The sequence below is a fragment of the Polyodon spathula genome, chromosome 4, assembly GCF_017654505.1.
Source record: "Polyodon spathula isolate WHYD16114869_AA chromosome 4, ASM1765450v1, whole genome shotgun sequence".
Lineage (NCBI taxonomy): Eukaryota > Metazoa > Chordata > Actinopteri > Acipenseriformes > Polyodontidae > Polyodon > Polyodon spathula.
Window position 1 is genome coordinate 20,136,538 of NC_054537.1, and position 72,089 is coordinate 20,208,626.

The 72,089-nt window shown below is 40.0% G+C and overlaps 3 protein-coding genes across 10 annotated transcripts in view; 1 reads left to right on the forward strand and 2 right to left on the reverse strand.

Annotated features, from left to right (window-relative positions):
* Positions 1–457: 457 nt before the first annotated feature.
* LOC121314297 (ATP-binding cassette sub-family F member 2) lies at positions 458–15,984 on the reverse strand. The gene is made up of 15 exons (XM_041247397.1): positions 15,881–15,984; positions 14,265–14,446; positions 12,430–12,642; positions 11,358–11,540; positions 10,907–11,078; positions 10,583–10,678; positions 10,233–10,335; positions 9,374–9,469; positions 8,772–8,891; positions 3,193–3,282; positions 2,637–2,747; positions 2,423–2,485; positions 1,825–1,953; positions 1,292–1,495; positions 458–918 (listed from the first exon to the last, which is right to left on the reverse strand). Exons 2-15 carry the CDS (start codon positions 14,401–14,403, stop codon positions 811–813), a joined length of 1,827 nt encoding a protein of 608 aa, XP_041103331.1. The 5' UTR covers positions 14,404–14,446; positions 15,881–15,984; the 3' UTR covers positions 458–810.
* Positions 15,985–16,071: 87 nt separating this feature from the next.
* Positions 16,072–25,261, forward strand: LOC121314295 (chondroitin sulfate glucuronyltransferase-like). Of its 5 annotated transcripts, none has more exons than XM_041247392.1 (5): positions 16,072–16,160; positions 19,554–19,886; positions 20,821–21,385; positions 22,203–22,385; positions 23,655–25,261. In XM_041247392.1, the coding sequence occupies exons 2-5, from the start codon at positions 19,609–19,611 to the stop codon at positions 24,924–24,926; spliced, it is 2,298 nt and encodes a 765-aa protein (XP_041103326.1). In that variant the 5' UTR covers positions 16,072–16,160; positions 19,554–19,608; the 3' UTR covers positions 24,927–25,261. The 5 variants fall into 5 exon arrangements, with proteins under 5 accessions (XP_041103326.1, XP_041103328.1, XP_041103329.1 ...); XM_041247394.1 differs by having other exon boundaries at positions 16,099–16,174; XM_041247395.1 differs by lacking the exon at positions 16,072–16,160 and adding an exon at positions 16,173–16,195.
* An 11,849-nt stretch (positions 25,262–37,110) lies between these two features.
* LOC121314298 (SWI/SNF-related matrix-associated actin-dependent regulator of chromatin subfamily D member 3) overlaps positions 37,111–72,089 on the reverse strand; it is a 74,871-nt gene continuing 39,892 nt past the window's right edge. For 3 of the 4 annotated variants that reach the window (XM_041247402.1, XM_041247401.1, XM_041247399.1), the window contains 13 exons: positions 63,167–63,357; positions 59,026–59,068; positions 58,728–58,766; positions 57,003–57,125; positions 54,351–54,473; positions 52,095–52,190; positions 44,157–44,258; positions 43,120–43,281; positions 42,637–42,734; positions 41,929–42,064; positions 41,133–41,255; positions 40,858–40,959; positions 37,111–37,736 (listed from right to left, as the gene is read on the reverse strand). In XM_041247402.1, coding sequence (XP_041103336.1) covers positions 37,683–37,736; positions 40,858–40,959; positions 41,133–41,255; positions 41,929–42,064; positions 42,637–42,734; positions 43,120–43,281; positions 44,157–44,258; positions 52,095–52,190; positions 54,351–54,473; positions 57,003–57,125; positions 58,728–58,766; positions 59,026–59,068; positions 63,167–63,357 — 1,392 coding nt within the window. In that variant the 3' untranslated portion in view covers positions 37,111–37,682. The remainder of the gene's footprint in view (positions 37,737–40,857; positions 40,960–41,132; positions 41,256–41,928; positions 42,065–42,636; positions 42,735–43,119; positions 43,282–44,156; positions 44,259–52,094; positions 52,191–54,350; positions 54,474–57,002; positions 57,126–58,727; positions 58,767–59,025; positions 59,069–63,166; positions 63,358–72,089) is intronic. The other variant, XM_041247400.1, reaches the window with a different exon arrangement.

Genomic DNA, 72,089 nt, shown 5'->3' on the forward strand with positions numbered 1-72,089 from the left:
CAAAAGGTGCTATTAGAATTTTCCTCAGAATTTCAAGACTAAAAATCTGAAGTTGCCCACTAAATGGTTTGAGGTATTAGCAGTAGCATGTAGGTCCAGACTCAACCCATCAGGAATGCTTAACTGTTTAAGTGTACAATTACATCTGTAAATACTGAGGGTTGGTTGCACAGATCCCGATTACCACTAATCTTCAACATCCCAAAAGTTAAACTGGATAAGGCAGTCCACACTATGTAAACAATGCACAATGTGTTAACTTGATTAGACATTACAACAGTAATGTGCATACAGTGCAGTCGCTCTGAAGCACAGAATACCTCCCTTTAATAAATCACTGCCATTTACAGATGTTTCACACCAATTTGTGGACAAAGGGATGCAATCGATTCCAGTCATTGTCACCCCATTCCCAACACAAATTACTAGTTAAAACAGGTTGTTTATCTGAACTTAATTCTTGTTTCAAATAAACCTTTATTGCAGATACATTGTTAAATAATAAAATGACCAAACAGTTCTTGAAAAAAAAAAAAATATATATAATAAAAAAGGAAAGTGCACGTATCACTAGCTTGAGAATGTCCAAATGTTCAAAGACTGTTTATTCTGACAGTACACAGGATGAAGTTCTTGGCTATAGATGAGAGTTGGATGGTTTCAGGTTACCATTTTGAATGAAGTGAGAAGTTGGGGGGGGGGGTTGTTGGGCTTTTCAGCATGCTTTTTGTTTTCTAAAAAAGGGGGGGTTGGGGAAGATGTCTTTTCCACTACGAATTACGAATGCGGGCAGTCAAGTCAGGAAGATGTTCAGGGATCACGTATCATTTTGGATTTCAAGTGCTCTTTGTACGCCAAGATGCCTCTGTTCCATTTGGTTATGGTTTGTTTCTCACAAACCCAGATCTCCTGAGCCACCTAATGGAAATAAGCACACAAACCAAATTAATGTAACTTGACCCTGCAGCCTCAAGTCTGGATGCATTTAAAGTATTTCGTAACATTTCAAGTGGAGAAAGGGTATGACTTGGATGCAACTCAATAACCGATATTCAAAAAAGTCACAATAACTGGACCAGAAGGTACCACAAAACAAACAGATTCACATATAAAAGACAGATTTACTCATGGGTGCCAGCAATTGTAGAAGAAATGGATACAGAAACTGCAGAAGTCTTAGTTCACACAAGCTCAATAACAACTAGGTATACTAGTCCTATACCTCCAAAAGCACAAAGCCAGAGTCAGCCTTGAACCCCAACACCCACTCTACCAGCAGCAACTCCCTTACCTGCTGAATAAGCCTGAAGTCATGGCTGACCAGCATCATTCCTCCTTCAAACTCATTGATGGCATCAGCCAGTGCATCAATAGTCTCAATATCCAGGTGATTTGTAGGTTCGTCCAAGAACAGCATGTGAGGGTTCTGCCAGGCCAGCCATGCAAAGCACACCCGGCATTTCTGACCGTCAGACAGGTTTCGGATAGGGCTTACCTGGGAGGAAATATGACAACTCAGTTTTAGCAGTGCTCTCTGTACATAGACATTAACACTTTGTCTGCAGGGAACATCATTTTAAAAGCTTGATGTGAATTCTTAATATTTTTTGTTTCCTACATTTCAGTAACATTTATTGTTAAGCCAAACCTTTGAGCCAGGTTTTAGCTACAGCCCTCATGGTTCAGGATGTATAACCATTTTGCTATGTTTGCCAATAGAACTGTGGCTCATCTAAAGCCCAGTGTGCTCAATACAACCTCAGAACTGGACACATACACCGATGGCTGGAAGAAGCATAACTGAAGGTAATCTGCTGCCAATACCTGCTGTTTACCAGTGAGTCCGTATCTACCAACGATTTTCCTCATGTCCTCCCTCTCTTTGATTTCTGGGTAGCATTTCATCATGTAGTCTAGAGGAGACAGATCCAACTCCAATTGCTCTGTTAAATGCTAAGAACAAGATGGTACACTTAAACATTTAACACACATCCAAAATACATTAGCTATATTATAATATTGTTAGAACAGTTAAGACTAGGAGAGTTTCAGTACTTAATAAATTAGCGCTGGGTCAAAAAATTGTATTTATGTTTATATAGTCATTCAAAATTGGACTAGTAAAGTACAACGACACATATCTGACCATCACTTAACTCAACACTTGCAGCTCATCTTTACACACCTCCCTGTGCAGCAGAGCTGCACCTTTTATAAACAAGAGAGCTTAACTAATATCAATTAGTGGGGCTGACAGCCAATTCAAACCCTTTTTCACATTCACACGAATATTGTGATTCTTTGTTTATAGATGTATACTGTCACGCAAATTCTGTGCAGGTGGTAAATCTGTGCAAGGCAAAACATGTTGCAATACATTTCTACAAAAAAAAAAAAAAAAAAAAAAAAAAAAAAAAGTTACCTGATGGTACCTGCCAATCTTAACATGAGAATGTTTCCTGATCATGCCATCTGATGGAAGCACCTAGCAAAAAAAAAAAAAAAAAAAAAAGCAGCTTTAGTTTGGTGTGCACATAAACCCCTACATTACAAGTAAAACTTTAACACTATTTAGGGTGCACTGAGAGTTTTGTTATAAAATTTCACATATTTCTTGAAAAGATATACTTCTTTACCTCTCCTGCAAGCAGCTTGAGCAACGTAGACTTTCCAGCTCCATTGGGACCAACCAGAGCCACCCTCGTGTCCAAATCAATACCGAACTCAAGGTTTTTGTAGATCAGTGGCTATATAAAAAAACAAAACCCCTTCTGTTTTCAGCAGGTTTATCACAGGGCAAAGCTTGTACAATAATTGTCCTAATCTTTGGGAATGCTTAGACACTACCAGTGGATCAGAAAAACGCTTTGGTCCATTTGTCACTGCACAATAGCACTGAGAACATACTGCATGGCAGTGGCACTATCATTCGGCCTTTTGTTACATCATACTCCAGCAGTGCCCAAAACATAGCTAAAAGGAACAAGAGTTTGTGAAAACTAACAAAAAAAAAAAGCCACACATTTAAAAAGTGCAAAATGAATTATACCTGTCAGCTGACTTCAACCTATTCACACTACCTCAATAGTTGTTGAAATGTGACTAACAGTGTATTTACTTTAACATTACATTTAGGCTTGTGACTAACTGAACTTAAAAAAAATATTGTTTTAAATATTTTAGGAAACTTACCCCGTCTTGTGCATATCTAAAGCTGACATTCTGAACCATGATAACTGGAGGAGGAATCTTCCCACAAGGATGAAAACTAAATGACAGAGTCTGCAAGGTAAGGATGCAACAGGATTAGTAGGTATGTACATCAGGACTGAAAGAAACCCCAGCACCACTTTATCGGTTCCCTTTAGGACCAAATTAATGATCTAATTGGGCTTCAGTCATGTGTAATAAATGTTCCATCAGTAGTACTTAAAGCACAATTTAATTCTGTTTAGTTGTCAATATCTATAAAATATTAATGTTGAAAAGTCCATACAGGGATGTGCATATTTTTTTTTAACAAAAACTACTTGTCCTCTTACCATCCCACAAAACACATAGAATACAACGTAGCATTATGCTTTTATTTAAACAATGAACACAATCAGTTAGTGCTTAATAAAATGTTTACATCATGACATAAGTGGAGTCTTCCCAGCGACAGCGAGTGGAAATAGTACAGGCATGGAAAAGTACAGAACAGTTTAGAAGCAGTAAGGAGAAATTGCATCTTGAATTGCTTTAATCAGAAAACACAGGACACTGGGGAAACACAGCAGCAGCTCAAAGTCAAACAGCCATGTGTGTTTTACTGATAACAAACAAGCTGAAACTCTGAGCAGCTGATTCAAATTCAGCGCCGTTCTGAGACACGGGCGAGGGGAGGAGCCAACAGCACAGCAGAACAACGCAGTTAAACGAGGCAGTCTTCCCAGCGACAGCGAGTGGAAGCGACAGCGAGTGGGAGAAGTACAGGCGTGGAAAAGTACAGAGCAGTTTAGAAGCAGGTTGACGGCTGCAGAAGAAACTAAACTTCAAAAAAAAAAAAAAAAAAAAAAAAAAAAAAAAAAAAACCCTCAACATGGTCTTCAAGCCAGTAATCTGCGACACCTGCTTGATGTGGAAAATCCGAGAAAACCCAGTGGAGCTAAACAAAGTATGCGTAAAGTGCCGCGCGATCCAGGACTTGCATAAACTAGTAAGTATGCTAGAAATGGAGCTGGAAGAAGTGAGACAGCAACAGGATCTTGAGGAACTAGCACACCCACAATTCATGGAAGTCTGCATCACCCCTAACAGACTGAAAGCCACCAGGGAGATAGAAGGTCAGAACAGCTGGGTTCAGGTAGGCAGAAGCAGGGAAAAAAAAGAAACTTCGTCAAACACAACCACCAGAAATCAAAACAACCAACAAATGAGTCACTTCAGAATTTTGATGAGCAGAACAACATCCAGGACCCTATTGACAGTGGTGACCAGACAGCAAAAAGAAGGGAGGTCAGGATTGTTGGGGACTCCATATTGAGAAATACAGCAAGTTCAATTCGCAGTTTGGACCCCCTTACTACAACAGTGTGCTGCCTTCCGGGAGCCTCGGTCAAGCACATCACTGAGAATGTGGACAGGCTCCTAGAACGAACAGGAGACGACCCGGTAGTAGTCGTCCACATCGGTACAAACAACATTGGAAGAGACAGACCAAAATCCCTGCAAAACAAATTCAGAGAGCTAGGAAGGAAATTAAAAGAGAAAACCAAAACTGTGGTATTTTCTGGTATACTACCAGCACCTTGCAAAGGACCATATGGACAGCTGGAAATAATTAATCAAAACGCATGGCTGAAGACGTGGTGTACACGGGAAGACTTCACCTATCTTGATCATTGGACCACATTCTACAACGAGGACTATCTGTATAGACGGGACGGACTGCACTTAAATAACAAGGGAACCAGTCTACTTGGAGAAAAGATCCTCGAGCAGGTTCAGAAGCATTTAAACTAGAAAGGAAAGGGGGGAGAAATAAACAAAAAAAACAGAAGGGAGACCGCATCAAAAAAAGGACAGCAACTCGGGTAAGACAACCATTAAATGTAATTATCTAAATGCTAGAAGTATCAGAAACAAAAATAGAACTTGAAGCTACTGCACTAACAGGTAACTGATGTGACAGGTGTTACAGAAACGTAGTTGTCAGAGTGATGGGGACGAATATAATATTTGTGGGTATACACTATATAGGAAAGACAGAAGATGAGGAGGGGTAGCGCTATACATAAGAAAGTCTTGAAGCCCAGGTGTTAAACCTGGACAAAGAAAATAAAGCCAAATCAATATGGGTCAGAATAACGGACAAAAATTCAAAGGGCATAATAATAGGAGCATGCTATAGACCGCCAGAATCAGACGGTGAGCAAAATAATCTGTTATACAATGACATTAGAAATGCGTGTAGCAAAGGAGAAGCCATACTAATGGGGGATTTCAACTTCCCCCATATAAAATGGGAAAACCCGGTGGGTAGCACGAAGGATGAAATTGAAATGGTGGAAATGACAAATGACTGCTTCCTAACACAATTTGTCAAGGCACCGATTAGAGGGGAGGCATGCCTTGATTTAGTCTTTTCAAATAACAAAGACAGAATAACTAAAACAGAGGTCAGAGAACCACTGGCAAACTCAGACCACAACATGGTCTCATTTGAAGTGTTTTTTAAAACCCCAAAAGTAAAGACTAAAGCTAAGGTTTACAATTTTAGAAAAGCAAACTATGAAGGTATGAAACAGAGACTAACAGAAGTAGACTGGAGTAAAATAGAGAAAACACCCACAGAAGAAGGATGGTTGTTCTTCAAAAATGTAGTACTAGAGGCGCAAAACAATTACATCCCTAAAGTAGACAAATCTAAATGTAAAACTAAATTGCCAAAATGGTTTAATAGATCAATTAAAAAAAATATTCAGTGAAAAAAGGCACTTTACAGAGCATTAAAAAAGGACCAAAAAGAAAGTACACGGAACTGCAAACCCAAGTTAGAAAGGCCAAGAGAGAAATAGAAATGAACATTGCTAAGGGAGCTAAAACCAATTCCAAAATGTTTTTCCAATATTACAACAGCAAGCGAACATTCAAAGAGGAGATTAAATGTTTAAGAGATACAAATGGCAAAATCGTAGATGAAGAAAAAAAAAATAGCAAATATATTAAATGATTACTTTTCACAAGTTTTTACAAAGGAAGATACTGACAACATGCCCCACATGCCATCCAGTTCCTATCCAGTTTTAAATAACTTTAGAGAGGCAGAAGTGTTAAAGGGACTAGGAGCTCTTAAAATAAACAAATCCCCTGGGCCGGATGAGATCCTCTCAGTAGTACTCAAAGAAATGAAAGAAGTAATTTACAAACCGCTAACCAAGATCATGCAGCAGTCTCTTGACACAGGGGTGGTACCGACAGACTGGAAAATTGCAAACGTAATACCGATCCACAAAAAGGGAAACAAAACTGAACCAGGTAACTACAGACCAGTAAGCCTGACTTCTATTATATGCAAACTTATGGAAACTATAATAAGATCCAAAATGGAAAATTACCTATATGGTAACAGGGTACTGGGAGACAGTCAACATGGTTTTAGGAAAGGGAGATCGTGTCTAACTAACTTGCTTGATTTTTGAGGATGCAACATCGATAATGGATAATTGCAAAGCATATGACATGGTTTATTTAGATTTCCAGAAAGCTTTTGACAAAGTCTCGCAGAAGAGATTAATTCTCAAACTGATCGCAGTTGGGATTCAAGGAAACACATGTACATGGATTAGGGAGTGGTTAACATGTAGAAAACAGAAAGTACTGATTAGAGGAAAAACCTCAGAATGGAGTGTGGTAACCAGTGGTGTACCACAGGGATCAGTATTAGGTCCTCTGCTATTCCTAATCTACATTAATGATTTAGATTCTGGTATAGTAAGCAAACTTGTTAAATTTGCAGACGACACAAAAGTAGGAGGAGTGGCAAACACTTTGTAGCAGCAAAGGTCATTCAAAATGATCTAGACAAGATTCAGAACTGGGCAGACACATGGCAAATGACATTTAAGAGAAAAGTGTAAGGTACTGCACGCAGGAAATAAAAATGTACATTATACATATCATATGGGAGATACTGAAATTGGAGAAGGAATCTATGAAAAAGACCTAGGAGTTTTTGTTGACTCAGAAATGTCTTCATCTAGACAATGTGGGAAAGCTATAAAAAAGGCTAACAAGATGCTCGGATACATTGTGAAAAGTGTTGAATTTAAATCAAGGGAAGTAATGTTAAATCTGTACAATGCACTAGTAAGACCTCATCTTGAATATTGCGTGCAGTTCTGGTCACCTCGCTATAAAAAAAAGATATTGCTGCTCTAGAAAGAGTGCAAAGAAGAGCGACCAGAATTATTCCGGGCTTAAAAGGCATGTCATATGCAGACAGGCTAAAAGAATTGAATCTGTTCAGTCTTGAACAAAGAAGACTACGTGGCGACCTAATTCAAGCATTCAAAATTCTAAAAGGTATTGACAGTGTCGACCCAAGGGGCTTTTTCAGCCTGAAAAAAGAAACGAGAACCAGGTGTCACAAATGGAGATTAGACAAAGGGGCATTCAGAACAGAAAATAGGAGGCACTTTTTTACACAGAGAATTGTGAGGGTCTGGAATCAACTCCCCAGTAATGTTGTTGAAGCTGACACCCTGGGATCCTTCAAGAAACAGGTAGAATGTTTACCTGTGTGGATGGGTAAAAAGGATTGGTTTCTAAACTACATTACCCTGAAGAAAGATGACACTTGTTTAATATGTTTGTTTCCTATATGACCATTGGATAAACAAATTATTTTGTCTTGTGGGCGTTGCGCTGTCAGTCTCACAGCGCAAAGCTGTATTAAACAGTCAATGTATAGCTTTACAAACCTACTGCCAACCACCTGTTACATATAAAATAGTTTAAAGGTTTTTGTAATTATTATGTGAAATATTCTTCCTAGAGCTGGCTGTCAAACTTTACTGGGCTCCTACTATAGACAAAAGCAATGTAACAGTAATGTGTTAGTGTGTGTGACTGAGGGTTTGTTAATTAAAATGGTATGTGTTTGGGTACTCTGTATATATTTTTGCATGGAATTTAAGCTTTGTGTGACATTGTGCGATACCCTAGAAATCTACTGGAGTTTTTCTATCAAAAAAATTAATAAAATATAGTACTTGTCCGATGGCAAAACTTGTTGTCCTGGGCGTCGGGCGATATGAATTACACACCCCTGGCATAGAGAATACTTTTTTGCTCAATTTCATTCTGCTTAGTCAGTAATCTACAAATTATTAAGAAACATTTGTACCAGTCAGTTATTCCCCAATTAACACCTCAGGTGATATTGACCCTTTTATATGGGTGACACTGCGAAGATCAGAAAAAAACACTTCAGTCCATTTGAAATGGTGGCATTGCACTGAACTGAAAATACTGCAGAGCAGCGGTCCTACAATTCAGCCTTTTGTTATATCGCATCACAACAGTTCCCCCATACTGAACACAAAACCAAAGAATAAGGATTTCCTTATTGAATATATAACTATTACAACCAATTACTTTTCTTAAACAAAAAAAAAAAAAGTGAAGGAGTAATGGTTCGAAGATCAAACAAAATTACATTGTGAAACTGCCATCTTGTGGTATTTTAGGGCCCTACAGTTACACAAATACACGTGAAAAGCATTTACCTTGTCATTTACCACTCGCTCAGTCAAACCCGATGCCACCATTTTCTGCAAGGTTTTCTCTTTACTTTGGGCCTGTCTGGCTAGCTTAGCAGAGCCATGACCAAATCGTGCAATATAGTTCTGGGGGAAAAAAAATACATACAATTACCTATCCTGTCAAAGACCTGCTTCAGAATGATCGTCTAGCTACTCTGTTCTATAAAAGATCGGTATATTGCTTTCCACTTCTAGAAAGAAAGCTCAAAAAGAGTGGCTATTTTAAAAACATGGTAAAGAGTAATGAATACATTTAGCAGATTGAGTATAAACATATTTTATTTAATTTTAAAATTCTGTTTTGCCCCTTAAGTAATTCTGCACAATAAGCAAATCACCTTTTCATATCCAAAGCGTTTTATGCAAGTTAACAAGCTTTGCAAATACACCCCCACTCCAACTTTCAGTATTTTAACAATTAAACGATCATTTGATCTTGTTATAAATTATACAAATATCCTATCAGGACGATGTCCTTAATGTACTGTTACAGTCTCAAATACCCTGTGTATGTGTAGGTGTACCAAGAGTAATTCTGCTAAGATCCACTAGGGTGCAGGGTTTACCTTCATGTGTGAAATCTGGTCCTGCTCCCAGTTGTAACGTTTCATCTGATTCTCTTCCAGTTCCTCCCTGGTCTTAATGTACTGATCATAGTTTCCCTTGTTTAAAAATAGAGATCAGTTAATACCTCTGAAATAGGAATAGCACTTTTGTAAAATGGGTTATTTAGCAGGAGAGGTGTTAATATTGGAGTTCTTCAATTGCATGTTTTTAAATATAAAATGGTAAGAATATACTTAATGTATATACTAATTTTCAACCACACAGGTAAATTACAGCTATTAATATGATGAAAAAAGTAGTACTACCAGGATTCCGGCACTGTAGATTTAAAAAAAAGACTAAAGGAAAAAAAAAACCCACACACATTCAGAAGGGGACAGCGCTGATGGTTCAGAAAAACGCTTCGGTCCATTTTTGTCACAGCACCACTGCACTGAGAACATACTGCACAGCAGCAGCGCTACAATTCGGCCTTTTGTTTGCATCATTACACAGCAGTGCCGTCCCCCCACCCCATGGAATGGAACATTAGTTTTGTAAAGCTGGGTCCACACCCGAGCGACTAGTTATGCAAAGTTAACTTGTAGATGCAGGAACATTGTTGCAGAAGTAATGGCTCAGATATGGACGGAGTTGTACGATTTCAGGAGCAATTGGGTTGCGCAACTGATTGCTCAGGTGTGGACCCGGTTTAACACTGATGTACCTAAAGCCATTCCCACTCTCCAAGCACTCAGGTCAACATACTCTCACGCCTTTTAGAGAAACGAGGAACCTACAATAAGGGTTTGAAGTTCAACAAAACCAATCAACTCTAAATAAAAGTTGGTTTCCAAACTGGAAAAAAATTGAACTTACCGTATAATACTTGAGTTTTCTATTCTGCAGATGCATAATGTTGGTACAAACACCATTAAGAAAGTCCTGCGAATGGGAGATCAGTACTAGAATTCTCTTAAAACTAAAACAGAAGAAAAAAAAAAAAAAACTTTAGCTATACAGATAGATACACACACACTGCACTTTACTTGTGTGGATAGTTGTATACCAAGCAGAATGCAAACCCAACATTTTGTTTTGAAAGCTTTACTGACATTCAACATATTGCTACTTTAGAAGCACCTTTTAACTGTAGCTGGGGAGTTTAGCAGGGGCAACCCAGGCTGCATTTTAAAATGGTATGGTAAGGCATACAATGTAACACTTACGAACTCAACTCCTCCTCTAGCCACACACAGGCATCCAGATCCAGATGGTTTGTGGGCTCATCTAGCAACAGCATGAAAGGCTTTATGAACAGAGCTCTAGAAAGAACAGTTTGAAACATTAGCACAGTAAACCTCTCATGAACTCCATGCCTTAATATTGCATTTAGAAAATCATGAAAATTGCATAAAACCGTGACAGCAAAAGTTATTCAGATCATAACTGTAAGTCTCGGTACATACAGCATCATACAATTAAAATAAACTACACTGCATACAGCTACACACTGTATCTTAAAGTAAACACCTATGTAAATCCTTCCTCACCTGGCAAGGGCAACTCTCATTCTCCAGCCACCACTGAAGTCCTTCATTTTCTTTCTCTGCATTGCTGCAGTAAAGCCCAGACCGTGAAGGATGCGCGAGGCTCTCACTTCTGCCTTGTCTGCATCCAGCTCCTCCAGACGCTCATACAATTCCATCAGCTTTTCACACTCCGCTACAAAGCAGCCACAGATTAACACAACAGAAAAGTATCCTCCATATTATATATCTCCATTTTGCAGTATGGGGTTCTTTCCATTATGCCTATAAATGTAGCCTCACACACAAATCACCTCCTAGTTCGCAAAGTCGCTAGTACAGTCCTGCATTAAACCAGTTCAGAGCTATGGCTGAGTACAAGGACTTGCCCATGATCAAAGTCATTGAATAATGAAGAATCTAAAGCCTGCAGTCGCAAGTCTTCAGCTGTATTTTTTTTTTTTATTTTACTCACCATCTTCATGTGCAAGCCTTTCTGCTTCTTTCTCCAGTACAATTCTCTCCTGGTCCACCTCCATCACACACTCAAGGGCAGTCTTTTCACTGGGAGGCATCTCACGAGTGAGATGGTAGATATCAATGTGATCAGGGATTGGTACTTCACGGTGACCAATGGCAGACAGTAACATGGATTTACCTGTCAGGGTAAGACAAGTTCATTTTATGCAATAGGCATGCATCAACTACACATGCTCATGCAAGTCCAAATGTGTCATGGACTCCTGTGAGAAAACAGTGCAGGCGCTTATAAGTGCATCTGCAAAGTTTAACATATCTTTTTAATGCGCTTCAACGAAAAAAAAAAGAACACCATTGTAAAAGTGTATGTAGCTGTATTCTTTACTGGCTGATGGCAGCAGTCCCTTAGAAATGTGATTGACAGACCGGGTCATCTGTATACACACAGCTGAGTGCGAAAAATGGAAGCCTATGTAACTACAGAGAATAAAATGAGGAGATTTCTTTATATGTTGGTGTTACAGGCTGCAAGGAAGCCTTGTCAGGTTTGGTACTGGTCAAAACCTATTTATTGTATCTACACTTCACAGAATTCATATAAAACAGCGCTATACACCCGTTCCTGAAACGGGTGAAGATATTGTATATGATGTGATTGAAAATTTGAGGCTCAAGTTTTCTGATGTATATGTGCTAGATAGACGTTAGCATTGACAAGGGTTTGAAGTGCGTCTGCTTTGAAATCTATCACACAAAAAATAATTTCTAAAAAGTGACATGCCTACACAAGTAATACTGCCATTGTAAAATAAATATGTTATGATCTATATTATAATGCTACAATTATAAACTAATTGTTACTTAAGTTCTATTGAAATACTGCACTTCCATTTATCATAATCACAATAAAAAAAGTTTGTATTTAAAAATATAGCAAAAAAAAAAAAGCAGTTTAACATGGAAATTGCCAAAATAAATGGGCAGCTAGGTGATTAAGACTGATTTCAAATACAATACTGTCTGCATCTCATTCAGGTATGGTTTTACTGCACATACAAATCCAATACCTGTGCCGTTAAGCCCTATGAGTCCATAGCGCCTGCCAGAGTTCAACTCCAGACTGGTGTCAGTGAGCAGCTCCTGTCCATGGAAAGTTAGAGAGAGACTGATGATATGCACATCTGTGCTGTTGGGATGCGAGGCCAAAACACCAGTAACAGCTCGTGCTTCAGTCTTCTTAAGTTCAAATTCATCTATTCCCTTGGTCAGACTTGCCATTTCTGTAATTGTATAATGAAAGTAAAGTCAAACAGTTTGTTTCATAACCAGTAACAGGCTATTTTGACCCCAAATTAAGCAAGTGGCTTGTTAAATTGTAGTTATCTTAAATAATCTTGATAAATTAGTGTTGGGAGGAACACAGGATTTTCATGTTCAGATATTCTCTCAATTTAAAATTCGTTCATTTTCAAAAAGAAAGCCATTACATTGCTCAGAACTCAGGCAGAGGCTGCATAGCAGCAGGGGCTGGGGGGCATGACTTGTGTTTTACAGCAAAATGTTAAAGTAGCAAGTCAAAGTAGGAAAATATCACAGGAGTACAGAATATGTTGAGTAGGCCTTGCGCCTTACCCCAGTGAATTAACTACAAAACAATGGATGCCAAATAGCAGTTCAAGTTAAAGTTGTTTAGTTTATTCCTGAAATAAATAGTACATAAAGCTGACACCACATTTCAGAGGTCACGTTTACGCAGGATTGGGTTAGATGCAGGACGTTTTAATAACGTTTCTAAAACAGATATAAAAGACAACAGATCCCCTTTTCATCCATATACAATAATTTAGTTTATATTATGAAGTAGTTTTAGACAATGAAACATGTAAAAATGGTTCCACTGCTCCCTGCATCCTTTTTTAAAAATAAATAAAATAAATAAATAAAAGCAGCAGAGATCTCAGTATCCCATGTAGCACTGCGCGCATCCCTGGTATTAGAGCAAGTCAGTAATCTGTATCAGAGTATCTTACCTGTTGACACTCAGCCAGGAATTTGGACAAGTAAAACGCACTCAAATCATGGTTTTAAGACCATCCACAAGACCTGCAGGGTTTTTATTGAGAACTATTCAGACATCTTTCCTGCTTTCAGAAAACTTGCAGCAATTGCAATACCTGTATCTTTAGCACCAGCGGAAAAGGGTTTTAGCAGAGTATCAGAGCAGAGTGCAGACTAGCAAACACTAGCTTACGAGAGGAGCATCTACAAAATGACAATGTCAATGGAAGCTCCTGAGAATTATTAATACTTCGATCTGGAATGAGCACAAGTCATTTTTTCACTTAGGTGCTAAAATGAAAATTTAAAAAGAACTTTTAAACTGTAAATACTTATGTTGATAGCTACCCGCAGAGACATTGGTACATGTTCTTCAGGTGCAGTGACTAGTGTGCCGATTAACAACTGACACCACGAAGATGCTGCTGGTCGATCTTGGGCAGGTGTTGTGACTCTAGGTCTCCCTGTTCATGACTTTTCATTGAAGAATGTGTTTGGTCATACCATCGCTAGGTTTGAAATTGCCAGCTGTGAGCACCCAAGACAGTGAGCCAAAGTACGCTGCCCTAGTCCAGTCTTCACACAGAGCTCTTTCATTTGCCATGTTTGATGAGGCGGTAAATAAGTGTAGGTATTTTTGTAATTTGTAGCAAATAAGAAATCTGAAGTTTTCTATCTGAATATGTCAAATATTCGCTCTAATATTTAACCCACACAATCTAAACATGTATTTAAAAATAAAAAAAAGCTACAGTATGGACCTTCATGTGCATCCGTGCAAAACAAACAATCACTTTTTAAAAACACATCGCTCCATGTTATTTAATATTGTTCTGTTTCTTACCATCGACTTTAACCCCGTTCTCCTGGCTTTCTTGCTGCTCCACCTCGCCATTCTCTTCCTCACCCTTCTTCGGCCGCTGGCGAGCCTTGGCTGCTTCCTTCTTCTTGGCTGCCTTTTTCTTTGCCAGATCAGAGGGCATGTTTGCAGATCAAGATGATGATATTCCAATTGAAGAAAGCAACCTAGGTGAAGAACACTTGTTTTAAAATGAACAAATACTTATGAAGCTGCATTGTGGTGGCTCAAGCAAGACCATTCTGCACATTGTATATTCTCAACCATCAACAAGCTTATGCATGCATGTGTGTGTATATATATATATATATATATATATATATATATATATATATATATTATATATATACACACACATATACATACATGCACAGAATTATACAAATTCCTCAAGGACACAAGTAGTCGTCATCCTAGTTGTGTTCATTCATTCATGTATTTAAACTTGCAATTTCACATAACGTACATATGTTTCATGATAAAGTAACTGAAATATGTTTCAAACGACTAATCCTTAATCACAAACCAAGGCATATTTCCTGGTAAACTGTGTACAATGTATATGCTTTGCTTTAATGACTGAGCTCTTCCACATTAGCGTTAGTTTGTAAATGCGCCTCTGACTCGGTAACTCGTCAGCATCCCCGCATAAAAAGCATGGCCTAGCACCGGTGTGTCTACTACGAGAAGGGGGTTGCCCTCAAATAGGCATCAGTTATCGAGGCGACGCGGCACGAACAGTATAAAGAGTTCTTTCATCAAGACGCTACGTATTTTCTTTCATTATTAGAAAAGGTGTGACTGTTACAATGAATGACGTAAATAGTTATCCGGTCTGTTTCCACCCGATCGCATTTGCTACACATCACTATTAACTTTAGGCCTTCCTTAGTTGCCCCACTCGTATGTCGTGCCCCTTTTTATTAAACTAAAAACACTGATCCAAGCAGCACGCTTGCTAAAAGCTTGTGTTACTTGTGTTTTTATATTAAAAAATGACACCGCAGCTAAAACTCGCCATGCTGCTCACAAGAGGAACCGGATTCTGCCTAAACCACAATCTCCACTGTTCTGGGAGTATCCGAGAATAGATGCCGGTAGGCCCGAATGGCATTGGATTGAAAACGACGTAAAGCAGTAATTCCTAAGGATATAACTAAATGGCTAAGACGAAATATTATATATATGTAAATATTCTATATAGTAATCACACACACTAAAATGACTACTTCATTCATACATACATACATACATTTATAACCTGCACTGCGAAAAGGCAGAAGCCACCTGGTTGTGATCATGCTGCATTGTTCGCCAAGACATCCTCGTTACCCGCAAAACGCTCGTTTTACAACATTCACTCACAATAACTTCTTTTTTTTATATATATATATATATATATATATATATATATATATATATTATATATATATATATATATATATATAATATATATGGCTAGTCGCTGATGGCTCTTAGCATACAAACGCCTGTTCTCACCATTCCAATTGCTCCCTAATGGTGTCGGCTACTTTTTTTTTGTTTATTTTAAATGTATTATTAATTACCAAATACATAAACTGCACATTTTCTCCTCTTACCTTTACTCCCTGAGGCAACACCGCTGTGATAGAAACGCTCAGCCTCTCTTATAGCAAAACCGGCACAGCGACCAATGAGCCACCAGACCTTATGTGGGCAAGGACATTGAGCGGGAGGGTCACGCTTTTTACAAAGCAGGCTGGGAGTTGTAGTTTGTTATCCTATTGGGCAAGTACCACATCGGCTCTTCCCCTTCAACCTATTGCGCAAGCTTTTACAAAAAACATGGTAGCAGAAGGCCACCGAGCATGCTGAGAATGCGGTGCAATGAACTGGATGGTACGTAGTTCTAGGTAGGAGTGTGACGATTGACGGTAATTATGACATCACAAGCAACCATTACCTTAAATGTTTTTTGTTGAAACAATGTCAGTTTCACCACAGATAGAGTGCGTGGTGGATTCGTTTTCACCAGCAGTTATGTAGACCATATAAAAGTACACATGCCAATATGTTGGCTATTCCAACCTCAATAATGTAATCATACAGTTAACATAAATAGAAAAAAGCAGTGTGACGCCATTCTAATTTGTGTCTGTAACGCTACAAATTTCACACGAGATCTAAAATCGAAATTCATTACATTGTTGTGCTTTGCCTTGTCTTTAAAACATATATCGGTATGTTAATTTATAGATCCGTTTATGTTTATTAAAAGCAAAAAACATTACAAAAAGGCTGATATGCAATACCCTGTCCGGGCAAGTCCTGGTCAGTACTGAGGATGTGATGCGGAAAATGGTTTTACTCAGTAGGGGTCGCGCTACCCCCACTCTTAGGCCCTGTCCACACTATACCTTTAAACCGTTTTAGTTACCTGTAAATCGGTCTAAAAGTGCTAAATGTACAGTATAATATTGCACTGGAGACCACCTCAAGGGAAAAAATACAGTGTATGGTTGGATACTATGAATTTCCACTGTTCATTGCGCTGCTAGGTGCTGTAACCGAACTTTTAGTGTGTGTACGCATTAATGAAACGGCAATTCAATGTGGACGCTTTGTTGAGCTGGATTAGTTAGAATGGTTTTGAGTACGGTTCTCGAGATCGGTTATGTTGCCAGTGGTTAAATATTTATCAATATTTGATTTTACTAGTATCCAGCTAACCAACTGCTGTTGGATTTACATAGCCCACCGATCAGCTTACTCCCAAATGTGCTTACTGCATGAAAAACAATGATCCTAAAGACTAACCGCGCTCAGTATAATAAGGGCTTTATCTTATGAGTGCTGGTCTGAATTGTAAATTCAAATACACATATACAAATTCAAATTCTTATTGTATCTGTTCAGCTGCCAGCCGCACATTCCTCTTAACACCTGCCCGTTATCCCCATTGATTTATAACCGTAACCCACACATACAAGTATAGGTTTAAATATACTGAACATCCGTTATAACAATGCCATCTTACAGGATGCCAAAAAAAAAAAGAAAAGACGTGTCAGTTAGCGATGTGAAAAGGCCTTTTTTCAGTTATGGTGTTAAACCGTTGGCAACTGTCATGTAATATTTAATTGTGTTTGTATTATTATTGAATTTTTTTCCAGTAAAATATTCAGTGAATGTACAAATGCAGAGTAACAGATTTTGAATATGATTTAAAACCTGGAACTGTGTTCGCTTCTTTTGTTTCCTCCCGGGGGTTCCATGACATCAACACTTTCATGTAGAGCCTGCAAGCAACCACAGTCTGATGTGTACCAAGGCAGGGGAGGAAGTAGAAAGGGGTCTGTTTTATTCATTTTTTTTAACTGTCATACATTGAATAAGGGAGGGCGCAAAAGAGAAAAATACAGGCAGGTTCTGGCTGTAGGCTGGCAGCAGTAAGTCTGTGAGCTGGCAGACGGAGTAATCACTTTGGCTCGGGGATTGTACTATTGGAGAAAGAAAGACACACAAATCTGACTCGGATATGTTATATATGTATACGTTAACCTACACTGAGTAAGGAAACAAGCGGACATCGGGATAAGAGACTGACTGATTTGGGGGGTATTTCAATTTTTTTTAAAAAGCAGAAACTAATTTATAATTTATATATAATATATATATTATATATATATATATATATATATATATATATATATATATATATATATATAATCTTTACAATACAATTTAAAATGATTATTCAACACTGTAAGCGCCATCGCCACGCTTCTTGTTAGTTACCGAGGACCAGTTCCTTATTTTTCGGTGTAGTCGAATTGATGGTGTGCATGCAAGTTAAATAAACTGCATAAATACATAATCGCGCTATTTTAGTATAAAAAGACATTGCACAATGTAGCTTCTAATTGCCGTTTTAAAAGTGCACTGTAGATTTAGGGCACTGGATATGAAGACTTGCAATTGGCAACAGTTCCAGAGTTGGTGTCGTGGTTAGAGCGTCTGTTTTTGAGTGTGTGTTAAATTGAGAAAGATGGTTGAGTTAGGAGACGACTGACACAGTGAATGTGTTTTGTTGTTTTGTTTTTTCCTTTTTGTCGTCGGGAAACAAACATTTTATTATATTGCTTAAATTGATATTTGAAACGGGTATCTCGAGTAACAAGTAGTATATATATATATTTTTTTATTTACATAGGCTACTGTGAATCAAAAAGTGTTACATTTCCCGTCCCGTGGTTTTAAATCTCTTTTCTTAATTCAAAGAATATAGTTTTTACAGGTGTATCTTATTTGTACGTTGTTGTCTAAACAGTGCCCCAGGATTTATACTACTGGTTAACTGTAAATAGATGTATGCATTTTAATGTGTGTCACAGTTTGTCAATTATGTTTGGTTGTGTTAATTGGGGTTCATTGCAGATTGTTTGTTTGGTTTATAATTGTGTTTCCTGCTGCCTTTAATTGATCGGCATTTGTGAGAAAAACAAACAACAAATGTGATTTAAGCTGCCAGGAGGTGTCTTTACTTGCAATCAGAAGACCGTTTACAACTACAGGGTAAGAGAAAGCTTACCGTCTAAATATTGTTTATGCACAATATGATGATTATATCAGTAATGCAAGGATTCCAGAAGTAGGGGATTCACCTACGTTCATCTGCAGCATGTAGCTTTCACAGCAAGACTATAGAGAGTATGTACACTGGCATGCCTAAATACTTTCTGTTGAAACACTGAACGTCAGATTTACTTGCTTTAAAATTAGCCTTCATTCCAGACATATGCCTTAAGGGTTTTTTTCAATTATTAGGTGGTTATCCAATTTATGGAATTCACGAACATTTGCCCCAGGGTATGATTTTACCTGGTGTCAAGATATTACTCCAGAATGTGAAAGATTTTTCAAATGAAGTGGTTCAAAACAGTGTCCAAGGTTTTTTTTTTTTTGTGCTATATTAAAAACAAAGTGTTGTATTTAGTTGACTACAGCTCTGTCAAGTCTAAAAATAAATACCTTGCATTGCCAGTCATTATAAAATTAAATCAATATATGTCCTTAAAGTGAGATTTATAAAATTTTGAAAATTCTTAGAGGAAAAAAAAATGGTCCCAAAAGAGTTGTTTCATATATAAATACCCATCTCTCTCTCTCTCTCTCTCTCTCTCTCTCTCTCTCTCTCTCTCTATCTATATATATATATATATATATATATATATATATATATATATATATATATATATAATATAATCTATATATAATATTATAATGGTAAAGAAAGTACATCATATACTGTATATAATCTGCTGTCATAGCAAGCACAGTGTATGCCATGCGTCTGTCCTCCCTCCTGGCCTTATTCAGGCCTGCACTTCCTTTAATCCTGGGGCTTTCCTTGGGGTGCAGCCTCAGTCTGCTGACCGTGTCCTGGACACAGGGGGACACTGATGAACCCTGTGGGGATGGGCTTGTAAATGGAGGGCTGTTTGCTGGAAACCAGGGACACAACACTAAAGGTGGCAACGAGGCAGGTGGAGAGAATGAAGATTTCCAGCCACACATTGTTCCTTATTACAGGGACCCCAACAAACTGCACAAAAAGGTCTTTAGGTGAGTAAACGCCACCAACAAGGCTGGAAATAAGATTCCCATTGAATAGCAGATTGAGACGTGCCAGGTTTTACTGTGAACCTCGCTGGGGGAAATCTTACAGTAGATGGGTCTAATTAAGCATGTATTTATATCCCTGCGCCAATACTTAGTCTGTTTAGTTCCCTGTTCGTTTTTCACTGAGAAACAAGGGTCACTTCGTCACGTCAAGACTCTTATTGCATAGCAGTTTCACCCATTCCAGGTTTTACTACAAGCTTGATTAGCCACAGTCTGTATGTAACTAGCTCTGGTGTGTCTTATTAAACTCATAGTAAAACCAGGAATGGATCAAACTTCAATGCAATGGGATTCTTATTGCCATCCCTAGATGAGAAGTTCTGTGTCTGTATTCAATTAAGCCTTGCCTAATGTTAACACAATAAGGTTGCATTTTTGTTAATGCAAGGATTTGTGCTTTCTCATGTCTGGAAGTTTGATTCAGTAGTGTCAGAGAATTTGAGGCACAAATAGCCTTATATGTTTTTTGATTGAAACAATTCACAATGTGTGATTTACTTATTGTAGGTACTGGAGGAGTGTGAAAGACTTGTTTAGTGACAGTTCGCCTGGCCAGAGAGTGCAGTGGGATTTTTAATGTCCACCATTTAGACAGAAGGCCACTGGGGACTAAACCTTCAACAATGAAGAGTATGATTCTTTATAAAAAATATAAAGCACTGTTGTGATAATGTAAGCACTGCAGAAAGTTTTGGTACGATTCTGTAACAATTAGTTCCAGGACAATATTTGCACCATTTTAAAAAAAAAAAAAAAAGTCTTCCAAACAAAATTCCACATATACAAACCTTGCACACACAGTGGTGTGCAATAAACTGCTGAAAGCTTTGTACTGGACTAAATCCTTTTTTTTTTTTTGGTCCCCCTTCCACAGGACGCGGTACATCCACACAGAGCTGGGTATACGAGAGCGCCTTCTAGTGGGAATCCTGACATCACGGGCCACGCTGACCACGCTGGCAGTGGCGGTGAACCGCACGGTGGCACACTACTTCCACAAGACCTTCTTTTTTACAGGGGTTCGGAGCCCCAAGATACCCCACGGCATGCAGGTGGTGGCTCACGGGGACGATCGGCCTGTCTGGCTGATGTATGAAACGGTGCGCTACCTCCACCAGCACTTCGGGGGAGACTATGACTGGTTCTACCTGGCGCAGGACGACACTTACACGCAGGCAGAGCGGCTAAGCCAGCTGGTGAGCCATCTCAGCGCCGGGCAGGACCTGTACCTGGGACGCGCTGAGGAGTTCATTGGTGGAGACGAGCACGCCCGCTACTGCCACGGAGGCTATGGCTACCTGCTGTCCCGCAGCCTACTGGCCCGCCTGCAGCCGCACCTGGACACCTGCCGTAACGACATCCTGAGTGTGCGGCCCGACGAGTGGCTCGGCCGCTGCATCATCGACTCCCTGGGGCTGAGCTGTGTGGAGGTGCACCAGGTGAGGAGACGCAGAATGTGTTGGTCCGGTGTTTGCTTTGAATAACAGTGCTTCACATTGGTAACACTGTTATTTGTCTGACTGTGGATCTGTTGTACCACGTGGGATTGGAGGCACTGAAGAACTACGTGTGTTTTTGAATGCAAGAATAACACAAGAAGTGTAGCTCAAAATGTGCTGAAGCATATTAAGAGTAGGAGCAATAGATACATGATGCTACAGTAAAAAGACTTCAGCTGATGACATGCAAGCAGGAGCAAACTTAGTGAAACGTTTTAGGTAGTTTTTTTGTGAAGGGGGCAGGGTGAGGGATGTTTGTATCATATGGAAATTATGTCACCATAAAGTTAGCTATACTGTTTAAGTATTGTGCAGGCTGCTATGCAAGACACCAGCTGATTTTCATCCATTCAAGGTCAGAATGGCTAGAAGCTCTGATGTCTCATGGCTATTAGCTTACACTGTACCTTATACTATATTCTCTAACAATTTATCATCTATCCCCTAATTGATTTTTAAAATATATATTTTTTAGAAAACTTAACATGGTAGAATTATGCATGAAATATTCAAAGGGGATAGGGATGGAAAAGGGAATATGTTAATTATTCACTTCATAACCTCTAAAACCTGATGTGGCGTGGCCCTCGAAGAACGGAGTTGTGCACCCCTGCTGTTGCATTTAAAATAAATTAAAAAAAAAAAAAAATGATGCTAATTATAACAAGACCCAGAGCTTGATACAAATCGATGCAAACCACAGATACGACGTGCAATATGTTCTGCTGTTTAGTTGCTCTCTGGTTTTCCTCAACAGGAGATGCAGTATCGGTATTTTGAGCTTGGGAAGAACGCTGACCCTGAACGCGAGGACAGTGCTGCATTTAAAAACGCCTTCACAGTCCATCCCGTCTCCGACCCCACGCTGATGTATCGGCTGCACAAGCGCTTCAGTCAGATCGAGCTTGAGAGGACCAACCTTCAGATCCAGCAACTACAGGCAAGTCCTAAGCTTTCCCTGCTTCACTCAAATTATTAGTCAAGAAAAAAAAAAAAACACTTTGTGAAACAACATATCTTGTTATAATTGTATGATTATACATACAAGTTAGTGCCATCGGTGTGATTTTATTTATTGTCAAAAATAAATCTGGGCTATCAAAAGAGAAGTATATAGAGATGTCTTCCTTTTCCAAATTACTATGACTGAGATTGCAAATGGTCTGTATAAAAGATGCAAGCTGTGGGGTTTTTAGCTTCCAGGAAAAGCCAGAGTCATGCAAATGTTGCTTTGCAATGGGAGCCTTCAGTTAGGCCGTATGGAAACTACGTTCAGTAACTTAAAGAAATGTGTGTTTCCTACCTCCCATTCTCTTCATATTTCTGAGGTTATGGTTGGGCTCTGTCAGTAAAGTAGATGTGAAAGTTTTTAGTCGAGTGACTTAATAGTATTTAGGGAAATTCATTTGTTTCTCATCTTAGTATTTCTCAAATGCACACTGGATGTTTCAGTCTATTAATATACAAAGTTTACAGTAAATCAGTGGTTAGCGTAAAATGAACTTGCTGTTCAAAGTCTAATATTAAGATTAATATAGGAGGCTGTGTGGTGCGGTGGTTAAAGGGCTTGTAACCAGGAGGTCCCCGGTTCAAATCCCACTTGTTCAAGGTCACACAGTGAGTCTGTAAGTCACTTAACCTCCTTGTGCTCCGTCTTTCTGGTGAAACGTTGTTGTATTATCAATAATAATAATAAAGATCTGGTTTAATGGGAGTGTGGTTAGTGGTGGAAGCAGGGAACTATAAAGCAGGAGATCCTTGGTTTAAATCTCAGCTTAGCTTTTGGCAGAGTCACGGACAACTTTAAACTGAGCGGGAACGAAAGCTGGGCAGCCCTGTGAAATTTCAGCTGTTGGTAGGAAATTAAATGTTTCACAGAACATTTTCATTTTATAATAAATACAAAATAATAATAATAATTTCAATCGTTGCAAAAGACATTTGTATACCTGTATACGTTAAACATCTTTAGCTGATTCTAACTTTATTCCAAATTCCCTTTTAAACATATTTAATCAAAACCATGAAATAGACCAAATAGAACAGAATAATGTAGTCCATAATAATTGCATGAATTCTGGGACCTGAATTAAGACTATGCTGTAGTTTCAACACAGTTTACATACATTTTATTTTAAAAAATTGACATTTCTTACAAGTTTTTGTTTTGTATTAATGTTATGAATCCTTCTTTTATACTGTTTTATAGCTCCAGATCGGTAACCTCAGTTCGTTGACACCAGAGGGGAAGGCAGGGACCACCTGGCCCATTGGCATCAACTCTCCCTTCAAGCCCAAAACCCGTTTTGAGGTGATTAACTGGGAGTACTTCACAGAGGAACACATCTACCCCTGCATCGATGGGGCTCCCAAGTGTGAACTACGGGGGGCAGACCAGGCAGATGTAAGTGATGTGGTGGAGACGGCTGTGAAGAGGCTGAACGAGCACTACCAGCCCGTCCTGCGCTTTCGCAAGCAGCGTCTGCTAAATGGCTACCGGCGCTTCGACCCCACACGGGGCATGGAGTACACCCTGGACTTGGCCCTGGAGGCCTTCACTCAGAAGGGACACAGCCAGGTGATAGCCAAACGGGTGGGCCTCTTGCGGCCGCTTAGCTCCATCGAGATCATCCCCATGCCCTACGTGACAGAGGCCACCAGGGTGCAGGTCATCCTTCCTGTCACGGCCCACGAGCAAGACTACGTGGGTAACTTCCTGGACATGTACGTGATGAATGCTCTGGACACCCATGACAATGTGCTCCTGACCTTCCTCTTCATCTACGAACCCTTCGATGCCCAGATGGTCAGCCAGAATGATGTCTTTGCTGGGATCAAGTCCATGATTGGCGAGGTGGAGAAACGATATGCAGATGTCAAGATCCTCTGGATCAGCGTCAAGACTGAGGTCCCCTCTCAGGTCAAACTGATGGACATCATTTCCAAGAAGCACCCCGTTGACACTCTGTTCTTTCTGGCTAGTGTCTGGACAGAAGTCAACACCGACTTCCTCAACAGGTGCCGGATGAACGCAATCAGCAACTGGCAGGTCTTCTTCCCTATCCACTTCCAGGAGTACAGCCCAGCCATCGTGTATCGTGACCAACAGCCCTCTGTTGCTTCCTCCTCGGCCGCCGAGTCGCTGAAGGATGGCCATTTTGACCGCTACGTCTTTGAAGAGGCCTGCTTCTACAACGCAGACTACATGGCTGCACGCACCAAGATGGCGGCCGACATCCTGGACAACGATGAGATGTTGGAAAGCATGGATGTCTACGAGATGTTCATTCACTACTCCAGTCTACACGTCTTCCGTGCTGTTGAGCCTGCTCTGATGCAGAAGTACATCCGCAGAACGTGCAATCCTCGCTTCAGTGAGGACATCTACCACCGCTGCGTGCTGAGCAACCTGGAGGGGCTGGCCTCCCGATCACACTTGGCTATGGCCCTGTTTGAACAGGAGCAGGCCAACAGCACTTAAAGCAACTCTGTACGGGCACGCCGCCACACATTTGCAACTCCAGCATATTAAATTCAATAACTGAACACTTTTGAAACTGGATGGACCTGTTACTAATAAGATTAGGAAACCCTGGTCTTACTGCTCAACCCTGGTCTAAACTGGAAAGCAAAAGAGAAGTACATACTCCCAGGGTTCTCCCCAGGAATTCTGTACAGCCGGACGGCAGAGCGTTATACCCAAGAGCACTTTTAACGGAAAAATTACCATAAGTATATTATCCGACAAAGAATTTGAATAACGTGTGCGTTTCATTGACTATATCTGGTTGCTTTTTTACTTTTTACTTTTTATTAAAAAAAATTTCTTTAAGTTTTCAGGGCATTTTGTTAATGCACATCTATTTTAGTTTTTCGCTGTTCTACATTTTTTTAATGCAACTGTTAAATTTTAAACATTTTTTCACACAGTTGTACTCTCACACGTTTGGTCACCATCATAAATGTTGCATGAAACCAGAATGTAATAATCTAGCACTTCTGAACTTAAGCATTTATATGTTGGCTTACAAGCGTTCTGTCTGCTAGAAGCGCAATCAATCCTTATTGTTAAAGGCACAGTAGCATCTGCAAGATGGGCGGATCGGGTTTTTTCAGCCGGGCAGTGACAGCCACTTTACCCGGTGGCCCTCCTGGCTGAAAAGGCCTGGGAAGAATCCTGGCTCCACTTTCCTTGTCCTACTTGTATCTGGCTGAGTTGTTGGTTAAAGTGGGCTTCCATCAAAAGGCTAATATTTTACAATATGAAATAGTGTATTGTCTTCATAACACTGTTTAGGCATGGGTGCCCAATGTTTATTAAGAATGCAAGCAGCTGAGCTATATCTACAACCTTTAACAGTTGTTAGTAAGCTATATTAGATCAATTAAGTCCTCTTCATTATCATTTCAATGCTAGCAAAATCTCCCAATTTTACATTTTTGCCTGATTGCCCACTGATATTGGCAAACAAGGAATTCCCTGCAGCTTTTTTTCCCCCCTGATTTCATCTTCCTTTGTTTGGTCTGTTGTCTTTTTTTTTTTTTTTTTTTCATTCCAGTTCATGCTGCTTATTACTCTGCCATTTTCAGGTGCCATATGCCCAGTCCGGTGCCTCTTGCTTGTGACTCTCTATTTTGAAATATTTGCCTTTTTGTTATTTTTAATAAATTATATAAATGATTGATCAAGCCTGGAATACTCTACATTTTAAGTTGTATTTTATTTTTTGCACAATAAGGTCTAGAGACTCATTTCAAACTGCTGGCCTACATCCGTGTACATAGATTGTGTAAGTTAACAAAAACAGCCTGTCAGTACTCTTGTATTAAATTTTGAAAATAAATGAAACATTTGAATATCTGATCACTTTTTTCAGTTTGTGTCTCTGCAAAACAATGGATATAAACCTTTACCACCCCCCCATATTATCTTGGCAAAACCTTTATGTTGAAATATCCCTGCACAGATGCTAGCTGAAATGACCCGGTATCGGTATAAACACATTTCTTAACCCCTAGTCCTCATGAGTACCACTTTAAAGAAAAAATAATGTAATCAATATTTGTTTTAAAAAGCAGCACTCAATGTCTAATGATAGATTTTAAATAATCTGCAATATAATAATATCTTAATTTTTATATGGCACCTTTCATAGTGGACCACCATCACAAAGCACTTTACAGAGGTAAGCTGTGAACTGTGTGCTATCTGCAGAGTCACTTATAATAGGACATTGATTTAACGTCTCATCCACAGGATGGAGCACAAGGAGGTTAAGTGACTTGCTCAAGGTCACAGTGAGTCAGTCGGCAACGGTGAACCGGTGACCTTCTGGTCACAAGCCCTGGACTTTAACCACAGGACCACACTGCCAGCTTACAATTAACATGAAGTTGAGGGAGGAGAGGGTGCAGCAGCAGCTGTGGTGGTTAATTTGAACAAAAACCTGGACTGTTGGGATTAGTTCAAAGATGACAATTTCAACAAACACGTCTTGAAATGTATTTGTTGGCCTAAGTGACCACGTTCTTATTTGTTCTGAGAATGCAATTTAGAAATGATCTTGCCAAAAGTATATCACGCCAAGGAAAGCAATGCATAAGCGAGGGCAGCAGTACTGTGCAGAAGAGTGATTCTTTAATAGGCCATTTGCCAGGTTTATTTTACTCCCCAGTGACTTTTATTTGTCACTGTAATATGTTATAAAGAATACTTTTGTCAGCCTTTACCCTAACATGGCTTGACTCCCAACTAATGTATGTTTGATCTTACAGTCATAAATAACAGTCTTGGTAAAAATGTATACTTTTTATGGCCTGAACAGTCAACATGCTATGTAAATTCTAGACTACTTCGCACTTTGGATTCATCACAGCTTATGAGGGACCAGTAACCGATTCCACTGAGGAGCATTGTGAGGTATGTATGAGGTTATATTGCAGCTAGCCGTTGCCTCATTTATCCTGGATAAAGGAACTCATTCTGAGGGAGATATATTAATACCAATGATTGTGTTTTTTTTTTGCCTGTTTCTCCATTGCCTCAGTGGAAAGTCTTGCCACCCATTTCCCAGAAGAGTCTTAAATAAAATACTGGTCTCCAATGAGATGAGTTTGCAGTTTAATTGCCTTCAAAACTGTTTATCTTACTGGGACTGAAAAGGCATACAGCATCATGAGTTTTGTGTGACAAGCTCTGTTGAAAAAGTTTATTTATTTCTTTGGTGGGGGAGGGTCAAAATGTTTTTCAGTCAACATTCTAAATTTTTTGTTTAATAATTCTATTACACTTTTTACTGTAGCTTATGCAATAAGTTGGCTTCTATCTCCTCTGGCTATGTGGTGGAGAACGAAACGAATGTTTGTGGTATATCATGGAACATTCTGTCCAGACTCACTGTCTGATTCACATGCCTACTTGCTTTTAAGACATGCGCTGTCTGCATGCTGGGGGTGGGTAAGTGTATGGGCAGGGAGGGCATGACAAATCATACCACGCAATAAGTGTATGGGCAGGGGTGGCATGAAAAATCATACCATGCAATAAGTGTATGGGCAGGGGTGGCATGAAAAATCATACCACACAGCAGAAGAATAACACACATGCAGGAGCACTCATAAGTACACCCACTTGACACACTATGAAGACACCCCTTCTTCCACTTGTATATTTTTCATATGTGAAAGAATTTGCTATGACCTGCCTGTAGTGGTGTCTGTTACTTACAGCATCATTTCCATATTGGCAGAATATCGAAATAACTGAGTATTGCAAAGGTATTTAAAAGACAACTGTTTTAATCCTGTTCGGCTAAACACCTCCTTACTTACACCTTGCTATATACAGAGCGAATCAGGAGGGACACACCATTGGGATATATAATACAATTAATCATTCTTTAGTGTGTCTGTAAATACATAGGACCTCCCAGTGGAGTTACTGGAAAGCTAAACCTTTATGAATCTGGCCGATAACCTAATAGCAAGAAATTTGCAAATACACACACACACACACACACAAAAAACAATCTATTTGGTAACTGTTATGTCCTGCAATGAATCAGATCTGATATACTTCTTATGACTCGATCTAAAATGAATAACGCTGGCGTTGTATGCAATACTGACACAACCTATTATAATGAATGGCCCTCTAAGTGAGATGTTGAGGCTATTAAGGCCACTCACTCTAGTCAGAGTACTCTATTGACTCACTGGGTCATATTGCCTAAGTGTTTACGCCAGTCTTTAATGAACTCCTAAGAGGTCAAATGTCTGTTCATTTTACAAAACTAGAACCAAACAACTAAGTAATATAATCCACATTCTCTTCAGTTCTCTCCAGGTGTTTGGTTCTTATTTTGTACATAATTTTTTCTCCTTTCAAAAAAGAGGAGTTCTAAAGACTGGAGGTAACACTTTGAAGATATGGCTCACTATGGCATGAAATCTCTCAAGAGCATTGTATTGTCTAATATTAAATAGCAGAAAGAAATTGCAGAGCAGGATTTTTGGTGTTTACTACAGCTGTCCTGAACACGCTTCATGTGAACACTTTATTGTCCACATGTGTTCCCTGTTCCTTGCTGTTTGTCCAGGTAGTAGCTTGGTCAGTGTTTGCATTGTGTTATATCCCACTGAGATTTTTAAACAATATCTACACACCATACTCCACAATGTTAAGGGGAAAAAAAGTTTTTGTTGAGAAAAAAATGATATATTAAAAATACAAAACTGAAAGATCATAATTGGATAAGCCTCCAACCCCTGAGTTAATACTTGGTGGAAACACCTTTAGCAGCAATTACAGCTGTGAGTCTGTTGGGATAGGTCTCTACCAACTTTGCACACCTAGATTTGGCAATATTTGACCAGTCTTTGTTACAAAACTGTTCAAGCTCTGTCAAGTTCCTTGGGGAGCACTGATGGACAGCAATCTTTAAGTCATGCCACAATTTTTTGATTGGATTTAGGTCAGGGCTCTGACTGGGCCACTTAAGGACATTTACCTTTATGTTCCTTAGCCACTCCAGTGTTGCTTTTGCTGTGTGCTTTGAGTCATTGTCATGCTGAAAGGTGAACTTCCGTCCCAGTTTCACCTTTCTTGCAGAGGGCAGCAGGTTTTCCTCAAGGACTTCTCTGTACTTTGCTCCATTCATTTTCCCTTCTATCCTGACAAGTGCCCCAGTTCCTGCCAATGAGAAACATTCCCATAACACAGTGCTGCCACCACCAAGCTTCACAGTGTGTAGGGACGGTGTTCTTTGGGTGATGCGCTGTGTTGGGTTTGCGCCAAACATAACACTTTGCATTTAGCCAAAAAGTTCCATTTGAGTTTCGTCAGACCACAAAACTTTTTGCCACATGGCTACAAAATCTCCTGAGTGTTTTTTTTTTTTTTTTGCATACTTAAAATAGGATTCAAGGTGGGCTTTCTTGAGTGATGGCTTCCTTCTTGCCACCCTACCATACAGGCCAGATTTTTGGAGTGCTTGGTATATTGTTGTCACATGCACACTTTGACCAGTCTTGGCCATAAAAGCCTGTAGCTCTTGCAAAGTTGCCTCTCTGAGCATTCTCCTTCTTGTTCGGTCATCCAGTTTGGTGGGACAGCCTGATCTAGGCAGGGTCTTGGTGGTGCCATACACCTTCCACCTTGACCGTGCTCCAAGGAATATTCAAAGCCTTTGATATTTTTTTATACCCATCCCCTAATCGGTGCATTTCAACAACTTTGTCCCGGAGTTCTTTTGAAAGCACCTTGGTGCTCATGGTTGAGTCTTTGCATTGAAATGTACTACCCAGCAGAGGGAACCTACAGGAACTGCTGAATGTATCCTGAAATCATGTGAATCACTACAATTTAACACAGGTGGAGGCCACTTAACTTGGTGTGTGATTTTGAAGGTGATTGGCTACACCTGAGCTAATTTAGGATTGCTATTACAAGGGGGGTGGACACTTAACCAACCAAGCTATTTTTGCTTTTATTTTTAATTAATTTTCTACAAATTTCCAGAATATTTTTTCGCTTGGAAGTTGTAGTGTAGGGTGTGTAGATAAATGAAAAAAAAAAATATATTTTAGTGCATTTTAATTCCAGCCTATAAGGCAACAAAAGGTAAAAATTCTGAAAGGGGGTGTAGACTGTGTTTATATATATATATATATATATATATATATATATATATATATATATATATATATATATATATATATATCCATAAATGTCACATGTGTCCCTCTTTACAATATGTCTAGAAAAAATTTATTTTTACAGCCAGCAGGACATGTACTAATCAAAGTATGGACTGGTGGTTATGTAAAGATATAGAAGAGGAAACTCTTCTGAACCTCAAAGGAAGTCTGTTTAGTAGTAGTAGTAGCAGTACTAACAGTTTTTTCTATTATTTTGTTATTAGTAATAGTGAACCTCAACATCACAGAACATTTGTAGAGCTGAGTAGCCTAGAGGTTAGAGAAGAGGACCAGGAGCTAAGAGATTCCAGTTTGAGATCCCACTTTAGCCACTGGCCTGCTGACTGAACCACCTTGTGCCTCAGATACAAGAGCCACAAGGTGATACATCCACAAGGTGGTTAACTTAGCTGCATTGTTCAAAAGTAAATTGTTTCTTTAGTCGCGAAATAGTAAAGAAAGGTTGGAGACATTGGCACATGGCAGATCCGGCACTCGACATCAGGACCACCAAGCTCCGTGCCCTCACTGCATCCCTCGGAGAGGAGAAAGGTTGCACAACTTCCTAGGCGATTACATGCTTTGGTAGAATCTAGCACTACAGAAACTCTTGTCACCCAAGCTTTCTTTTTTATTAGCTACAATTACAGTCTCTTAATTATGTCTTTCTTTAAGTGTTTACTGGATCTTGGTTGGGAGGAACATGGCGTCTTGAGGCTGATCAGTGACCCAAGGCACTGAACAGAAGTAGCCTCAGTACATCAAGTGATTAGAAACAGGCCAGTGCCTGTCTAGACTAACCCCCCCCCCCCATTTCTTTGTAGTGAGTCCCATCTTGCTGTCCAGGGAGCCTTGAACACATCTGTAGTGTAGGCCCTAATACACAGCAGAACAGTTTGCTAAGCATTGTTTACCATCTTGTGGTTTGCAAAGCAGTAAGATGGATAAGAAAAGTAAAGTCTAAGACCCCATTCACACTACTGTGCTGGCCCAGGGCCACTTCAGTTTTTGGTCTGCAACCCAGTACATATTTACAGTTGAAGGCGCCTTTGCAAGTTCACATGTCACTGAAAAGCAGGCCTAAAATGTGGCAATCTGCTTTGTTTTTGTTTTTATGGAGTGATAGCCTGCATTCAGAATGGAAGAGCTATTGGGATATACAGTAATCCTCGATTTGTAGCAGATGTTTCTTATTAATATATATATATTTTTTTTCCAGTGCACCCACAATCACATTAATCTCTCAAGAACACGGGAGGTATTTAGAATGCAGGTAACAACAAATTGCTAGTGTTGACAGGTACAAATATTTATTTTCGTAACAGACACTTCACAGACTGCAAATGACTATCACTGACTGACATTCACAAGACAAGCTCACAACTGACCACCTAATACTAGTACAAATGCTCCCTCCTAAGGAAAGACATGGTATTAAATACATGACACAAGTTTCTTCTCATTTATACGTATTTGTTTAACCTGCATGAATACTGCCTTTGTTTACAAACACGATTGTTAAACTATTCTATTGTTTACTCATTGTTATTATCATTGTCAATATTATTCTCTAGTCCCTAAACTTTACCAGTAAAGACACTATGCTCAGAAACAAGCACGATACATAACAAGCCTCTGCTCTATCACCAGCAGAATAACATTAACACTAATAATCACAATAACGGACTTTGATACATTACGGTGTGGGTCTCACCCTCACATGGTGCATCAGCGATCTTAATATTTTAGGAGAACAGTATTGTTGTGTGTGTAATAGCAAGCAGCTAAAGAAATGATCATAATTTTAATGTAAAGACACACACTTCTGTAGCTATGTTGTATATCGTTGCGTGAAAAATAAACAATGGTGGCTGAATAAGCCAAGTCGCCAGCATTATTGAGATCCACAATCCTGCAGTTTTTATATTTATCGCTTATTTACTAAATAACAGGAAGAAAAGATAATTGTGACAAGTTAAGCATAATTCGGAATGCACTGCAGCTCGTATATTATATGAAACAAACAACCTGAACGTTAACCAGCTGTATTTTTTATTTTTTATAATTAAAGTTTTATGGTGTAGAAATAACTACCATTCAATACTGATCCACTGCCGTCTTGGCTAGCAGAGCGTTCAGCTTTCTATTTACCTTTCACGAGTGTCAGTGTATGGGAGTGCCTACTAAGCTATGCAACCACATTGGTCATGTGATACAAAAATGCCCTGGTCTCTGATTGCAGGCCCTGGGCCACATCGAAACGGCGGCCTAAATCTGGGCCGACCCTAGGCTGCCTTTTCTTTTTTGGAGCGTTCACATATGAGAAAAGGCGACTCTGGTCCGCCTTAAATCACAAGTGTGAAAGGGGTCACCTTTTAATGTTGTGTTGAAACATTTTTAACATACACACAATGGGCTAGATTCTCAAAGCTGCTTACTCCACATTGTAAGAAACATACCCAAAAAGTCACCAACCCAGAAATAAACAAAAGGCATTTTCTTTAAAGTTGTAATTGGCATTTTTAAAAAATCTTTTCAAATTGCCCAAATGACAATTTGAAGTAAATAACTTTCACAATCTACTCCTTTAAGTACAAGGCAGTTAAACTATAATTTCCCTAAGTAAATCTGGCCTATTCCTCTGAGCTGCTTGTGTTGCCTGAGGCCGCCGTATTTCTCCCAGTCTCTTTTTAAAAAAAAAAAAAAAAGTTAAAAAAAACATAATGAAAAAACATGTACATGCAGCAGGCTTAGGTTGTGCAATCTCACCATACCAGCTTTGGATGTGTCTTTAAAAGTTTAGTTTCATAGACATTCTAAGTTTCAAACACAATTTCACATTCTACTGTACATGGATACCTTCTCTATGAAAGCAATGTAAACACACGTGCACAAGTCACAGACTACAGTTAGATCAGGCACCAGCAGCAATCTAGGCACCTCCCTCTTACACATTAGTGCGGTAAGGCTAGCCTCAATAAAAAAAAAGGCAAAGATTTAGTTCCAGCATTGGGCTGCTTTAGTGCTAGGCGACGTGCCCTGTGACATCATGTCCCAATTAATATTTTTAAAAACTTTTTTTTTTTTTTTTTTTTTTTTTTAATACTTCAGGATGAGTTTTATAAGTGCTTATTGTTTTTCCCTTGCAAATAAAAGGAGGCACTGCTCAAGATATGCTTAGGCTGAACTTCAGATAAACGCTGAATTGTTAATACTGCCTTCCTATTTCACCATCTAGGTAAAATGTTAGTAATTAGGAGTGGGAGTAAAGGCTGCGCTTGCTTTATTGGGACAATAGTGAAAAAGCAGCAAGTCACTGACGAGATCAATCAAAATGGGACAGGCCAGTTCAGCTGAATCATGCTTGATTGTGCTTTACAGAATGAGCATCAGTACCTTTTCTGGCTTGAAGAATTTCAATTTTGTCAATTGACAGTTCACAAAATGCCCTTCTTTGAAAATAATCACTAGGACCTTGTCAAAAGCTATGTTCTTTAGCACTGTGCCCAAGGCAAACTGGTAAAAAAAAGTTATAGCTAAGATTTGTGTAGTGTATGTACTTCTGAAGATTAGCAATACTTAAAACATGTTGATAACAAGACATGGAGGGGTAAGTTTAATGCATTTCTACTTTTCTATAGTAACATACCAAGGGCAGCAGTTTCAGAGATAAGAGAATTATATGTAGTAGAATTCCAATTAGCAGTTTCGCTACACTGACTCGTCAATTCAGTATGTAACAACATGAAGTCTATATTCTATAGATAAGATCAAAAAGCCCTACTGACACTCATCCGTTCTTATGTTAGAATTACTCCCAGCTTTCCTTCTTTAACAACCACTTTAATACAGTAAACAACTTTTTTTTTTTTTGGTTTTGCTTTAATTTTGACACTGAATAATGTCCCTGCTCAAATACTGATAAAAGGTAAGCTCTCCAGCAGCCTGCCATGTCCCATGAGTGATGGCTCCAGGTGGATGGAGAATTCTCATGTAAATGATAAAATCCCATCAGGGGCACATCATGGAGAAGTGGATTTTTCTATGTGGCAGTGCTGCTATGCACTGACTGACCCACCCTGCCACTGACGGAGGCTCCTGGAGAGTTGCAGTGTGGTTAGTCCTGTGGCTTGAACAACAGCCTGAAAACCAGGAGACACTGCATTCCAGTCTCAACTCAGCCATCGGACCTCCTTCCAAACCTGCCCCCCATAGGTGTTTCATCTTGGTTAAATGTGTACGAACCACCAGGGCTTTAAAGCATTTTCCTGCCTCCCATTAATAAAACCTTTGCTTTCATGCTAATCTGTTTTTCACATCTATTTTTCATGTATCAGATTAAGCCCATATACGGCATGCAAACCCAACTAGTTTTCCTTTACACAGCACAGAATACCTGGGGTCCTGTTAGCTGTAACAAAGATTCAGGCTTCACCAGTCAAAGTGAAAATAAAGTCTGGAAACCAAAAGGATCAACAAGATAACAAGGAAGGTAAAGGGAAGTCAGAGGAATGCAATGCCTCAGTAAATGAGGGGTTTATTTCCTTTGTCATCCATAACTATACAGTCAATAGTGGTACATTTACAAATAGTAAAAGAAACATTTCAACTGAAAGACTCTCTCAATGTCTTCAATGTTTTGAGGGGGGGTGACTACATCACCAAGTGATATGAGAATGTGAACCAAAACTAATTTCAACATTGAAGATACTGAGAAAGTCTTGTCATGGAAACATGTGTCACTGAATTTGCTAAGTTTCTTTTTGTATTTCTAAATGTAATTCCTGTTTGTAGGGTTCTTCCTGTCCATAAAGCAGGGTAAACCCAGAATAATTCGGCAACAATACAGGGCCAGTATTTTAAAAATCGTGAAGGTGCATATTTTAGGGCAGGGTATTAAACTCCAGTCCTCGAGGGTCGCAGGGTCTTCTGGTTTTCATTCCACCTGAGCTCTCAATTACTTAATTGGTCAATTATTTAATTAACTGGACACATTTAACACTTATCTTCAGGCCTCAAAATGTTTCATAGCTAGTGTATCTTGAATCAAGTACATTTTTAAAACCATCAACTGTAAAAGACCTTGCAAAATATTACATATTTCAAATTGAACAAATAATTAGATCAGTTATGTTAATTGAGAGCTTAAGTTGGAATGAAAACCAGAAGACCCTGCGACCCTCGAGGACTGGAGTTTAATACCCTGCCCTAAAAAATGCACCTTCATGATTTTTAAAATGCTTTTACAGACAGAAATAAACTAATAAGAATAACATCCTGTTGGATGCTTGATTTTCATAACACTGGGGTCAGTGGTGGTATTAAGATCCACTGCCATTAAGATCTGTTGAATAAACCATACAGTCTTTAATAAACAACAAGTTAATGCTTTTTGAAAAGGCCCCAGCACATCTTCACAGTCCTCCCTGTAAAATGGAGGCTCATGAGCCAGCATATGGGTAGCTCCACCCTGTGGCCAAGAAGTGCTACAGAAAAAGGATTTCTGCAAAACTATTGGAATTCACATTACCTGTATATGGTTGTGTATATAACTTTGTTTCTATTGTATCTTGGAATTCCTCAGTAAACTTTAAAGGCCTACAATTCTAAAGGCCACTACACACCAGATGCGATGTGACAAGCGAATATCTGCAATGATGTCACAAAATGAATATAACCTACCTATACTTTTGATAAGTATCTTTCACACCACAGGCGACATGACAGGTGACGTGGGGGTGGCAATGGAGCAGGGGAATGGAGCAATCAGAGAACTGTTTCAATGCTCGGTGTCCACCAGGGTGAAGCAGTATCCAAAATGACAGAGTAATAAATAATACTTGCTGTGGAAAAATACCTAGATCTTTATGACAAAGGTAATTGCAATTATTAAGATACAGTGATGAAAGATAATATATCAGAGTCTATTTCAAAGGAACTGGATAAGCATGCTATGTATGATTTATTGCTATATATACTGAAATAGTCAATAGCAAATTTTAATAGTTTTATATTTGTTTTGGAGTGAAACTGAGCCCATATAAAAAAATGTATTTAATAAAATTTATATACATAGGCTACCAATCTGTGGCATCGTGTCTGTGTTGCTCAGGTGTGTGCATGGTCATGTTGCTGCAAAATATCTTGTCATCCAAAAAATATGTTGTCACATTGCATCTGGTGTGTAGCGACCTCCGGTGAGTCTGAAATTGTCAGATGGGGCAGAAAATTTAATTAAGTCATGAATCACAAGACAAGGAAACAGTGCAAACTCTACTGTGGAAAAATCCAAAGTGGATCAAACTGATACCTATCTTGTGTGCGCACACACACACACACACACACACACACACACACACACACACACACACACACACACACACACACACACACACACACACACACACACACACACACACATTCACACACACACACACACACACACACACACACACACACACACCACGCAGGCTTCACGGGTCCCTCAAGTTGGCTCTAGCTGCACTTGACAGGCGCATAAAATGGACTTGCAACAATTTGGTGAGATCTACAGCTATCCATGATGCCTGATTTCTGCAAAAACTAAACACATGCTCCATCATGCGGTAATGGAGTGGCTTGGTCAACTATAGGACCTTTTGAGTCAGCATCTGTGGGATGTGGGATTACTTACTAAAAAGTCATTGCAGGCATTCCAGAGGAGTTGGGAATGGGGCCAGTATTAAGGGGTCCTTTTCTTAGCCTGCACGCATGTTTCCATGCGTTAGAATTAGTGAGTGTATCATACAGTATGTATTCTTTTTGTCTATTTTTAAAAAGGAAAGTACATTCTAACTGTGTGGTTGAGCAATGACACTGAAGAAGATCCCAGTGATATCCACAGCAGCAGTGCCCGCTCCGAGGACACCGAACAGAGCGTTACCGTGACAACAAACAAGGCAAGTCACAACACTGTGAGAAGACGATGGCAAGCCGGGGCGGGGGGGATGGAGGTGTGCTGCTGCAGCACTGGAGTTCTGCTGTTTCCGCATGGAAGGGTTTAGGTGTTGCGCACGGCCAGTGCTTGTTCTAGCTCCTGTCTGCGCTGTTGAATCTGGAGGAGAATGGAGGGGAGTACAAAAATTCTATAAAACCTATTTTTACATTTTCTTTAAGACTGTGGCAATGAGACGGTTAATGTCCGAGATCAGAGTCCCTCTAGCAACAATGCTGTGGTGCTAATTGAAATTAACGGATTAACGCGGGAAAACAAGCATTGTTGCAGGAGGGACTGTGATATGGATGTACCGTGATTGTCATGAGAGAAGACTACTAGGAGTTTTGGATCAATCAGAGTTATTTGGCCTCTCGTTCGTAACTTACATTATAGATCACATATCAGAAATCAACCAATCACAGTGGAGTATATACAAAATTCCAGTACATCTTATCCTGTGTACAGATATCATCCCGTGCATAGAACATCACACCTAATTACAAAGTTCAAAACTCAAAATAAAACAAAAAAGTACTTGGTACCTTTCTTACAAAGTTTATGAACTTAACACTAGCTTCGCAAAAAAAAAAAAAATTAACGAAATTGCAAATAAAAACACATTTTAGTTTTTAATAGTCTCACCCACGACACAACACCTGTACATCTACACACATTACTCAGGGACTGTGATGGTTGATTCTGGACTATTTCACGTTCGGGGAAAAATAAACATACTTTTAATTTTAAAGCTATTCTTGAGTACAATCATTATTTGTGTGATTTCTAGTAAGTTAATACGTCATGTGTAGGGTGTCTCTTGTTGTAAAGATACTTCATTTGTGCACAGTTTGTGCAGCTTCGTTTCGCAAACCTCTCATCCAAACTGCACGAGACGACATCTCATACACAAGAAGAGACCCCCTATACACGACGTGTAGTAGTATGGGTGCTGAAAGGGGAAGGGGAGGTGGTTTACCCTTCTGTAGAAGTACAGTTGCAGACAAAAGCATTGGCACCTTACACTTACTGTAAGAGAATTCAAGAAAACATGTTTAATACAAGCATTTAGTGAACATAAGCCAATCATTTATCTGACAAAGACCAAAATACACAATTTCTGTTAGTTTAACAAACAATCTTTATAAAAAAGCAAAAACACTTCAGCAATTTCAAATATTTTCAAGACAAAAGTATTGGCACCTTTACATTAAAAGTCTGTAAAATGTAATAGAACTAATTAAAAAAAAATAGTAATTGATTGAAAACCACCATTACACTGTAATTAAAGAGTAAGCAGCGGGGTTCTGAAAAATATAGCGTTGCACGCCACCAAGCACAACTGTTTAAATAACCTACTAGCAATTTCTATTTTCACTGTTAACATCCTGACAACTTTTTACATTTATAACTTTAAAGTCTGTTTCAAAGCTATTTTTTAAAATGGCTGCTCTAGTGCACTGGAGTTTGAGACCTATCCTCTAAATCAGTGGTTTTCAGCCCTGGTTGTAACAATTTGTAAACAACTTGAACTCTGCAACTGTTTTAGAGTTGAACACCATTAAAAAGGTCTAATTAAGCAAATTATCATTTCAATTAAGGGTCTAGTTAAGTAATGGAGAGTTCAGGTGGAATGAAAACCAGCAGACACAGGGGGTCCCCAGGACCAGGGTTGAAAAACACTACTTTAACTCACTGCAGGAAGAGCGATTCATAAAAAAAAAAAAAAAAAAAAAAAAAAAAAAAAAAAAAACAAAAAAAGAAGTGCTGTGGCTTTTCTGTTCCGTAGCACATCATGGATGGTTACTGTTGTGTTACCTGTTTCACAATGTGGGCAATAATCCTTAAACTATTAGTGCACTAGAGCAGCCATTTTGAAAAGAGCTTTGCAACAGAATAAAACATACAGGTACATTATTTAAACAGTTGCAGCAACACCTGGGAACTTGTAACGCTATATTATTTGGAACCCTGCTACTTACTCTTTAAGCTGTATAAAGTCAATAGCCAGATAAAGAGGCAATTATTTCCAATATCTGTTGAAGAAGAACATTTTGGCAATACAGCAGATGATGGTCAAGACAATGGAGTTGATTCCCGTTTGAGAAAAGCACTTGTAGCAAACTACAGCAAAAGGAAATGGCTACAGAAAAGTATCAAAGAAATATGGAATACCAAAATGCACAATCAGAGCAATAATCAATAAGTGCCACCGAACAAATTCAACAGAAACGGTTGAAGGAAGTGGACACCCAAAGAAAATTACAGGTACAGCAGACAGGAGAATTATCCAAGCAGCTAAAAAATAAATCTATGATTAACAACCAAAGACCTCAATGCAAACCACTTTTAAAGAAAATTCATTAAAAAAACGTATACAGTTTGCCAAGAAATTAACAGGAATCTGAAGCATTCTTCAACAAAATTCCCTGATCCAATGAGACTAAAATTGTACTTTTCCCAAAAATTGGACCACAGTATGTTTGAGAAAAAAAGGAAAGCCTTCAATTAAGAAAATGGTGTACCTACTGTTAAACATGGAGGTTGTTCGATTATGATATTGTGGTGTTTTAGCAGTTCAGGGACTGGAGACATTAATGTGATTGAATGTTGAATGAATGCAGCTACTGTATGTATCAAAACATTCCACATAGTACAATGATCCCATCTGCTTATAGGCTGATCGGCAGGCAGTTTATCTTCCAACACAACAACGTCCTACAGCATAAGAATATGTTCATTTTGGAATTATTGAAGAAAACAAAGATAAAAGTTTTGGAATGGCCTTAGCAATCACCAGATCTCAATCCAACAAAAATACTTTGGACTGATCTGAAAAAAGCTGTAACCACCCATTGTGTATTCAATATGTCAGAACTGAAAGAAATATGCAAGACAGAATGGACCCAGGTTTCACCAACAAGATGTAACATACTGGTTACAAATGATCATAAACGTCTGAAAGCCATAATAAAAGCAAAGAGGACATACAATATACTAAAGCAGGGGTGCCAATACTTTAGTCATGAATGAATACTTTAAATGAAATACATTGGTTTATTTTTTGATACTAGAAATTGTGTATTTTGATTTTTTGTTCTATTAAAAAGGGTTACATTTTAAGAAAGTCTTGTCCTTAATCTGTTACCTTGAATTATGGTATTACAAGCATAGGGTGTCAATATTTCTGTCTGTGACCGTATGTGGTGTGCAAGGGGAGGGTGCAGTGGAGAAGGGTCACCTTGCAGTAGAAGTATCGGTTGACTGCCTCCTGGGACCAGGGCTGCTGGTAGAACTCTGCCCTCCTCTCCTCTTCTGGGTTCCCCACCACATCTGTCATCACCTGTCGTCAATCAGAGAACAGCAGACAGGTCAACACACAGTTAACCCTGTGACACTGACAGTCTCTCTTTCTATACATGCGAATGTACAGGATAACGCAATGTGTACGCTGCAGTTTATTCCCCTTGCCTCATGTAATAACGGCTCCTGGTTTGACTATATACACATGCTCACCTTGAGGTCCCGGCTCTGGGATTTGAGCCAGTCTTGGATGTACCCCTTGGGGTCCTTGGAGAAACTCAGCATAAAGTCTCTTTGAATCTTCAGCTGGTTGATGGACTCGATTGTTTCGTGAATCTGAGAGACATGCAACAGGGGAGGGTAATTTTAAAGAGCAAGTAGTTTCAAATGATATTGTGTTTATTTTTTTTTACTGCCCCTTATCTTTTTTGGATGTTTGCAAGCAATCATTCCGGGGTTTCTTATTATGATTACTCAAATGCTATGTTAAAAATATAGGCACAAGCAATGTAGTAAGTAGCATAATTTTAGATTTGTTTTTACTGTCCTCTTATCTTACATGGGGTTTGCTATGATTCTGAGTGGTTCTATTGCAATCACGTCAGTATTGCGTTTTTTATACACTGATAAGTCTGGGGTGCTTTACCTATGAGTTTCACAGCTACTCATTTTTCTTTAATTCTGTATCAACCTGATACCATCTAGCCAATAAAGTATGATATTGCAGTATTATATGTTCACTTACACCTGAAGAAGAGACCTTTGAGGTTTTGAAAGGTAGTCTTTGTACAGTATATCACAATGAATCTAATAAACAATATCAACTCTTCAAAATCTATTATCACTATTATCTTGATTACCCTCTTTCAACATATTTTACATGGATTTCATGACTGAAGATTCTCTGGTCTGGATTATAGGTCTTACTCTATATGAAAAACAGAATCTGGTGGCAATACATTATTATTAGTGGGGCCACTTCAGGAGTGAAGGTTCCCCAGTTGGTTACCTTGTTGTCCAGTGATGCAATCTCCTGCTGATTGGCTGTGGAGAGCAAGAAGCTGCTCATCTGGCCTTTCAGAGGGTCCTCCACCTCCACATCGATGTCATAGCAAGCCGTCTTTTTCTGGTCGTTTGGGTCCACGCTGCCAGGTTTGTAACAAATTATTATTTTCTTATAATTTGCTACATTTGAGGAAAAGAAGCTTCTTCCAGGGCCGGGTATGTTGTTACTGAATATTTACCTTGAGGACGCAGCAAATGTGTGAGGCCATAGACTGGGGCTGGATTATAAATTGATCGTTTTTTCACTCCCATAAATGGCAACTTTCTCCCTACTAGTTCTTTCTGTCTCACATTTTGTTTTTTTAATCAGCCTCCTTTTCGCTTGTTGGCTTTTTAAAATAAAGGCATACCACTGTACTTACCCACAAAAGGAAGGGGTCTGGATTCAAGTAATTTTATTATGTCCAGTTTACTAACATGACACTTAACTTCCATCCCCCAGCCCCTTCCACAGCATCTTTTTATGGAGAAATCGGTTGTCTACTGGAACAGAAAGGAACAGAACAACTCGCTAGCAGCGACGCTGATCCTTTTTCAGAAACACCATTAAATTGGTAGTCATTTATTAGTACAATATATAATGAAGCTAAACTGATCAGCTTGTCTCCCTGGAAAGAAAATCTTTCCCCCGCCCCCCTCCACTCTATCTTACCTGATGACATGGTTGATGACGATGGGGTCAGGGGGTAGCAGCAGGTTAGTGAGCCGCTGGGGGATCTCAGAGAACTTCAGCCTTGGGCAATCGAAGATCTATACGGGGCAGAAACAGGAAACACAAGCATACACGTCAAAGACAACACGGTTCAAACTTCTCACCTCAGTTCTCTGTTTGTTTCTATTAGAGCAGCAGCTACTCTGTGTTTCATTCTTCCAACTCTGGTAAGGAAGTGACCACCTGATAATTCTGCTGGAGCTTCTTCAGCAGTTCTCATGATTTTACTGGTTGACAAACATATGGACAAATAAATAAATAAACAAGTAGGTCAGCATAGTCCTTGACGAACAAGAATTTCATTAGAATATGTGGTTCTCCAGGTATATGTAAAAAAAGAAAGTGTGGTGTACAACAGACAGACAGCCTCTATATACAAGATAGTAACTGCAGTGGTGGTGTTAAGGCGGCAAGGGGCTATACCTGCTGGAAGTACTTGTCACAGTTGATGTACTCCTTTTCGTGAGAGTCCTGCAGCTTGTTGGTCTTGACGTACTGCCACAGTGCCTGGATGATGGCGGAGCGTGTCTGGGTGTGGATCCCCAGTAACCGGGCCAGCCTTGGGTCAAGCTTGAACTGGGGGGGCTGGCAATGATACACAGGGACAAAGGAGTTAGGACCGATCCCAGTGATGCCAGGGTTCATTTCATTACCACTTTTTTTAAAGAGATACTTGGACATGAACACTTGCAGAGCTTAGTTTAAGTATACTAAGAAGAATCACTCCCTATTTTTCAGAACTTGGTTACAACCAAGCTAAGAGATGACACGTCTAAATCAATACAGTATGCATACAGGTAGAACTATTGTGATTTAATTTTCAAATCAAAAGAATCATTTTGTAAGAAGTTGCATTTAACAAAATACAATTTGATTCTAAATGGATTATTTTTGCAATTGTTTTATTTGTATTATAGTTGCCTTTTTGTGCATCCATAAAACAATGCAACAGCAAATATTCATTCATTAAAGAGCCAGTATCACATCCATATACGTTATAACAATACAATGTATTGGACCTAGATGTACTGTTTCCTATCTTCCTGGATCCCTTGAATTCACTTGCTGTACTTTATTAACAATATAAAAACTGTTGCTTTGACTAGCGCATGTGTAGATTAGACGTTGTCTTTTGTGTTCTTTTGCCTATATCTATCCTTTTTTTCTCAACTCAACTTTTTCCTAAATTAATCTCTTAATAAATAATTTGCAAATATTTAGAACAAACATGATTGTAAGAATTTATCACTATGGAACTCATAGAACACTATGAACGTTAAACTATGATTTGCAGAACTTATTTTTTTTTTGTTAGACTGCTTAAAGAAAGTAAAAAAAAAAAAAATCCTTTTGACATCTATTGAGAATCCTGCTTCAGTACATCAAAATAACCTGCAACAAAAGCTTTTCGAATGTTTTCCAAGGTATTGGCGTTTCTCTGCCTCAGCAGCTCCCCTCACCTGGTAGTCCAGCATCAGCAGCAGAGTGCAGCGCACGCTGACATCACCAGGCCGCTTCACCTGGAAGCCATCAGTCTCCTGGGTGGTTGGGGTTCTGTGCCACTGCAGGAACAAAACAGAAACACTAGAACTTATACCCTGCTATTCCCCTGCCGGCCTGTGGGTGGAGCTGTGGCTCAGCCAGGGGCTCAATCTAGGTTCGCTGTGGGACCGCATGTATTTTACCCATGGGTTCATGAAAAAATAAATTACGTGGGTTTTTAATTACCATAACATCTGAATGAGGTCACTATAAGCTATGTTTGTACTGCCCAGTGTTGCCATTCTCAGAAGCATTCTTGTTGAGCACTGTGCTTGAAATCCTATCATGAAAAGTAATGGTTCTGAACATTTGTGTCTGCTTACGAAAGATAGCAGCTCATTCATGGCGTTTGTACAGCTGGTAAGAGCAAGTGACCTCTTACTAAAGACCCTTTTACTAATGGTTACTTTTGGATATGCATGACATTTATGATAGTACTTTAGAAGTGGGCATGACATTCATTTTGCACATTTTGTTTTCCCTGATTTTGTAATTTTTCTTGGCTAGATCAGTGTCTTTACAGAAGTAAGAGACACCACCACCAAGTGAACAGGTATTATAAGGATCAAGTTTCTTACAGAATACAAATGCTGATCTTACATATGTCAATGGCACTATAACTTGCAACAGCATTTAAGTAATTTTAATAAAAACTTCTCAAAACCACAGTAAAACATCTTTGAAACTTTATTCGAACAAAACCAACAGTAATTTAAAATATATTTTGTGAATTTTAAAGATTCTTATATCCATTAAAACTGACTTAAAAAAATGTGTATTAAATAATAAGTCAAAACTTTGTGAATACAACCAGATATCTAATCAGATATTCAGAATATATACAGTAGAAAATCCTTTCTATGAAACTAATTACAGTAACTAGTTAACAGATATAACTATAGTGCTGTATGTTTATTCAAATCTAATTATCACAGACAATCACACTCATCTATAAACTAAATAGAAAGACACTAATGGAAAAAAAATATAACACTGAACAAATAATTCAAAACAAAATGAGGTCCTTAATACGCTTTAATGAAGGGCACATCTTTTTAAACAGGTTTGGCAATGGTAGGGGCTCTCAAACAGCAGAGTTCATTGAAAGTGCATGAGGGGCTTGAAAGGCAAAAGTTCTGTGGCCAGAGTTAGTTGGCAGCCGAAAGAAAGTTAGATAAAGTAGAGTCCCTGCAATCCAATGGGACTGCCTAACATTCACTTTCTCTCAATCATGTTTGAAGCGATGGGTAAAAATGAACCAAACCAGAGGATTTCCAAAATCTGAGTAGAATTGCAACCCCCCCCTCCGTCCCTTTTTTCAGCTTGTATTACTTGATAATCAAGGGGTCGATTGTGGTGCTTAAATCTTTGATGTACATAGTTTTGTGATGCCTTTTAAAACAATAATTCAAGATCTCCTTAGCAGTCTCAAGTTGTTTCCTTCTCATTTTTATTACATCAACAGGGATTTGTATTTCTTTTACAAGTACAGGAATTATTTAAAGACTTGATTTGGCACTTCAAAAACATGCCCCAGTGAATCCAACGTTGGTTGTTTTGTTCCTTAATTTACCCCAGAAATCAAGGGTTACAGCTGTTCTATTGCAGGAGGTGTGGGTGGTCTTTCCCATTGTCTCTTTTCTATCTACATTATGGCCATGCCCAATTCAAGATTCAACAGTATACTTGTGTATGCCGGGTGATGTGTTTTAATCAGGTTAAAGGAAATCCGTGATTTACTAATAAGTGATTAGATGATGATGATGATGATGATGATGATGATGATGATGATGATGATTCTTCTTCCCCTTTTTAATAAATATATGTAGCAGATGAGACCATTTTAGTAATCACTACTAATAATCCAGTTATTGCCGGGCGTTCCTATCAATTTGCGCTCCTCTATATAATACACGACAGTTTCATTTAGTGAATAAAGACTGCTGTGGTTTGCTTCTGGTTTCCCTGCTGCTATTGTGAACAGTAAGATAGATATCTTTCTCCCGCCTTGTTTATTTGCGTGCCTGTCTGCCTTGTTTATAAATGCTTTTATCCTTTCTTTTGTTTTATTTGGTATTTAGTAGGGTGAACGAGTCGGGAAGGAGACTGTTCGTTTTGGTTCACCAGAGAAGACGTGTTGGCCACTGTTTTGTTTCTATTTTACTTTGGTTATTGCTTGTTTTTGTTGTGCTTTTGATTTCTGTATTTGCCCCTTGTTGCTTTGCTTTGAATGTGTTTAGTTCCTGTAGCCTACCTTGCTTCTGAAAAGAAAAGAAACTGCACGATTTGACTATACTACACTACTTGTGTTTAATATATTGTATGCTAACAAATCTGAGTGCAACCCTTTGCGATACAAAACAAAAGCTTTAGCTATCTAATGTTACAATATTATGTTTCTAAAGAAAATCTGAATGAAGGCTTGGAAGTCTATATTCAGCCTCCCTCGGATCACACTGCCCCCTGGTGACTGTGTAGTGTTAGTTATTCACGATTTTGTTTTTGAGCACAATTCAGATTTGTTGGCACTTGTATTGTTTTATTATTTAGTTGTATTTCCTGTATTTATTTGAAACACTTATTTTATATTTTCTTTGTCCTAGTTTTTGAGTACTTTTCTCTCCAGGCTCAGTAGCATCTGAGAGGATGCCCTGATGTTCCTGTGCTTTACCAAACTCCTGTGCCTTACCAATGCTTTCTGTTAGGCTGGATCTACTGTAGCATATAACTGCCATTAGTTACCAAAGAAGATACATGCACTACAAATCAAGCATTCATTTGTTTAACAATTTCTATCTTTTTAATAAATATTATTGCCTACGTGAGGCAGGGTGTAAACCATATGTACGTTTCCTATTTTATTCTTTCATTTAATTGGAAGGGACTCAAGAGGGGATCACAATATATGATATCTGGTAACTCCGATCTCCCCTTACTCCTAGTATAATTAAGGGGTGGCGTAGTCAAATCGGGCTATTGATAGGCTTAGTGCCACATATATTTGCTAGTTTCTCGGCATGCAGTCTAGCATTCAAATGTTTCCTTACTTTAAATCCATATCCATTAGCTTTAGTCACTGCTCCTGCTGTCCTTTTCTTTTTAAAGAAGTGCTAACCAGGGTTTTAAAATCCAATATCTTGCCTGTATCTCGCATGAGTAGCAGGATCACTGGCAGTGTCATGTGTCTGTTTAGTACAATAGTCTTCCTTAATTTAACCTTTTGCGTGTTTTACTTTCCAGAAGGCAGACTAGTTAGTTTACATTTAATTTTTTTTTATTTTTTACTCCACTAATATAGTTGGGACAGAACTTACGAACTCCAGAAAAATGAGAAAAAAAAAAAACTTCCAACTAAAAAATATATGTAAAAATCTTTCAGTTCACATTCTTGCTGTTGTGGGCGGGTCTCTGGCCGAGAAATTGAACCAATCAAGGATTGACAATGATGGTTATGGAAATCACAATTTAAAACAAACCTTGCCATACTGTTACAAAGAACATCCAACATGACCAGCAGGAAATCAGCAACAGTCCGGTATAAACCGTCAACGCAATCAAGAGTGGGAGAAAGGGAAAGTGTGATTAGGGTCAATCTAGTCTGGTAGTTAAAACATAAGTTTCTATACAGGTTTTCCTTATATTGCTTTAGCTGCAGTGGCACAGACAAAGGGGACAAGTGGTCTGCCACTTTGGATCAAGTGCTTTTGTTTTACTGTTAATACACTGCTGTGCATACGGTGCTTACTAACATAAAGACAGTTTGTCTGGTCAAACCTACAATACATATGTCTATTGCATTCAACTAGATTGGAGGTCAAAGTACAGACAAAGAATAAACAAACACAATATTGGAGTCGTTGCAATAAGAACCACGCAGAATGATTGTAAAGATCTTAAAAAGGTAAGGGGAGGTCAAACGATAAAGGAAAAAAAAAGAAATAGTCATTTATTATTGAGTTTAATATCTAATTAATGACAACAGATAAACTATTCAATCATAGCTATTTGAACAATTCCATCATAGCTTGCAAAAAGCTTGTCCTTTGATGGGTTCTTCGCTACATGCTCAAATGCGGTCGAGCAGAGCTTGACACAAAGTATACCCTCTCGACACAAACCAAACAGCCAACTGGTAAACTTGAACAATTTCCTCTTCCTTCAAGTATTTGTCATTTTTGAATGAATAACTTTACCCTTTTTTAATACTAACTTGCTAACTTTGTTTGGCAGTTGAAGGAGTCAATGATAGCAGGGTAATGCTGTCTACTAATTCATAGTCTGAAGCCGCAGAGTTCAAAGTTCCCCACAGCTACTGTACAGTCCTGTGTCTGACCAGAAGCTGAAGGCAGTTAAGTACAGAATTTTAAATTTCCACACTGGATATAAAAACACCAAAAACTTAACGTATGTAAGTAAAGGGGTAATATAAATCACACAACACTACCCCTTAGATATTCCATCTACTCTTTTAGTCATGAGTATTAGGGTTCAGCAATAGGCTCTAATGTGATATTAAACTCCAATACGTTTGTAAAAAGTGGATCCTTAAAAGCAGTATTACAGCAATCTTTTTAGCTAATTCTTAGCCGTAACCTGCTTTGTATATACTGAAAATGCCCAGTCAAATATACATTTTATTTTAGGTACCTATGACCTACAACACTGATCCTAACTTGTTCTTGAGAAGACAAAAAGCTACTTCCCAAATCAAAATTCACATTTGACAAATACCTGTTTTGAAGATAATAAAGAGTAAAAACAAGGATTTGAAAAATATAGCATTACACATCATCATGTGTTGCTACAACTGTTTAAATAACATACCTGTAATTCTTCTTTTCATTGTTAATATCCTGACAATTTTTTACACTTGCACCATTAAAGTACATTTCAAAAGCTCTTTTCAAAATGGCTGCTCTAGCGCAGTGATAGTGTAAGGATTATTGCCCACATTGTCAAACGGGTAACACAGCAATAACGATTCAAAGCTCTTCCTGTAGTGATTTAAAGGACAAATCTCAAACCCCAGTGCACTAGAGCAGCCATTTTGAAAATAGCATTGAAACAGAGTTTAAAGTTATAAGTGTAAAAAAGTTGTCAGGGTGTTAACACTGAAAAGAACAATTACAGGTATGTTATTAAACAGCTGCTGTGACACATGGCGACATATAATGCTATATTTTTTGGAACACCGCTACTTACTCTTTAAGAGAAGCAAGCAAGACCAAAAAAGTATTTGTAAGAACAGGCTGCACTTATGAATTATGAACTAAAACAACTGACCCCTGCTTTCCTTTTAAGTACAGTAAATCAAAAAATAATTGTCAGCATTTTTTTTTTTTTTTTTGTGACATACAATGTAATGGAGCTACCTGACAGAATCGTTTCTTTTTTAAACTAACTGTGCTTCACCTGCACATGCATATAATGAAATGTCAGTGGTGACTGAAGATGCGGATAGCTTCGTGCAGGTACCATATATGCGATACCAGAAGCAAATGGAAGGGGGCTGTGCAGGGATGATTCCGTACCACTGGGAAAGAACACCTCAGTGCCACACTACGATGCGCACAGAGGCTGTTACCAGTGGAAACGATGATCAGTATATTTCTGCGGATTGGTAATCCAGCTAATCCCTTATAAATGTGTACCACAGCAAAAGCATAGCAAAGTGTAATAAAGCATTGAAAGTAGGGTAAAGCATAGGCAAGCATTGTAAAGAACAGTGAGGTATGGTAAAGCATATTAATAAACATAGCAAACTATGGTAAATGCACAGTATAGCCATGGGAAAAACATTGGAAAATAGTGTGGTAAACTTTTATAAGGGCTATTTACTGCCTTGTTTCAGCTCAAGATTCAGATAAAATGTACCCACTGGGAGTCACAGAGATCCCTTTCTTACAACAACAACAGTGCTGACTTCCTGAGCAGGTTTCACAGGCAGCACATACAGCAGCCACCTGACCTCATCGGCCACCCATTCTTACCAGCCATTATAAACCCCAGCTATTCTTTGTTTCAATATCAGTGAATGACACATACCGTGAATATGCAGAGTCCTGTTTTAAACAGTGTCTTAACTAAGCAGAAGCTGCAAGATAATTACAGTTTCACTGGGAAAGCACTTTTTAAAACAACCAACTGATCTGCAGTATGTTTCAGAAATAACCAGCGTGAACGTGACTAGTTTTAGCATCCTGAGTGTTTCTGGGTAGGGAGTTCCAGTTTGAAAGTGTGTAACTAAAAAAGAAGCAGGACATACTGTATATCTACAGACGCAGACATACAGCAGACAGATGCACTGTGTATACACATGGGAACAAAGGAGAGAAATTGAGAATGATAAAGTGGCCGATATATTTTCTTGTACTGATATTTGTTTGATAGTATGTTTATTTATTTATATAAAAAATGCACCTCCATTACTTGTGATTGGCTGGTTGGATTGATTTGTTTATGAATTTGTATTGTTGGGGGAACAAAACACATAGAATTTCACATTGTAATAACAGTGTTACACCAAAAGCACATGTCCACTAGCTATTAATAGATCTATCAGCAGAGTCATTTACGACCACTCCTAAGTGGGATTTCCCACAATAGGCAAAACACCCTTCTAGTTTTAAATAGGATTGTAAGAGGGCTTTATATTTTTCTTTGCGTTTTCTTAGTTGATGCTGAGCTGTGCTGTGCAAGGATAGAATATTCATTTTTTGCCTTCTGCCTTAAGCTTAGGTATTATGAGCATTGGTTTCGAAAAGTGTGTTGAAAAAGGCCACCAAACTCATAAGCACTCAAGAGTGTTGTTAACGGTGCGAGAGCATATTATAATTAGGGTTAAAGATACAGCATATTATCGTCTTAACATGCTTCATTCATTCATTTGTAAACTTGCACCATATAATATAAAAGACATAGGGGATACACCAGTGTGAAAATGTGTATTGACCTATTTTGCCGATTATAATTCTGCTTTCAGGATCTTTTTTAAATCGAACACACCGATATTGTGCCAAGCTACAAGCTATGCTTGTGAGTATCTGCATCCAATACACAAGCGATTATTTTGCCTACTAGCATAAAAAAATAAAGCAACAGTCTTTTTAAATATTTCTAAAGCTGCGGTGCAGTGGGTGATTTAAAAATAAATAAATACCAATATACAGATTTCAGTAATTCAGCCGGTATATTTAAAACCCAGGGATGACGTTCTGATAAATACAGTGCTTTAGTAGAAACGATCACGCTGCTTAACTGTGTTTTGCTCCCAGAATGTACACAGATGATTTAAAGATCTTAAGCTATGGACTCTTACTGTAACACACAAAAGTGGATACTGAAACTTATTATAACTGGCCGAATACTTTTTGGCGCTATGTGCTAGTTATCTGTGTACCATTGGATGTTAACTTGTATGACATAAATTGCTCGTGAACTAAATATAAATGCAAGTGATGAGGATTGCTAAGATCTTAACACAGCAAGGTCTATTTTAATGGTCGAGAATGCAATAGTAAGTACAGCCACTCGCATTAACATCACTGAATACAAAACAGATACCGTGGAGAGAGGCCAGCAGCAGAGAGCTAACAGTGTCTGGGTGGTGGTATTAAGATATGTATATTTTTAGATTATTAAAATAGACTCAAATCCAGTGTAAAATACACAATAACTACCCATTCCCTTTCTCCACACTTACAATAATAAAATATTTTAATCTTTAACGTAGTCTTCAAAAAAACTATTTTTGATGCAGAACTAAATGAAACCATGTTTGTTCCACAGGGTAGTGGATGTACCTGTTAAGAGGAAGACAGACAGACAGACAGACAGAGACCCAGTTCTCGTCTCACCTCCACCAGGTGGTTGTCAGGACCGTATAAGTCCTTGTCTAGTTCAATCACCAGGCTCTTGAAGAACGAGGAGAACTTCCTCTTCAGTTTGCTAGGCTGCAGGGACACAGGCACAAACAAAGCACGTTAACAGAGCGTACCACACTGTATGATGGCAGCTGGGCACTGTGAATTCCAGCTGAATTCGGCACTTTGTCAAGGTTGTGTCACTCAGAATTTTCATTTCATAAGAAATTTTGAGCGATCACCGAAGAGCAGCCAATGCAAGTGCACAACAGAAAACTGCTTTATTTTTGCTGTCCCAAATTGTAATTATGTAATAATACTAAAAATAAACTTCTCTGACAAACATTTGGACTAGACCTTTAACTTAATGTCTTTAATGAATACTTCTAGTGTTTTATAGTTATGGGTGAACTACCTAATTTATAATTGTTGGTGATATCCACCCAGGGTACACTGAGACCAGACAAACTCATATTACATGACAACTAATACCACATGATGTCCCTTTCAGAGGTGAAGGGTTAGTGTTTAAACACCATTCTCTACCCTGTCAGTGATAGACAGTGACTGTTAATGAACTAACTGACAGTTGGCTAACTTTGGCTGCCAATAGTAATGTGGTTGCAGCAAAACTGACTGAAGGCATTTCCTTTCCCACAGAAACAAAAGTTTGTGGTCTACACTGTACACTGTGAAGCACTCAACCCTAAACTGTGAGTGGTGAGAGCTGCCTGGTGTGCCTCCAAGATCACCTGCAGTACAGGTTATGAGGTTTTACTGCTCGGCTGAGCTGGCGGATGGAGATAAAGACATTTTCAAAAGTCGTACCAAACGTTTCCTGTAGTTATTGATCAGTATCTTACAGCGCTGTGGAGGAATTTTGGCCCACTCCTTCATGCAGAACTGCTTCAACTCAGTGACAATTGTGGGTTTTCGAGGTCCTACCACAACATCTCAATGGGGTTTAGGTCTGGACTTTGATAGACCATTCCAAAACTTTAAATTTCTTGTTCTTCAACCATTCTGATTTGCTTGTGTGTTTCGGATCATTGTCTTGCTGCATGACCCAGCTGCGCTTCAGCTTCAGCTCACGGACGGATGGCCTGACATTCTCCTGTAGAATTCTCTGATACAGAGCAGAATTCATGGTTCCTTCAATGATGGCAAGTCGTACAGGTCCTGATGCAGCTAAGCATCCCCAAATCATGACACTACCACCACCATGCTTGACCGTTAGTATTAGGTTCTTACTGTGGAATGCAGTGTTTGGTTTTCGCCAGACATAACGAGGCCCATGTTGGCCAAAAAGTTCCACTTTTGACTCATCTGTCCATACAGCATTGCCAGAACTCTTGAGGATCATCCAGGTGGTTTTTGGCAAACTTGAGAAAAGCATTCATGTTCTTCTTAGTGAGCAGTGGTTCCCGCCTTGCTACTCTGCCATGAATCCCATTTTTGCTCAGTGTCTTTCTGATGGTGGAGTCATGAACACTGACCTTAGCCGAGACGAGAGAGGCCTGCAGCTCTTTGAATGTTGTTCTAGGGTTCTTTGTGCCTTCCTGGACGATTTTACGCCTTGCTCTTGGAGAGATTTTGGCAAGACAGCCACTCCTGGGAAGATTCACTACTGTCCCAAACTTTCTCCATTTGGACAATATGGTTCTCACTGTGGTTTAGTGGAGCCCCAGAACCTTAGAAATGGCTTTGTAACTCTTTCCAGACTGATAGGCATCAACAACTTTTTTTCCGGAGGTCTTCAGGAATTTCTTTTGATAGTGGCACGACATGCCTCTAGAACCTGTGTGCTGACAACTTCACTCTGATGGTAAGGGCCAAAATTAGTCAGATTTATATTGGGAAGGGCTGGCCCAAATCAGGCCTGATTGTTAACTAAAGTATTCAAACAGCTGACCCTAAATATCCCCTTAATTGAGTTGAGTTAACTAGGGAGGCAATAACTTTTTCACACCTGAAGATTGCATGTTTGATTACCTTGCACACCAAACAAATGAAAGAAGCACCAAACTTTGGTGTCATCTTTTCTCTCAGACTCCCTCTATATACTACTAGAACCCACAAAAAGATCTGACCAAATTCAAAGTGAAAAATGTGCAAAAATGCAGAAAATCAGAGAGGGGGCAAATACTTTTTCACTGCACTGTATATGCATGGGTGGCTTTGATAGATAGATAGATAGATAGATAGATAGATAGATAGATAGATAGATAGAAAGATAGATAACAAACTCACATCATCCAGTAGTTTCCCCTCCACTCGCAGTTCCCAGGAAGCAATGCTGCCATCAGAGTCATCAGCGTCTGGTTTTGCAGGGTTAAAAGTATTGGAGATGTACAGCCTCAGCTTACGTTTTTGCTGAAACATTAAAATAACAATGTCATTAGTGACTCGAGTGACCAGCAGCTTTATTATTATATCAGGGTCAGACAGTGGCTGGGATTATATATTATTTATTGTCTATAAATGTGCTGGGTGGTTATCCTTATTTCTGGAGTATACTGAGGCCGCTGTACATTTTGCGCTTGACTGATCAGTTTCATTTCACATACTTGTGTAACGTGCACCCCTTGTAGAACACACACCCCTCGTGTAATGTGCACCTCTTGTAAAACACACACCCCTCGTGTAACATGCACACCTTGTAAAACACACACCTCTCGTGCAATGTGCACCTCTTGTAAAACACACACCACTCGTGTAATGTACACCCCTTGTAAAACACACACCCCTCGTGTAATGTACACCCCTTGTAAAACACACACCCCTCGTGTAATGTGCATTCCTTGCAGGCTAAAAGATGTAAAGCAAAGAATAATACTTAGTAGGATCAAAACTGTGTTCATACTATATTATCAATGTATCAATGAGCATAAACTGTACACTTATAAAGTCAGATAATCCCAGTATAACAATTGTCAGTTGTATCAAATAAAGGCTTGTCTGTAAAGGTTGTAACTTTTAATATATAAACTGCATTCAAGTATACTATGCACCATATATATATAGTACATGTATATATATATATTATATATATATATATATATATATATATATATATATATATATAAAATGTGCACCGTGGACAAATAGCGCTCGTCGTTACGAAAATGTAAACAAATTTTCTCGTTCAGTGAATCGAACCCTCCCACTGCATTCCCTTTTTTTTTTTCCCAGTTTGGAGTTTTGCACGAACGACATTTGAATAGCACAGAGATTTGTAAGTTCAGTGAATCGAACCCCCTCCCACTGGTTTGGAGTTTTGGACGACATTTGATGCCCGCTTTAACCCTCTCAGGGTGATTGCTTATTTAAGATAATTTTCCCATCTTCAAAAATAAAAAAAATAGGCTTGTGCTCTTGTGAAGCTGCTTGCACATTAATGTAATGAAAGAGAGAATGATTCTCCCTTCAGGTACATCAATATACTTAGAAAGCAAGTGCTCTGAGCCCCAAGCACCACAAAGCAGCATTCGTGGTTGAATATTTTTTAGCCACTTTTACAGCTTTCTCATATAGAATTTCACTATGTGAATTTTGCCTGATTATTTTGCAGTTATGCCCATGCTTTCCATGCTTATATTACAAATATGAATATACTGTCATTTACCAAGAGTTATTTACACTATATTATCACTGTGAGTTCTACACCATGCTTCAAACTGTTTACAGCAGTTAAATTGGATCGTAGAGAGCTGGGAGCTCCATCACGCACCTATTAGGAAAAGTCATCTTGGTGTCAAAGGGTTATCAGTACAGTACAAGGGGAGTTAAAACTGGAAGTCTGAAGTAAGTACACTGCAGCATGGTATCAAATATAGTGTTTAACGACAAAAGACTATAGTAAGACTGGATGATGTCATAGCAGTCATCCCAGGATTAAAATGCCAGGGGAGTGTATAATGGTTTCACGTTAAAGAAAGCACTAGGACACAATGGATCAGTGAAGAGTGAAGTGTGCAAAAGAGCTATATCAGAGACATTGATTTGAATGAGGAGAGAAGAGAAAGTAGTCAAGTATCAGAAAGCCCGCTATCCCCAGGGACACGGACACTGTTTCTTGATTGGCTAACAGCAGACCAATCTAGGGCCCTAGCCACAGAAGTATTTCTGGACTTTTGTCTTACGCTGTACCCAGAAAATGTTATGAGTATTAGTAACAAAAACACCTTTTGGAAAAATTCTACTTTTTCTCAAAAGCTGTAACAAAATTTGATTTAAAAAAAAAAAAAAATTAATATGACTTCTGTTTTTTGGGTTTTTTTTTATACTGCAAGTTGGAAAAAATCACAAAAACTGCTTATAAAGTCAATGTAATCATAAGAAGAGCTTAAAATTTCACTCTGACCCAAAATTGTCATTTTAACAGATATATACTATATATATATATATATATTAATATATATATATATAATTATATAAGATATATATATATATATATATATATATATATATATATATATATAATATAATACCCCAAAACCAGAACCCCTATTTATAACTTACAAACAAACTTGAAAAAGGCTAGGGGAATCTGTTCAGGAAACAAACCCTGTCTGTTTTCTGATAATGTATCGTGCCCAGAAGGATGCAGAATATCATATTGTACCTACACAAATTTAAATAACTGTAACCAGTGGCTGATCATTGGATCAGCATAATACAAACAAAAGGTCAATTTCGAGTTCAGATCATATCTCCCAGTATATTCTACATTTTATTTAATTAATTTTTATATAGCGCCTTGCATAGTGGACCACCATCACAAAGTGATTTTCTGGTTATAAGCCTGTTTCTTTAACCACTGGACCACACAGCCTCCTCCTGTTTGCTCCTTGCATATAGGAAATAAACCGCAGCATGGTGCATGGATATCCTGCCACTCACCTTCATTGGTCTCTTCAAAGCCTCCTGGATGTCCACCCGTTTCCTCATAATAGTTTGGTCCAGTTTTCGCTCGAAAGCCAGGAGATCCATGTAGGCCTGGGACTCTGGAACCAACTCACGGATCTGTTGGATGGTTGGATGGGAGGTGACGGGCATTATAATGGACAGGATGTTCTTTTCTTAAGTTATTAATCTGGTTTCCAAAACGCTGCTCTGCAGCACAAGGTTGCATGATGAGCAGGGAAAGTATTTGCTCTGTAAACATCCCGTCACTGAAAACCATTTTCAGATCACAAAATTCAGTTCCCAAGGACTCACACGACACCCTAAACTGCAGTGCTTACTGGGGTGCATGTCTTTGAAAGTCACCCATGAGCCTGATCTGCAAAGAAACAACGGGATTCAAGGTCCAGTACCACAGACAGGCTCAATGCTCTGCCTTAGCAGGTCCTACGTTCAGAATGAAGAAATACAAGCTGATGCATGGCGCTGTAACACAGGCAAAATAAAGAACACAACAGCAATGCTGGCGCTGCCTCAGGTAAATGATATCACGAATAAACAGGGGGCAGAGGGCTTTATTCCAATTGCATATTGTTGATATGGATTAGGAAAGACTACAGCAGCTGTTAGTAGGCACTATTAGTAAGACTTTTCAAGAATGAAGGTAGTTACTTTTTACTGATATCATTCTAAACAGACCTTGCAGAACATTCAGGGTTTCAGCCCATCTGTGTTAATGGACTTCAAATTAAGTAGTTCATGCAGCAACTGCAGTTGGACAGAATCTGAGGTCTGTTATCAGACAGTGTTAAACATGGAGCTGGTAATGGTCAGTACACAGAAATTGTCACCTCGCTTCAGCGGTGCAAATGTCTGTAGATATTAATGCTTGTCCTAGTAATTAGAATAAACTCGAGCCCTCTGACAGCAGCCTGATTCTTCATTCTGCTTTGGGTGAACGGTCTCACGATGCAATGCTGGGCATCTGCCTTTACTGCATATCAAGCCATCAAGAAAAATGTGTTGTAGTTCCTGAGGGAATGCGATGGTAATAATATGAGTACCATTATAGTGGTCACAGGGGTATGATACACATAAAACCTCAGTAAGCTTATTAAAAACTATTAAAAAGACTTTGGTAGCCTCAGATGACACATTACTGCATTAAAAGCCTAAATTGTAACATCTTACTGCATTTCATGTGGAAAGCACTTTTAAATTAAGTGACACGATGCAGTGACTGCAGTATGGATTTACTGCATCTACGTATTTGTTAATGATAGCTGATAGGGGTTTGGGGTAAGACTGGGTTAAGAGAAACAGAACTCTGTGAATGTGGTCCTGTGGTCAGATGCAGCTCAAAGCCATTTCTGTTCTTTAGACTAGATTTTCTCTTAAATGCAAGATTCCACATAATTAAGCAGCCATAACCTACTTACTGTTTATGAGGATGAATCGATTGATCTAAAGAATACCAGATCTAAATTGTATAATTCTTTATTTTACAACTTAGTCTGATTCAGTTTAATCATTATTTCCCTGTTCTATTGTGCTGTTCATGAACTCCACAGTGTTGTAAATAAATCAATCAATAAACACACAAATAAAAACCTTTAGAAAACTGGAAGGAAAACTCTACAGTGCAGCACAACTTTTAAAAGCGGAATCATTTCCTATTAATAATACTTTGCTACGGCTATGACAAATTAGGCATTTCTATACCTTGCAAAACACCCTGTTCCTTCTGTGATCCCCTGGAATCTGAAACGACAGCCTCTTAAGAATCTCAAAGCCAGTAAGCAATCTACCACCAAAACATTTAGCAGCCCTGTCCCTCCCCAAACACACACGCACGCACGCACGCACGCACGCACGCACGCACACACACACACACACACACACACACACACAAACACACACTCCTCCCAGTAACACCCTTTAAATAGTCAGCCCTATGGACCCCTACCCTTAACAGTTTAAAATAAAACCCCATAATTATTTTATTTTTCAGGGAGCTCACCCTCTGAGGGAGAATCTTGTCTGCCATTTTCCTCCTCTTGGCGCTATGAAAAAAAAAGAAATAAAAAAAAGAATGTTACTATGGTGACAGATAGCAGAGTACACAGGCCATCTGCTAAATTACTGGGACACATCCAGACATTGTTCCCCAGCTGTGTGTACTGTAACTCTCCACTGAAGGCAGCAGAAGCTTTTGAATTTTTTTAAAAAATGGAGAACGGGAGGTCGAGGGCCCATGCTGTCACACTGCGGAGAGTGTGTGTGTCTGTGTGAGACTGCAACACAACCAATTTATTTTCAGTTCAACATAGCTTTTTAAAATGTATAGATTTTTCAATCCTGCAAAAAATTCAACACCAAAACTGTGTTGAATTTTGTGTATTACTGAGGATCCTTTTTGAAAATCCTTCTTTATGTTAGTATTTGTGTCATTGTACAGGGTGTGTCCTTAACGGTAGCGATCACACTGTGAGATGCATGTCATCACAGTTTGAGCATGGAATGATCCATAATGGGCTAATGTTGCGTAATGAAATAAAATGATCATAAATGACGGATTATTTAATTAAAAGACAAAACTTAAATTAGATGGGGGTAGCAGGTATTGTAAACATTTTTTGTGAGCCTCAATTAAACATTCATTGATCGAGTAATCGGCCTGGTGCCCTATTTGGAACCTTATGCGTGTCATATATTTTATTGTATTAAAAGCACATGCAGGTTTTCAGTTGCATTTGAAGGCTTGTGAAGAGTCCAAATGTTTTTGTTTTTTGCATTTTGATAATACAGCAGGCATTATATTAGATTGCATACTATAATGCACTTGCATATTTTCAGTTGTAGTTGAAGGGTACTGTGAAGAGTCTATACATCATATTTGTTTGTTTCTTTTGAATGATAAAGTGCTGTTAATGCATTGACTATTGCTGATTATTACCTGTCTGACATTCAATGAGGAAAGTGGTTGCTGACTGCATCTCTAAGCTTCACCTTGCATCTTGCTGACTGCTTACATTTAGGACAGGGTACTGTGGGTATTAATGGATACTTTTCAGAGGTCCACTATAACTAAGGTGACCACTGACACATCCCCAGAACACAAGGCACCCCCTTTGCATGAAACCTAGTCATAGCCAGAGCGCAAATGTTAGCTAATAAAACCCATATTGGGCATTGCCACATTCAGAAAGCCTGACTCATTGCCGAGGACTGTAGTACAAAATGTATTAAGATGTTTTGACAAGTTTAATCATAATGCAACAGTCTGGATTCAGTTATGTGTAAGATTATAAAACGTAATAATACAAATTATGACGCAGCTCAGCACTTTTACAATGCAATACAATGTTCACTCCTGTGCAGGAAACAATGTGAAGTAGACATGCACTGACGCCTTTATGGTCAGCACTCCTAGAAAGAAGTGGCTTGTATGGTGCTCCTAAATCACAGGATGCCTTATGGCTTTATATATATTATATATACATATATATATATATATATATATATATATATATATATATATATATATATATATATATATATATATATATATTATATATATATATATATATATGTACTGTACTGAATGGGACCAACACCTTGAGTGCTGCTGAGGAAGCACTGCTGCATTCATCAGAGCACTCACACCAAAATGTCTCCAGCGGCATTTCATTGAACTTGGTTTTGGAGGAGCTGTCTAATGAAATGTCAATGAGCTCTTCTAACAGCTTTGATGGGACCGAGGGTGGAAGTTTAGCTTCAATATTCTCATTAATGGGGTTTGTAGTCCATAGGTGTGTAGCAGCTTGTTCCGCTGTGAGTTCAGGAAAGTATTAAATTTGTTGAGTAGACCAGACAGATGCGCTGCCAGCTGCGGTTTGATTACAGCAAAGTCAATGTTTCATTCCTGAATGAATGTAAGACCTCAAACATAGCAGTATTCCCTCCACAGACACAAACTTTCCAGAGTTGTAGTTTCCTTTTGAATGCGTCAATTTTTTCACGCTTGCATCTTGAATCTTGCCTAGTTTTATTCAGCTTATTCATTTCCCTAAATATGTCTGCAAGGTAACCCAGTTTTGCCAGTCACAAGTCATCTTTCAGCACTTCAGCAAGTTCAGGTTTCTTATCAGCTAAGAGAGTACGTAACTCTTCCTTAAGATTAAATATACGGGCAAGCATTCTGCGTCGAGTTAGCCATCTCACCTCGGTATGCATGAGCAAGGAATGGTGCTCTGAGCCTACTTCCTCAAAAAGCACAACAAAACACCTGGAGTTTGTTGCTCTGAATTTAATAAAATTAACAAGTGTTCAGAACACTGTGAAGACCTGCTTCAATATATTTCGCAGCAAGCGCCTCTTGGTGTAAAAAGCAATGTGTCAAAATAGTGTGAGGTGGAACAGACTTTATTTTTTGCACAACACCAGAAATCTTTCTGGATATTGCTGTGGCACCATTAGTGCAGACCCCAGTGCAATCAGTCCAGCTGATTTCTGCTATCATAAGATCAGTTTGAAAATATCGTCTGACTTTGTTCTTGTTTTGAGCTCCTTGCAAAACAAAGTCTTCCTTTATTCCCTTATTCCACACATATCAAACACAGGCGAGTAAATAGGACATTTTAGAAATGTCTGTGGATCCATTGAGTTGTATGTCATCTGACATTGGTATTTTTGCCAGTTCCTTGGCCTTCTGCTCTCCAAACATTTCCTTTACAATCTCAATGGCACACAGTATTATCAACTCCTCAGCAATCGCATGTGATTTTTTTGCTGTAGCAATTTTCTGCACCACTATGACACTACAAGCTTTTTATATGCAGTACCTGTGGATTTCATTACGGCTTTAGTACCAAGCAGTTCCTTGTTTGTTTTTATATATTTCTTGCTTGGTAATTAAATATCTCTCTAATTTGGAGGGTTTTAGACATTTATTGGACAGTACAAATTACACACTGTGGTTGAGGTATATCTCCACATCCAGTAATAATAAAACTGAAATTCAAGTAGCTGTCTTCGTATTTCCTTAATTTTGCAGGGTTAATAACGGTTTCTAGGGTTAAAAACGGCTTCATGTTTTTTACTCACAACACCACCTCCTTGCTCTTCTTTAGCCCATACGGTTGAACTTGTTGAGAGAAGTTCTGTATCATCATTCTGTGGGTTTTGTTGTTTTGATGCTGATTGTCAAATAAAAAATGTATCCATATCTGGTATTTATTGTGTGTTTTCAATGTTTTTTCCTCTGCTTTGTAATCTGTTGTGCTCCCTCTGAAATAGCTCTATTACACCATATGTAACCTGACAATGTGTTATGTAGCCTGAGAACTCGTTAATTTTTGCACATGCTTAGCTTATGATCTGCTGAAGCCAATAGATTTCAGTGTGTCATAAGCATGCAGAGAAAATAACACATTCTCTGGTTTATTTATTTATTTTTTAAAATTTGGAATCGGCAATTATTTTTTCTCATTTTCTCCCCAATTTAGAAAGCCCAAATTAATTTATTATTTCAACCCAGCTCACCGCTGCCACCCCTGCGCTGACTCAGGAGAGCTGAAGACGGACACACGCGTCCTCTGAAACGTGTGCTGTCAGCTGTCTGCTTCTTTTCACTCTGCCATGCAGCTACCTCAGAGCTACAGCATTGGAGGACCACACAGCTCTGGAAAACTTACAGGCAGGCCCGCATGTGTCTGGCCGGTCTACAGGGGTCGCTGGTGCACGGTGAGCCAAGGACACTGGCTGACCTAAGCCCTCCCCACCCGGGCGGTGCTCGGCCAATTGTGTGCTGCCTCCTGGGAACTCAAGTCCACGGTCGGCAGTGGAACAGCCTGGACTCGAACCAGTGATCTCCAGACTATAAGGCGTATACTGTTCTCCAAGCAGATGCGCCACACTGGAGCCCCCACTCTGATTTATTTTTGGAGGACCCCTTGAAATCTCCTCAACACAGCATGCACTGATTCTGCGTTTATTTTTACAGCGAAGGGGGTCAAAAAAGGAGAGCTGAGAAGGTATTGTTATTCTATTGTCCGTTGCTCTTCTGAGAACGGTGTGTTTCAGTGCTTGTTAGGATCAGTCAGTGGATGTAAGGTTGTATTTGTAGGCTAAGTGCCTGACAGCTGATTGCAGTTACTCACTTTCTGGCTCGGTTCTGTGCTGCCTGCTGTTGTTGAACCTGCTGGGAGGAGGCCGGACGCTTTCTTGTAGGCTCAATAACTGTGTTTGGCATCCCAGGGCGAACAGAGGGACTCCCCCCATATGGTGGTCCTGGAGGGCCCATGGGGGCCCCTTGATGGGGCATTCGGGCTCCAGAGGGCATCCCTGGACGCTGCAGGGAGGAGACGACATGAACAAAGATGAGAGGAACAGAACAACAGATAAGGAAGAAGGATAGCTAAAGCAAAATATATCTGCATTGGCGTAGTTTCCATTCTCCACGCTTTCAACGAGAGGTCCCTCTAAACCTTTTCTTTACTTCCCTTGCCCATTATGGACTCTGTGTTGACAGAAATTGTCACAGAGTCAGTTGAAAGACTGTCATTTAGTTTTTTTGAAATACACTTTTTATTTCCATGTAACTTCTGAACCTTTTGTGCCTGATCATGAACAACACATTGCTGTTGATGTTATTCTGTAAGCAACCAATTACAAGGCTTTTTACACGAACAATCTAACAGCTACTTTATGTGAGAGCTAAGAGGCTTGGGATAAGGTTTAAGGTCTGACAGAAAATACACTCTCTCTCTGCACTCAGATCATAGGCAGACCCAGGATTAAAAGGGTTAACTGTTTTAAAACAACAACTCTCCACGCTTGCCAGTGCTTAGTTAATAATGCTCCCAGTGAATATGCTGGGGCTACATCTGTGCTTTTTACACCAGCAGAAGTGTATAAAGCTTGTTCCCCCTCCCCCCCTCCCCCACCCTGATCAGAGTGAAACAGCTGGGAGAGTCTCACTGCCACCTGCCAGCCACCACTCAAACACCAGCAACTGTGAAAGCCAAAATGGGAGGGGGCGGGGCTTCCTTTTACTAACATACAGGATTATTCTGAAGCTGCCTAAAGTAAAGAACTACTAAGCAATTCAGAGCCAATACCCACGGTTGAACCATTAATACTGTATGACATATTTTAATAGACAAATTTTCCCAAATCAACTGAATGCCGTGGATTCATCAAGGGAAGTTTAGAAAACTGTAGATATGTGAAAGAAAACAAATTCAACAGTAATCAATTGCTCTTTTCAAAATTGTCTGTTTAATGGTAATATTAACTAGGCTTAATTCCTCAGAGGAAGTGGACAATTGCTTCAGGCTTAGTGGCATTTTATCAGTGGAAGGCACGGAACTATGCATTTTTGGCTGTTTGGAACACGGAAAGAGTAAACGGAAGAGATGAGACGTGATATATTTGCTAACTATAAACGAATACAAGTTAATAAGGCGGGTGTCTTGTTGTTTGAGCAGTCAGAATCGCTCAGCTCTTGTCTAAACTATGCGTGATGACATATTTTATACAACACCTTCCACACAATGCATTACCCAATGTTAATTAGGTTTTGCCTAATGTTAATTATCATGGCAAAAAAATAAATGTTAAAGTATGGTGAAGCACAACAAATTGTGGTAAACTGTAGTAAATGCATCAAGCATGGGGAACCACATTACAGTCCAGATGTACCACTATGAACGTTTATATGGGGAGTGTCTCAGGGGCATTCTTATTAGTTGAAATACTTTCAGCGGGGGAAAGGGCAGAAAGCATCGAAGGGCTTAAACAAATATTATGAAACTACTGGTTTAGTTACAAAACCGTAGCACGAACAATTACAAACAACATTCTTTTATTGACAAGATAAAGACCAGATGTCACCAAAATATACTCACAAGTATCCCTGTAGCTATGACTGAGATGAAACAGCAACCTTGCGACTTTACTGACTGCTTGAAAAAAATCCACTTCATGGCAGTGGAGAGAAGTGTTGCACAGCTGATATTTGCCACAGCTGTACAGTGCTTCCTGCATAGGCACTATCACCTACTGCCACTTAACAAAACCTACTCCACATCCGCTGATCACACAGCCAAGCCCCCTGAGCACAAAGGCCAAGCGCTGGACCAGTAGGGACCACTGTAGGAAAAGGATTTTGATTCCCTCCCTATGGTGCCCCAAAGTCAATCTGATGTTCCCTGTGAAATCTACAGCTATGGCCAAAAGTTTAGCATCACCCAGAAAAAAAAAAAACAACGATATGAGTCGAGTTTAGATCTTTTATTTAACATCATGTAACCAAAGAAATTACAAAATAATTTTGCAAAAGTGTACCGGAAGACATAATAGTAGTACAGTATTTCAGGTTACATTTCAAAATGTCATATTTTTCAATTTTTATCAGTTTTTCCTTAAGTATATGGACTACAAAGCGGTATGCAATTCAATATGTTAACGTAACATTATTTAAGCACGTTTCATGACTTTATGAAGCAAAATGAGTTGATGAGTTGAAAGTGATTCAAAACATTTGGCCATAGCTCTACAACTTTGTTGAGCCAGGACATGAACCTGCTCTCCCCTGGCTGTATGACTCACCCTGCACATCACGTGGTCACGCCTTTACCAGTAAGCGACTCAGGGATTTCTGAATCATACAATTTCTGAGTCAGATGAAGCCTGTAAAATAGATTTTTATATTAGACTAGCGTGAACTGCAAATCCCTCAACAGCTGTCCTCATCCTGACAGCTGAGTAAAATACAGTTGCCACAAATGGATCTTAAACTGTCACCTGTCAAAAAGAACTGATGACAAGAGAACCAGTGACTTAAATATCAAAAGGCCTATACTCTCAACAGACTGTGAAAAAAGTCAATCATAACACCGGTAAACTTCAGATTTGCTTGTATATGGATATACAATTAGGGGTACAGAAATAAAACACTGAGATTAATCTCACTGGGAGGTGAAAGGGAACAATGTTTGAACAGCAATGCGTAACACTATGTATAAAAAGCATACTAGTGGAAGCAATAATTATTCCCTTAACTTCAAATGCTCACACTTAAGAAGTACGGTAGTCTTAAAAAAAAATGGGATTTAATAAAATTTGAATTTCTTTTCAATGAGAAGTCCTTGTCAATGCTTTTTGCATTAAAGGTTTTTTTTTTTTTTTTTTTTTTTTTTTTTTTACAAAACTTGAAGAACTGTTAAAGTAATGTTTTGTGAAGGTTTTATAAGAGAATGTTTATAAACAATCTTCAAAAACATTCTCTAAAAAAACAATCCTTAAATTTTTGTGACTAGGCCTGTGGCAGGCTGGCGAGTGGATAGAGGCCCAGAGACAGACTGCAGTTCAAAAAAATAACTATTTTATTATAAATAAACAAAAATAAAGTGCACAAGGGCAAAATAACAGATACTCAAACACAAATAAAACAAAAACAAAACTCACAAAAATAAAGTTTCCAGGCTGGGCAATGCCTTCACTGGATTTAGAAAATTCAAAAACCACAAAACAAACACCAACCTGCTTCCTCAGCTCCCTCTCTCCAAATGAGAAGCAGAGGCCTCCTTTTATATCAGGTGGCTGGGCGCTGATTGATCGTTAATCAACCTAATCAACTAATCAACCCCAGCCACCTGAACATAATAAACCCAGGCAGGTAGGGGAAGTTAACCCCATCCCTGCCAATTTAAAAAGGGCAGAGCTTTGCTCTGCCACACACCTCCCCCCATGTACAACGTACACCGGCCGCAATCGGCCAACTCCCCCCTTCCCCCCCCCCCCCCCCCACCCCCCCAAGAGTCCAATTATGTCCCTTGGGTGGGCGGTGGGTGGTGGTGGGCGGGGTTGATGTCGGAGCCCCCAAGCCTTCTTTGGTTGAGGGGGCCCCGAATCTCCAAGGTAGCACGGCGACGGCGGCCCGGCTCCCTCTGGTGGCGGAGGCGGCGACGGCGGCCCGGCTCCCTCTGGTGGCGGAGGCGGCGACGGCGGCCCGGCTCCCTCTGGTGGCGGAGGCGGCGACGGCGGCCCGGCTCCCTCTGGTGGCGGAGGCGGCCCGGCTCCCTCTGGTGGCGGAGGCGGCCCGGCTCCCTCTGGTGGCGGAGGCGGCCCGGCTCCCTCTGGTGGCGGAGGCGGCCCGGCTCCCTCTGGTGGCGGAGGCGGCCCGGCTCCCTCTGGTGGCGGAGGCGGCCCGGCTCCCTCTGGTGGCGGAGGCGGCCCGGCTCCCTCTGGTGGCGGAGGCGGCGGCCCGGCTCCCTCTGGTGGCGGAGGCGGCCCGGCTCCCTCTGGTGGCGGCGGCGGCCCGGCTCCCTCTGGTGGCGGAGACGGGCCCGGCTCCCTCTGGTGGCGGAGGCGGCGGCGGCGGCCCGGCTCCCTCTGGTGGCGGAGGCGGCGGCCCGGCTCCCTCTGGTGGCGGAGGCGGCGGCCCGGCCCGGCTCCCTCTGGTGGCGGAGGCGGCGGCCCGCGGCTCCCTCTGGTGGCGGAGGCGGCGGCGGCGGCCCGGCTCCCTCTGGTGGCGGAGGCGGCGGGCCCGGCTCCCTCTGGTGGCGGAGGCGGAGGCGGTAGAGTGGCGGCGGCTCCTCCCTCTCGGGCTCTGAGAGCGGCGGCGGCTCCTCCCTCTCGGGCTCTGAGAGCGGCGGCGGCTCCTCCCTCTCGGGCTCTGAGAGCGGCGGCGGCTCCTCCCTCTCGGGCTCTGAGAGCGGCGGCGGCTCCTCCCTCTCGGGCTCTGAGAGCGGCGGCGGCTCCTCCCTCTCTCTGGCTCTGAGAGCGGCGGCGGCTCCTCCCTCTCGGGCTCTGAGAGCGGCGGCGGCTCCTCCCTCTCGGGCTCTGAGAGCGGCGGCGGCTCCTCCCTCTCGGGCTCTGAGAGCGGCGGCGGCTCCTCCCTCTCGGGCTCTGAGAGCGGCGGCGGCTCCTCCCCCCTCTCTGGCTCTGGGGACGACGGCAGATCCTCCTCCCTCTCTGGCTCTGGGAGCGACAGCAGATCCTCCTCCCTCTCTGGCTCTGGGAGTGACGGCGGCTCCTCCTCCCTCTCTGGCTCTGGGAGCGACAGCAGATCCTCCTCCCTCTCTGGCTCTGGGAGCGACAGCAGATCCTCCTCCCTCTCTGGCTCTGGGAGCGACGGCAGCTCCTCACTCCTCTCTGGCTCTGGGAGCGACAGCAGATCCTCCTCCCTCTCTGGCTCTGGGAGCGACAGCAGATCCTCCTCCCTCTCTGGCTCTGGGAGCGACGGCAGCTCCTCACTCCTCTCTGGCTCTGGGAGCGACGGCAGCTCCTCCTCCCTCTCTGGCTCTGGGAGCGACAGCAGATCCTCCTCCCTCTCTGGCTCTGGGAGCGACAGCAGATCCTCCTCCCTCTCTGGCTCTGGGAGCGACGGCAGATCCTCCTCCCTCTCTGGCTCTGGGAGCGACGGCAGCTCCTCACTCCTCTCTGGCTCTGGGAGCGACAGCAGATCCTCCTCCCTCTCTGGCTCTGGGGACGACGGCAGCTCCTCGCCCCTCTCTGGCTCCCGGGAAGGCGGCTCACCCCTCTCTGGCTCTCGGGAAGGCGGCTCACCTCTCTTTATTGGAGTGACCGGTGGATCTCCCATGTCTACCGCCAGGTAATTAACCACCATGAGGGCAACCTCTGGGAAGGAGGCCGGGTGGTGCTGTTCCTCCCACTGTTCCCACCTCTCCCCATCTCGACGCCACAGCGTGTTGATAACTATGGGGAGATCGTGGACGAGGTCTGCCTCAGGGTGCATCAACCAGTCCCAGATCTCCTGGGACGGTGGTGAAGGTGGTGGTGCTGGAGGTAGTGGGGTGGCCCCTGATGCCCGGGGTGAACAAGGCACCTCTTCCTGGGCCTGGTTGTAGGGGCATCCTGCCCAGTTGTGGCCGTCCTCCTCACACCGGCCACACCAGTTTGCCGGTGGCACGTCTGGGCAGGACCGCCAACGATGGTCCTCCTTCCCGCACCAGGAACACCAGGGGAAGAGGCTGGCCGGGTCCTCCAGCGGTGGCTGCAGCAGCTTACATTTCTTCAGCTGCTTTTCCTGCCTTTGCCGCTGTCTGCTCTTCTTTCCCATTTTTTTTTTTTTTTTTTCCAAAAAAAAAAAAAAAAAAAAAATAAATACTGCTCTGAGCCTCTAGGTGGCGCTATCCCACTTCTGACACCAAATGTGGCAGGCTGGCGAGTGGATAGAGGCCCAGAGACAGACTGCAGTTCAAAAAAATAACTATTTTATTATAAATAAACAAAAATAAAGTGCACAAGGGCAAAATAACAGATACTCAAACACAAATAAAACAAAAACAAAACTCACAAAAATAAAGTTTCCAGGCTGGGCAATGCCTTCACTGGATTTAGAAAATTCAAAAACCACAAAACAAACACCAACCTGCTTCCTCAGCTCCCTCCTCCCAAATGAGAAGCAGAGGCCTCCTTTTATATCAGGTGGCTGGGCGCTGATTGATCGTTAATCAACCTAATCAACTAATCAACCCCAGCCACCTGAACATAATAAACCCAGGCAGGTAGGGGAAGTTAACCCCATCCCTGCCAATTTCTAAAGAGCAGAGCTTTGCTCTGCCACATCCGGTATAATTATGTTATTTTAGAGGCTAATTTTTTTATATTATGAGAACACAAGAGGAGTGTTTTTCAATTGATCTGGATCTAAGTATTGTACTGCTCTACATTACTTTTACAGACAGTAATGCACTAAAGAGACTTGCATACACTGTTAGATATTCTCATATCCTAGGAACACAAATTTAAACGATCTGGTATTTAAACATGATGCTATTTAGATCAGTTGAATTTAGACTGCCCAACTGGGTATTTTCCTTCAATTCTCGCTGTCTAGCAAACTTTTCACTCAGAGAATCTAACCAGCGAATATTGCCAGGTTACTGAACCCAGGGGGATAGAGTTCAGCTGAACTGGTCTCCGCCAAGGCTTGTTTAATGCATGACGAACAGGGTCACTGTGCAGCAGTGAGCAAAACATCAGAACAGAACATGCCTTTATTCTTTTAGCTTCAGATTACAAGTAGCCAGTCATGGCAGAAAGTAACACAGTTAATGCTGATGAACGTGTGGACTTACTATCCCAGTCAAAGTGCACACAGTGCAGCAGAGGGTGAGAGGTTCAATTAGAAGTATCAAGACAGGCCAAATCTAACCCCTATACAAGTTCACCAGGGTACATTTGCATGGCAATTCTGCAGTTTTCCCATGTCTTTCCTATCATTATACAATGTATTTAACATAGTTTACCATGGTTTGCAATGCTTTTAATATGATTTACCATAACTTCTCTGGGCTTTACAATGCTTATCTATGCTTTACCATACCTTCATTGTGCTTTCTTACACTTTAAAAATGGAAGCCACATGACAGTGTCCCCCACGGTTTTGTGCAAATTACTGTGTCACACCAACAGCACAGCCTAATTCAAACATGTTTTGCAACACAAAAAACAGACGTGATGTTTATGAATAGCCCTGTAAACTAAAATATGTGCTGTATGTTCACTGTACAGTAGTTCAGTTTCCTGTGTGCTTGGCACTGTCAATGCATCTGTACTACACTATCTATTCAGACAAAGCATGGAGCGAAGAGCAGCATGTTAACAGCTGAGTTGCGACCTTAAAAGCTGAAAAGGCTTTGATAAAGCCACAATGGAATCGGGGTGGAGTGTTACCTTGAAGCAATTCTGGCTTTTCACCCAGTTATGTCTGTTGTCAAGAGAGGCTGAGATTCTTATTGCATTGAAGCCTGTGCAAGGCTAATCTGTTGTACAACGTACTGAGAATTCCTCTGAGTAACACTTGTGATGCCAGTGTGTTACACAGTGAAATCATGTCACTCAAGATGTGATTGAGAGGGTTTGTGAAACCAGCAGCAGGTTTACAAAACCCCTGTAGTTGCCACTACAGTTTTATTTATATCCTTTCAGCTAAAGCCAAATGTAGTAAGCACACAGCAACATGCTGGCAGGGAACTGCTGCAGTTACATGCAAGTAAGTAATTAGTGTCATTTTGTACAGGGCCCTATTCGCAAAACTCAAAGGAATCTTTGGTTAAGGACTGTTCTTTTCTTGTTCTTGAAACATATCTTCCAATGTTTTTGAGGTGGTTATTATTAGTTTATTCTCATTTTTCAAAGCATTAATTAACGTAAGAAAATATTTAGATTTAGAAATAAACTGTCCCTGTCAATAAATTATGATGGAACTGACAGTTGGGGTGTATGACTGCTGTGTCTTTCTCAATACAAAGTTTCTACTTACTGTAACTTAACTGATTCTAATTCTAAAACCCAGGCCCAGGTGCAGGGCTAGTGTGAGTTTCAAGCCATGGAATTGAAGGCAATCACTTGAAGTTTCAATTCTAAAATGGTTTCTTATTTTACTATTTTAATCCGAACAGACCATCATTAAAACACACATATGCTGCACAGATTTGAATTCCTTTTGCCTTTTGTTAAAAACTTAAATGCGAAAATTAAAATACGGTGGCAGGTTGGTCCTCATGTTTACCATTTCCCTGCATTTCTGCAATTTCTATACTGTGAATAAAGTCTGTGCAATGTGACTTATGTGCCAGAAAGGGCCATGAACAATAACATACCCATTAACTTCTCACATGAACCAATTGCTGTTAAAGAATCTGTCTACAATATAGCCCAGGGGTTAGAGCTGATACCCCCATCCCCTTTCCAATAGAAACAAGATATAATATTTCAGTTGTATGACTTTTTAAAAACAAAATACAAATAAACACATCTGGAATTACCATTTACAGTAAGAACCCCCCTCAACAAAAACATTGATGTGAGGGGCAGAACACAAAGCAAGCAGCAAGCACTGTTCGATGATACATGATTTTCAGAACCTTGATATAAGGAACTTCTTTTCTTCAACATATGCTTTAGGATAATTAACATCTGTTAAGTCGAGCTACAGTAGATTTTACCACCAATATCCTGATGCACTCCCTCATAAGACCGACCCACAAGCATGTTAACTTTTACTTGATATCGACTTGTACAAAAATATATACCATGATTAGAATGACC

Bases quoted from the DNA above. Each gene is read 5' to 3' on its own strand.
- LOC121314295 (XM_041247392.1), top strand. From the start codon at position 19,609: ATGCGTCTGTCCTCCCTCCTGGCCTTATTCAGGCCTGCACTTCCTTTA. The intron at 21,386-22,202 runs GTGAGGAGACGC...TTTCCTCAACAG, and splicing joins GCTGTGTGGAGGTGCACCAG to GAGATGCAGTATCGGTATTT. The intron at 22,386-23,654 runs GCAAGTCCTAAG...ACTGTTTTATAG, and splicing joins TTCAGATCCAGCAACTACAG to CTCCAGATCGGTAACCTCAG.
- LOC121314297 (XM_041247397.1), bottom strand. From the start codon at position 14,403: ATGCCCTCTGATCTGGCAAAGAAAAAGGCAGCCAAGAAGAAGGAAGCA. The intron at 9,470-10,232 runs GTAAGTTCAATT...TTTTTAAACAAG, and splicing joins GAAAACTCAAGTATTATACG to GGAAACTATGATCAGTACAT. The intron at 1,496-1,824 runs GTATTGGCAGCA...ATTTCCTCCCAG, and splicing joins GACTCACTGGTAAACAGCAG to GTAAGCCCTATCCGAAACCT.